The sequence below is a fragment of the Mangifera indica genome, chromosome 2, assembly GCF_011075055.1.
Source record: "Mangifera indica cultivar Alphonso chromosome 2, CATAS_Mindica_2.1, whole genome shotgun sequence".
Taxonomy (NCBI): Eukaryota; Viridiplantae; Streptophyta; class Magnoliopsida; order Sapindales; family Anacardiaceae; genus Mangifera; species Mangifera indica.
In genome coordinates this window covers 8,955,426-9,027,514 of record NC_058138.1, presented here as the reverse complement: position 1 = coordinate 9,027,514, position 72,089 = coordinate 8,955,426, and the positions used below count along the sequence as shown (strand labels likewise).

The 72,089-nt window shown below is 33.3% G+C and overlaps 1 long non-coding RNA gene and 1 other non-coding gene across 2 annotated transcripts; both read left to right on the top strand.

The window, feature by feature from the left end:
• The first annotated feature begins 33,910 nt into the window (after nucleotides 1-33,910).
• LOC123209568 lies at nucleotides 33,911-34,987 on the top strand. The gene is made up of 2 exons (XR_006501088.1): nucleotides 33,911-34,168; nucleotides 34,622-34,987. It is a non-coding gene; the product is annotated as an uncharacterized LOC123209568 (long non-coding RNA).
• A 10,671-nt stretch (nucleotides 34,988-45,658) lies between these two features.
• On the top strand, nucleotides 45,659-45,765 carry LOC123209842. The gene has a single exon (XR_006501150.1). It is a non-coding gene; the product is annotated as a small nucleolar RNA R71 (small nucleolar RNA).
• The last annotated feature ends 26,324 nt before the right edge of the window (nucleotides 45,766-72,089 follow it).

The window sequence follows — 72,089 nt, the reverse complement described above, 5'->3', positions numbered from 1 at the left end:
GACGTACACAATTGGTGAAGAGTAAGGCAATCAAATTACAAGTAGAATGCAGTGGCAGAAATAATAATTATGCTACAACTCTCTGTCATAATCAAAATTAACACACATACACACTCTAATTTGGATTTCTAAGGAAACATAAAATGTAACCAAGGCATAAAGGAAAGTTCCACCAACCTTGGGGCCTTCCACCACCAATCTTCCACCAAGAATGGTTGGATAAAGGAAATAAGAAAGAGAGCCAACAAAGCTTCTTCAAGTTTTCATTCCAAAGAAAAAAAACCCCTTTTTACAAAGCATGACCACTTTATATATGGAGTAAATGGCGGTAAGATATATGTGTACATAGGTTTTTAATAAAATAGTTCACTCTAGCCCTTACTTCACTCTAAACCACACAAAATAAGCCATGTCATACTTTAAATAAATGCAATAAGACAAAATGTCACTATTATTCCATAAAAAAGTGGGTTGTTGTCTCCACCAAAGCTTTCCTTTCATCCAATTTCGTCTAACTCTCCCAATTGGGGTTTGAGTACCTTTTTGGGCTTCAAAATGGAGTGATGGATGGTTGTAACTTCACTTGGGCTTCAAAGAAGGACTTCTTAGATCTTTAAGACCTATTAGATCATAAGAGTTTTGGATCCAAGTAATAGCATTGCACCCATAAGCAAAGGTGGGCCAAGGTGGAAAAAGCAATGAATCTTGGGCTTGCATGAAGCTAATTCTTCATTCTCAATAGTGGCTTGAGCCAAATGGAGATTTGATAGAGACTTAGAAGCTAGAGTTGGAGAAGTGGCCGAAAATACATCATAAAGTTTCTATGAGTGGTAATTTTTATAATGGTTATTATTAAGCATTTATTTTGTTAATTGTGATTAAGTTGATGAAAATCCAGTCGGTTGGTAGGACTAGTTTGTGTGAATTGCTAATTTGGAGTATTACAGGGCATAATAAAAAAAAAATTTCTCCGGACCTTCTAAAATAAGGGAACTCTTGCCCTTTTTTTGTAACACACCTATTAGTTAGGAGAGGTTACATTGCCCTTGGCCTTTGATGTTTAGGCTTTAACAACAAGTAGATTAGTTGAAGCTACCTTGCACTAAATGTAGCTAATCATCTTAACCATATGAAAGCTAATTTGTCTTCCTTCAAAGAGTTTGTAATCAAATAGCACATTTGACACCTCATATCGTTTAGCCCTCACATGAGTATCATATAACTCTTGAAGGTATGCAAGTATGGATTACACATATATTTTCTCATGTTGTTTTTGAAGCTCAAGTGACATAGAAGTCACCATGAGGCATTAAACTTCCACAAAGTCATCAGGATACTTATTAAAAGTATCTTTTTGCTTCTGGGAGGTATCGAGACAATGACCCCTTGAGGATGTATAATCTCTTATTCTGACGCAGAATAATTCAAAGATTTCTATATCGATTAATGAAGTTACTTCCAGTAAACATATTTTCCTTTTCGATAACTAATCAATAAGTTGGATTTGATATGATGATTTTGTGATCTACAATTTACAAATAAAAGAATTAGTAATTTTATTTAATTATTAATATTCATTTTAATTACGAATTTAATAATTAAAATACTCCAACTATTTTTCTTAAGCTAATAGCCCTTAGTATTGAACTCGAAAAGTTTCAGTAAACTTTCTAGTGGACCAAGACCTCATTACATTAATTTTCCCCTTTGCCTTGGCAAATAAGTTCAAATTAATCACCAAAAATCCATGATCTCAAGTCAGGTGTTAACCCAGCAAATCATGTGACTTCTAATGTATTCAGCAAAAAAAAAAAATGTGACCTCAAATGTAATTCTCGGTATCAATAGGGTGGATACTACATATGTTCTTGCATTGACAAATGCATTCCCTATTCATGCCTCTAAAATACTTCACCTTTGTTTTGGTGAACAAATAAAATACATTAGTTAAGTCAAACCCAACATGATATCGCCTAATTTTCCACGTTGTAGAAGTGTACTATTTTCTTTAACGAACAAGGTTCCAATGAACAAAGGCTTAATTAGGGTTTCATATTGGAAGACAAAAATTAAATATTAGACTTAATATTTAAATTAAGAGTTTTATTATTTAGTCTTATCAAATTTTAGCCATATGTTGGTGATATTTGTAAAATAAAACCTACACATGCATCCTATAATGTAAAAAATAAAACATGCCAATACATAGCCATAAATAATGTCAAACCTTTTGAGCCAAGAGGAGTTTGACTAGTCAACTTAGGTGAATCTTCATTGTTGGGGTTTTGCACTTGACTTCTTGTCTCTAGTATTCAATTATTACATTGCTTTGTTTCCTAGTTATAGATTTTTAAGAAAATAAAACAACCTAATCTAAGAGAAGAAAGAGGATATAGGTAGGGCAAGTAGGTCCTATTTAAGAATTACAACCCAAGATGAAATAAAATTATCCACAAAGGGTTCATTGGTTGTATACTGGGTTGTATGCATAAATATATCCATACATATATATACCAATTAAAATTAATTTTAATTATTACTATCCCAAGTGTCAAATTATAATTTGATCTCTGAAATTTTATAAAATTGCAATTCAACTCCAAAGGTCAAGAAAATCTCAATTCAATGTAAAAACAGGACTAAACTGAGATTTTTAACTTTACCAAGTATGCAGGTATGGTGTCTAGTCGTGTTTCTAAAATTCACCAAAATTCTAGAATGTTGCACGACTAGAAAGCATAGGAAAAGACATTGGGCACAACTGAAGTTCAACCAAGATGCACGACTGGCTCCTTATGGAGGTCACGATTAGACAAAAAAGTCCAATCATGCCCCAACAAGTGGTGTTGGGTGGTGTGCACCTGACACCCACCATGCATGGTTAGTTCCAGTTGTGCATGGTGTGATATGATCCATAAAAGACCAATGTGAACCAATAATGAAGGATTATGACAAGAGTGTAATAGGTCGGATAACATTAAGAATGTTGAAGACATAAGCTAAAGGTAAGAAGCATGACGTGGCACTTAAGAATTACATGGTAAATGACGTGGAAAACATCAAACACATGGGAAATGATATGGCACATCCTCGGTAACATTTTTACTTGTCAAAATATGAAGTGTAAGCTTGATTAGGCAAAAATTCATATGGCAAAAACATGAGAGTTCAATTAAAGTTCAACTTCCCAGTATTTCTAATTTTCTTGTTATTTAAGAGTTTTATTTGTTTTAAAAGTCTTAGTTTTTTTTCTTTAGATATTATAATTACATTAGAATTATTATTTAGAGTAGGATTGTTATTATCCTCGAGATTAGATTTATTATTATCCTATTTAGACTATGACTACAAATAAGTGTGTAAGCCTTGAGGTTGGGGATACACATTGACATAATAAAATTGTGAGATTTGTTCCCTTGGTTCTTTTGAAAACTCATGAACTTGTCAAAAATATTTTCTTATGGCATTCAAATTTAACTTATCAATCTCGTTCTTATCTATTAAAGAGTGTAGCGTCAACTTATACATTTGGTTCATGTCAATTATAAACATCGGGTCAATGTTTTTATACCTCTAATTCGTGATTACCAATAATCATTGGGTCAAGGTTTTTGTACTTTTGGTTCGTCTCAATTATAGGCATTGGGTCAAGGTTTTCTTTAATTTGAAGTCTAATTTAGCTTTTTTGGGTTCTTATCTTCCTTGCTTGTGTGTAGGGTCTTATAGTTCATCTATGATGTTCGTATCACGGTTGGGTTTTCCAAAACCTGTTTTCTAGATTTTTTCCAATGATGAAAAATCTAGAAAACCCCCTAATATTTGGCAAGCCAATTGCCAAGGTGAAGGAATACAATATGTAAACTATACTCACACTAACAACAACCTCAAATTATGCGACTAACATGATTCAAATGTGATTTCATGCAACAATACGAAACCTATGACATTTAACCAAAGTTAACCTACATATATCAACAAAACTCAAATAAAAATAAGGAATCATTACTTAATAATTAAACATAGTTTATGTTGTATATGATACTCAATAAATCATGCAATCAATACGACTACAAATCATTTTTACCAATTTTATACCTAGTTTTGATTAATTCAATTACATGCAGCTAATACATTAAATTAATCAATACAATGCAGGTATAATTTTCATTAAAATTATGCCAAACGTTGTCTCTAATACCATTGTAGGGAGTTGATAATTAGTAACGCAACAAAATTTAAAATTAACAATTTTGAAAACCGTACCCGTTTTAAACATAATAATCATAAAACATGTAAAACACTCATACGGTGTTTTAAAATTAATACTTATGTTGATGGCTTCTCTAACCTTTACATGGCTAATGAAAGTATGTTATTCAACCCTTACGATGTAGTACCTTGGTATCCATACAGAGTACTAACAAAAACAGAGGAAACCCAGACAAAGAGGTTATTAGGGCTTTTGACTGAAAAATTGTTCACGACAAAAGATAAAGCATAGAAAACAGTGCTAGGGTTTTTGTATTTTATGTGTGCATATTAAATTTACACAAAAAACATGTCTTACATATATATGCAGGTATCTAAGCACAACTAGAATCCTAGGCATGCACATCACCCTCAACACATAAATGCATGGTTGACATGAAAGATTGTCCAACTACCATCTATCAAGGTATTACATGGCAGACATCATTTATGTGTGTCAACCAGTATGGCCAAGGCTTACATAGTTGGCACGCATATGTGTGTCAACTGGCATGGCCACAAACTTGCACAGCTAGCACACATATGTGTGTCCTCGACATGTTTTTATTACTAGGTGTAACACCTATGATACGTGTTGAGTGTAACCAAAAATTTTATTTCTCTATTTACAATTTGTAGTAACGATAAGTAAAGGACAAAGACTAATTAATCAAATTTCTAAAAGTTGAATTAAGTAATAAAAATTTAATCAAAGACAATCTTGTTTTAAAGAAAATTACCATGGATATAAATTGATCACTGACATTTAATATATAAATTTTATTCTTTATTTAAATATTTAACCTTATATTACCATTGCCAGACAACCAGTACCTTCCTTAAATTCATTAATCTGAGCCCAACACAAAAATTAATTCTTATCAATAAACCAGTAGGTATTAAACAATCCTCATGAATTTATTGATAGCATTACAAACCACGAAGGAGTTAAAGATGAATAAATATAACAAACATCAAATTATTTAATTCATTCTATGTCTCTTTTAAACAAGCACAAAAAACTTGGATCATAATTGTTCTTGCTTAATTGCTACTCCAACTAAACATTATAACAATTATAGATTATGGATTTAGTTAACCTATAGACCACACAATTCAATCAATTAATTGGCCTCTTAATTAAGTAAATCATGCAATCATTAACATGTAAAATAAAGAAATATAAATATTTGAATAGAAAAATAAATACATTATGAATAAAGTCCCATTGTTTTGACAACCATAATGAAGTTCCCTTGAATTGAACTAAAGAACTTACCTAGTCATCATGGAATGAAATGCACAAAAGAAAATAAAAATTATGTTTTGCCTCCTTCTCTTTTCAACCTAGCAGCCTGAGAGTTATAATTATAGGCCAAAAGAACGTATTCCTAACCAACTCATAAAATAAGGGCAAATAAATTTCTAGCTAAGGCACACGTATTTCCAGCTTCAAGACCTATATTCGACTCTTTCTTGATGTTGGCCCAAGTCTTTATGTGAACCATGTAGAAGTAATCCAACTTAGCTAGAGATTAGGGCTCTTGGTTTCTAGTAATATTTTTGGATAGGAAAGTGATATTTTTAGGCTTTGACCTTTCATAAGAATTGTAGATCAGGATGTGCAGATGAATTTAGGCTTTTGAATCACCTCAATTGGGCATCGAAAGCTTTAAATACAAACTTTTAAAGATTTAGTGTTCAGATAGAAATCCTACTCTAATTAGGATTTCCATATCAGACGTTGGCTCAAGACATCTTTTACAAAAACTTTGAAGGCTTCATCCTTATTTTGGAACTCTAAGTTGGTTAAACACTTGCAAGAACCACAACAGGTTAAAATCATTAAATGCTAGAATTTTCTAATTAAAAGTTCAATTCATTCTAACCTATCCAACCATACTTTAACCATAACAATAAACCTACATTAACACAATAGGCCATAAAATACTCTCAAAAGATCAAATACAGGGGAAATACATATATGAAAATATGCACTCATCAAATTCCCCTAGACTTAGCCTTTGCACATCCTTGGGCAAACTAGATCTTAACACTTATTACTACTCTTCCCTATAACAATAAAGAATTCAATTAATGTAGTCATAACACTTCATAAACAAGCTACAACTCGAAACTCAAAGTAACAAAAGAATTTCAATAAAAAAAACGTTAACTAGCATGGTAGACACTCACTTGTCACTCATGTCACTCAAATGTTTAGAAGGCTAAAAGTATTGAATTCAAGTAACTACCATAAGCTTGCTTGTTCATCCAATCTTCATTATTTAGAACACAAACAAAACACAAATCTGATGGTCTTATGATAGTTGTAATGGGACTAAAGTGAAAGGTAAGAGTAATATGGATAATGCAGTTTAAACTAAAGAAACTAATAGAGTATAAGAAACTTGACCTTGGGTAAATAATAAAATTTAGAACCTAAAACCTCTCGACTACCAGTTACATACTCATTGTTCTTCTTTCAAATATTCCTCCCTTTCTTTTTTTTTTTTTCGAATTCAAAATTACTTATACCTTTATTATTCTTTTCCATGTGTATGAATTTCCTTTTCTCTTTTTTTTTTTTTTTTTGCACATACACATTTGACATTAATGATGAAAGACATAAGAATAAACACTATTACTTTTCCATTTTTTTTCTTTTTCATCAAAAATACCAACCATATACTTCAAAACACAATGCCTCTACACTTATCTATCAAACATCCTTTTAATACCTAATTTTAATAATTCCAAACGCTTTATTGGCTCTAAGGTCAATCAAAACACAAGGATAAAAAGTTGAAAGCTCATAAAGTATGGTTAAACAAAGAAAAATGGTAAAATTAAGCTCAAAGGGGCTTCTTAAAGTTAACATTCATAAGGTTGGTTATTTAAGTCAAAATGGCTAAAATTCTAATGCCATCATCATGTTCATGAATGCATGAGATTCAATGTAACCTTGATTAGTAGTAAAAGCAAGTTTTAGAGGAACAAAAGAAATCATATATTATGTAAGAGTCCATAATCATTGGCTCAAAATCTCACTTTAATGGTTCAAAGTCTACTAAAACTAGTTCACTTTCTCTTAAAAATCAAAACTCAAATCAAATCAAGATGAAAAGTACACAATCATAATCCTCTCCCCCACACTTAAACTTGCATTGTCTCTAATGTAAGGATAAATACAAAACATAACACAGACAAAAACAAAAATAAACAAATCTAATCATCTTGGGTTGCCTCCTAAATACCATATTTGTTTAACGTCATTAGCTTGATGGTGTAGTTTTTCTTAATCTAAATAAATTCGATCTCTTAGTTGCACTTTGTCCACAATTTGCTCTTCAAAACCTTCATAAAATGGCTTGAGCTTATGCCCATTCACCTTAAACACCTTATTAGTTTTAAAGCTTTTAACATCACAAGGTCCAACCTAGCGAGAACATAACTTACTAGAGATCAATTTAAGTCTCAAGTTGTAGAGCAAGACATTCTGCCCATCCACAAATTGCTTCCAAGCAATCATCTTATCATGAAATGCCTTGGTCTTGTCCTTGTAGATTCTCGAATTCTCTTAGGCTTCAAGTCATACCTTCTCCAATTCTTGCAACTACAATCGGCTTTGTTCACCAGCTTTTTCAAGATCTATGTTGCAACTCTTCACAACCAAATAAGCCTTGTGCTCCAGCTCTATAGGATAGTGATATAGCTTACCAAAGACCAACCTATAAGGATACATCCCAATAGGCATCTTATATGTTATCCTATAGGCCCATATTACATTATCAAGTCGAAGGCTCCAACCTTTTCTATTCTGTTTCATAGTTTTCTCCAAAATGGATTTGACTTCACTATTATATACCTCAGCTTGTCATTTTGTTTGGGGAAGGGGTGATAAGTGGTACGTGATGTCGTCGACACCTAAATTAAAATCCTAAATTCCTACAACAAAAATGTAGTAAAGGAAAGTAGGGATCGTTCCCTCGAAGAGCTTTGATTAGTATGTCGTCACAAATAAGTCGAAATAAGGAAATAAGGAGGGGTTTTGAATTGAATGCAAATTATAATTAAAAACTATAAATAAAATTTAGCAAAATAATCTGAAAGTAAATAATCAATTAAACAAACCTTGGTCTACAGTCACCTCCACCATTGGAACTACGATTGATCATCCAAACTAAAAATATCAAATTAATTATTCAAATATTCGTTGTGGTATTAAATTTACCTATCCTTCCTTATGATTAGTTAACCAAAAACATGTATTCCAATTAACCCTTATTGATTAATAATTCGGATACGATCTCGAATTTAATTAAACAATAACATTACGAATTAGAAAGACCAACGAAGCAAGACAACACAAACGTACGACGTTGTATTTAATCCAGTTGATTATTTTCCTAGGATTTATAGTTTCTGACACAGTAAACGATAAACCTAGTTGCCACTTCGATTAGATGGATTGAACAATTATGGATTCAACACCTAAACTAGCAGTAGATTATATTAATTGATAAACTAATTACGAGCCTTAGAAATCAACCAACACAATCATAATAAAAAATAATTCAAAAAGATAATCAATACTCGAATAATTAAAAATATGCATTAAAGAACAAAAATAAATCTCACAATCATTGTAGTTCCATGGTTTCAGATCCCTTCAACCAAGAGAAAATATTCAGCCACTGTAAACCATATTTTTCTCTCTAATCCTCCAATTACAATGATGAATTAATCCCAGCAAAATAAAAATAAAAGTATATATATTTTTTCCCTACTAAAAATCTGGAAATAAAAGTCAATTATAATCTCCTAATCAAACCAAGCAAAAGTAATACATATCTTCCCAAAAAGAAAGAAAAAGATATATATTTTAATGTATATCATTCCTTCAAAAATATCCTTCCTTATCTATCTCAATTAATCCTCTTTTCTAGCTAGTAATTATCCCTTTTCTAGGAAGCAAATCTTGATACTTTGTAGACCTTTGCAGCTGATCTGGATGTCTAGATTTAATTTTCGAATTTTGCTTTCGTCATTTCATGTGCCCACGCCTAGTCAGCCTCACAAAATTTGTAGATTAACAGGTCTGCTCTAATTTTTCATCTTTTTGGCCCAACTTACTCCAAAAATGCTCAAAGCTTCCTAAATGCAAAAAGATAAGTAATTCCATTAGATTGAATTAAATTTCCACACAACATAAGGGAATTAGAAATTAAAATAATAACAATTAATGGCGTTATCAATAAGATGTAGATGTTTTATGGAAAACACCATGCTACTTCAACAAAGCATCTACTTTTCAATTGCAAAAATGAGCTCCTTGATCACTAATCAACGCTCGTGGTATTCCAAACTTGCTAAAGATGTTAGACTTGTTAAAACCTACAATAGTCTTAGAATCATTAGTTCTAGTGGCCTTTGCTTTGACCTATTTAGAAATATAATCGATTGTAAGTAATATATAAACAAAACCAGAAGATTAAGGAAATGAACCTATAAAATCAATACCCTATATATAAAAAATTTCAACTACAAGTATAGTGGTTTGTACCATTCATTTATGCAGGTCAAATTACTAGTCTGTTGACACTACTCGTAATTCTTATAGAAAATGTAAGCACTATGAAATAGTGTAGAACAATAAAAACCGCTATCTAACACTTTCCTAGTAGTTCATTTAGGTCTAAAATGACTTTCACTAGCACAATTATGATAAAAAGCAAAGACAGACTGAAATTCAAAATTAGGCACATATCTTCTAATAATCTAATCCGAACAATATTTCCATAAATACGGATCATCCCACATATAATATTTTGCCTCACTCATAATTTTGTCTCTCTTAGCTCTAGTCATATCATTAGGTAAGGTTCCAACAATTAAATAATTTACTAAATCAACACACCATGGAATCATATCTTTTAGAGAAAACAGTTGCTTATAAGGGAAGAACTCTTGCAATGGCTCAGGATTTTCGTTTCTCACAAATCTGCTTAAATGGTTTGCAACAAGGTTCTTAGCTTTTTTCTTATCTTTGATTGCAAGATCAAACTCTTGTAAAAGAAGAATCCATCTAATTAGTCTTGGCTTCGATTCCTTCTTCACTAACAAATGCTTCAAAGTTACATGATCTGAAGACATAATCACTTTAGAACCTAATAAATATGATTGAAATGTATCTAATGCAAACATAATAGTTAAAAGTTCCTTTTCGATCTGATGCATACACAACTCCATCATCATTTTTAGGTTCCAAGTCATCCTAAAGTCTCCCTATAGCCTTTGAAAGCCAAGAAGGATGAAGTCCCAAGCCAAAAGAAGCTTGCATCTTCAATTTTGGTCCAACTTCACTTTTGGGCATAGCCTCATTAATTGGGCTCAAGCATCCCTTAAGTAGTTTGCTTTTTTGGCCTAAAATAAGTTTCACATGGTGCATTCCCAAGCCCAATCAGCTTAAGCCTCTTTTGAAGCCCATTTTTAACTTAAACTTTTACATTTAGTTGGTTTAAAGCTAAATAAAAGCTTGGTTGCAAAGCTAGGAGACATGGTTCCTAGATTTAGGGAAAAGACAACCTACTTTTTTGTTTTTATCAACTAAGAGGCATGGCTTAGCTTAATTCAAGGCGTTTTGGTATAAAAAATTAATAGATTTTATATTGGAAGTCCATTTTGCCGCCAGCTCTATCACTATACAAAGGGAGGCCATACTTATGTAAAAGGCTAGATACTTGTTTTTTATGAAAATTTGAAGCTAAAAGCTTGTTGACTTTTTCTTTCTCCTTTATATTTTATCCAATTCATTCTTGGTGGACGAATTGGTGGTAGAAGACCCCAAGGTTGGTGGAATTTCCTTTATGACTTGGTTAATGTTTGTGTTTCCCTTAAAAATCCAAATTTGAATGCATATTTATGTATTGAAATTGCCTAGCAAAGAGTTATGAGATATTTACAATTTTGCCACTGACTTTGTCCACATTTTGACAGCTTCATTTGATGAGTTTTGAACGCTACCATAGCTTGATAGAAAGTTCTTTGAGTCCTCTTTGCATTGATATAATTTGGTGTGATTCAGAGATCATTTGAATTGTTAAATTTGAAGAAGAAAAAAACTACCCTGTCATATGAACAGTGATTTTAGGATTTTTTGTTGTATGATATTGCATTAGTTTAATGGATATGCATCATTTGGTGTCAGAGCCTGAGCTATTTTTGTGATTTATTGGCTATAATATTCTTCCTGGAGCTGTTGTTGATGGCTGAAATTTACCATTACCAAGAATACCCTTATCATAACCCCAACCTTCAACACAAAGCCAAATACCCTTTAATCTACCTCACCCGACCTAACTACATCACCTAAGAAGACAAATTAGGTCTTCCCCTTCTTGTCCTAGAATTGATACCTCATGATGATTCAAGTGAAGAAGAACAAGAGAGGGCACCTAGGAGAAATAAGGATGATAATAGGGGATTGAAAATTGAAATTCTGAAATTTGAGGGTTGTGTGCATTTGGATGACTTTATTGATTGGTCTCATGCCCTAGAAAGAGTTTTTTAGTACAAAGGCTATTTAGATGAGAAAAAATGCAAAATAGCCACCTTAAAATTTAAATACTATGCTTCTTTGTGGTGGAACAATTTTAAAAAACAAAGAGAAAGAGACAATAAAGAGAAAGTTAGGTCTTGAGAGGAACTTAAGAAGCATATAAAGAAGAGATTTCTTTCTAACAATCATAAATAAGACCTTTACCCAAATTACACACCCTCAAGCAAGGGAGCGATAGTGTTCAACATTACATAAAGGAATTTGAGAAGCTATTAATGAGGAATGAGCTGTTGAAAGTAAATGAAGACAAGATTTATTGGAGGATTGAATCAAGATGTTGCTCATATGGTGGAGTTGCAACCATATTGCTCTTTTGAAGATATGTGTAAATTGGCCATTAAAGTGGAAAAGCAAGAAAAGGCTTTAAAGCTGACAATTGTCAAGCCATTCACCAAGGGAACTACTTTTCAAAAGGGTTCCCTATCCTATTCTAAGGTTGTCGAAACCACTTCCAAGGAGAAAAAGAAAGAAACGATGGTAGAACTAATCAAGAGCAAGCCAAAGGTGAGGAAGTTAGACCATGGCAATTTGATAGAGAAGTGAAACACAATGGCAAAAAGAACACTTACTATTTCATGTTTAATAGGAAAACTTTCTGAGGTTTGCAACCTGTCTTAAGTTTGCAATTTGATAGAGTATGTATATGAATAGGTAGCAAGTAGAGAAAGTTTTCTTAAGTTTACAACCTATCTTAACACTACTTATACTTGAAGAGGAGATCAAGCAAGAGAAGAAAGAAGTCCATCCATTAGTTTAACCTCTCTTGGCTAAATATGAAGATGTATTTTTGAGAGAACTTCCATTCGACCTTCCTCTTCTAAGGGGCATTGAACATCAAGTAGACTTGATTCCAGGAACATTATTACCAATAAGCAAACCTATAGATGCAACCCCATGAAGACCAAAGAGTTGCAAGTGTAAGTAAAAGAATTGATTGAAAAAGGCTTTATAAGGCCAAATATGAGTTCATGCTCTGTTCCAGCCTTTCTAGTGCCTAAGAAAGATGACTCATATAGGACATGTATGGATAGTAAAGCTATTAACAATATAACCATCAAGTATAGGTATCTCATCCCTAGACTTGATGAATTACATGGTGCTTGTGTTTTCTCCAAGATTGATCTAAAGAATGGCTACCATTAAATAAGGATGAAAGAAGGAGATGAGTGGAAGACAACTTTCAAAACTAAGGAAGGTTTATATGAATGATTGGTTATGCCCTTTGGCCTTTCAAATACTTCAAGCACTTTCATGAGGCTTATGAATGAGGTACTCAAACCTTGCATTGGCTTATTTGTTGTTGTTTATTTTGATGATATATTAGTATATATCAAAACTCTTGATGATCATGTCTTATATTTGAGCAGTGTTTTTGATGTGTTAAGGAAGAATAAGTTATATGCAAAAGAAGAGAAACGTGAATTCTTTGTAGACCAAGTTGTGTTTCTTGGAAATGTAGTTTCTAAAGATGGCATTCAAGTAAATTAATCCAAGGTAGATGTCATTAAAACTTGGGCCCATCTGAAGACTCTCACTGAAGTTAGAAGCTTCTACGGCCTTACTTCTTTCTATAAGTGTTTTATACCTAATTTCAGCACTCTTGTGGCTCTCATCACTGAATACATGAAGAAAATTAGGTTTGAATGGTTTATGGCAGCCTCTAAAGCATTTGAAGAGATTAAAAAGAAGTTATATGAAGCTCCCATATTGGTCTTACCTGACTTTGATAAAGTATTTGAAATGGAGTGTGATGCTAGTAGAGTTGGCATTAGGGGCAGTCCTCACTCAAGCTAAAAGACCTATAGCTTACTTTAGTAAGAAACTAAATGATACAAAGAGAAGATACTTTACCTATGATAAGGAGTTTTATGCTATTGTTTGAGCCTTAGATCATTGGAGCCATTGCTTGAGGCCTAAGTAATTTGTTCTACATTCAGACCATCAAGCATTGAAATTCCTTAATAGCCAACACAAAATTAGCTCAAGACATGCTAAATAGGTAGAGTTTCTTCAATCCTTTTCATTTGTTTCTTCTTATAAGCAAGGTTCTACAATGTAGTTGTTAATGCTCTTTCAAGGAGGTATTGCTTGTTATCCATGCTTGATGCTCGAGTGCTTAGGTTTCAACTTATGAAAGAGTATTACCATAAAGATGATGAATTTGGAGAGATCATGAAGAAGTGTTCCAAAAACGAATATGAAGATTATACTACCTAAGATGGTTTCCTCTTTAAAAGAGCCAAATTATGCATCCTTAAAGGGTCTTTTAAAAAACTTCTTATTAGGGAAACTCATGGTAATGGATTGGCAGGTTACTTTGGCATAAATAAAACCTTAGACATGCTTAAGGAATATTTCTATTGGCCTAAGATGGTGAGTGACATTCAAGCCATTATTACAAAGTGTGACACTTGTCAAAGATCCAAATCTTATTTCAAGGCTAGCACTTACATGCCTTTAGCAATTCTGGAACAGTCTTGGAAGGATCTTAGCATGGATTTTGTGATGGCTCTCCCACAAACTTAAAGAAGGAAGGATGCTATCATGGTGGTGATGGATAGATTCTCTAAAATGACACACTTCATCCCTTGTTTCAAGACTGAAGATGCTAGCAAAGTGGCTGATTTGTTCTTCAAAGAAGTGGTGAAACTACATGGAATCCCTAGGACTATAGTTTCAGATAAGGACACCAAATTTCTAAGCCATTTTTAGAGAACTCTATAGAATAAGTTGGGAACAAAGCTCATGTTTAGCACCTTACACTATGCCTAAACTAATGGCCAAACTAAAGTCACCAATAGAACCTTGGGAACATTTTTAAAAACCATGGTCAACAAGCACTTGAAAGATTAGGATTTGAAACTTATCTAAGCTGAGTTTGCATATAATAGAAATCCAAGCATAATAATCGGCCACTTACCGTTTTATATAGTGTATAGTCTAAATCCCTTAACTCTTTTGGATCTAACTTTTTTTCCTCTTGATGTGCAAGTCTATAAAGATGCCAAGGAGAAAGCTACTACTATGAAGAAGTTCCATAAAGTGATCAAATTTCAAATCATGAAGGCCAATGAAGCTCATAAAAAGAGGATTAACAAGTATAGAAAGCTAACCATCTTCAAACCTGATGACTTAGTTTGGGTGCATTTAAGAAAGGAGAGATTTCCAAGCAATAGAAAAAGTAAACTTCTTCTAAGGGTTGATGGACTCCTTGAAGTGCTTGAGAGGGTGAATGACAATGCATATAAGGTGAATCTTTTAGATGAGATCGGAGGAGTCTCAACCACTTTCAATGTTGGACATCTTTCACCATACATGGTGGATGCCCATCTTGAGAATTTGAGGGCAAATCCTTCTTAACTCGGGGGGAGGGGGGGGATGATGCATACATGGCTCCATCATCTGGGTTCCAAGCCATCCTCAAGTCTCCATACAACCTTTGAAGCCAAGAATGATGAAGTTCTAGCAATTCCTAAGCCAAAGGAAGCCTTGCACCTTCAATTTTGGTCTAACTTCACTTTTGGGCATAGCATCATTAGTTGGGCTCAAGCATCCTTTAAGTAGTTTACTTTTTTTGCCTAAAATAAGCTTTAGATGGTGTATTTACAAGCCTAATCCGCCCAATCCTCTTTTGAAGTCCATTTCTAACTTAAATTTATACATTTAGTTGGCTTAGAACTAAATAGAAGCTTGGTTACAAAGTTGGGAGACATGGTTCCTAAATTTATGGAAAATGTAACCCACTTTTTTGTCTTTAACAACTAATAGGCATTGCTTAGCTTAATTCAAAGGCTTTCGGTATAAAAAATTAATAAATTTTGAATTGGAAATCTATTTTTCCACTAGCCCTATCATTATAATAAAGGAGGTCATACTTTTGTAAAAGGCTAGATACTTGATTTTTTTGAAAATTTGAAGCTAAAAGCTTGTTAGCTTTTTCTTTCTCCATTTTCCTTTATCCAATTCATTTTTGGCGGACGAATTAGTGGTGAAAGACCTCAAGGTTGGTGGAATTTTCTTTATACCATTGTTAATGTTTATATTTCCCTTAAAAACCCAAATTTGAATGCATGTGTATGTTTTGAAGTTGCTTGGCAGAGAGTTCTAAGATATTCATAATTTTGCCATTGACTTTGTCACACATTTTGACTGTTGTCCTAGCTTGATAGAAAGTCTTCTTTGCATTGATAAAACTTTGGTTTGATTCAGAGATCATTTAGACTCTTAAATTTAAAGAAGAAAAAAATTGCCCTATCATATGAATAGTTATTCCAAGATTTTGTTTTATGTGATGTTGCATTAGTTTGATGAATATTCACCACGATCATAGAGTAATTGCATTGAGTGGGGTTAAGTGTTCTTAATGCATAATGAATCATATGAGATTGCTTGTCAACATGTTGCCTTAAAATTACTCCCACCACATAATTACTCGCATCACATATTATCTCGAATGGCAAGGTTTAGTTAAAGGGTTACATTATGGGAGTTGTGTACAATGTAGATTTCAACTTGTCAAAAGCTTTCTTGCACTCTTGCCTAATAAAAGCCTAGAAAACGACAAAGCAATATGCGAGAAGTCTTTAATGAATCTGCGATAAAAACCTGCAAAACCAAGGAAAGAATGCACTTCCTGCACACTCGTGAGGTATGGTAAGTTTATAACTAAATCAACTTTTGCTTTATCTACCTCAATACCCCTACTTGTAACTACATGACCCAAAATAATCTCTTGTTCTACTATAAAATGACACTTCTCAAAATTTAATACAAGGTTTGTGTAACCTCCCCTAACCAATAGGTATGCTACAGAAAAACAGCAAGAGTTCTCCTATTTTAGAGAGCCTGGGGAAATTTTTTTTTTTATGCCCTGTAACGCTCCTAATTAGCAATTCACACAAACCAGTCCTACCAATCGACTGGATTTTCATCAACATAATCACAATTAACAAAATAAATACTTAATAGTAACCATCATAAAAATTACCACCCACATAAACTTTATAACCAATTTCAACGACTAGCCATATATATACGCAATCGCATATATCCATTAATAAGAAAGATATATATATTCCCATGAGTATATACTATCCATCCGATAGAGGTATAGACACATCAATACAATAACTACATATATACATATAAGAACCAAAATGTACATATATATATATATATATATACATATGCACCTGTATAAGTAGTAATTGTCAATACCATATGGCAAGAGCATTTATTATTAGTACTCAAAATTTCCTATAATCAAACTCTTATGGGCACAATCCCAGAAAACTAGTGTATTAGGTGCAACCCTAAACAATCTACGTGTAAAAATCTTTTAAGAGATAGTGGAACTCTAAGATGGTTAACTTGGAGAAGTGGATGTAAGAGACTTATAAGAGAAAACTCTGAACCACTATAACTTGAGTCTTTCTAAACCCTACCTTTATATTTGCTCTTATTAATTTTTTAACCTTTATTGATTATTTGCACTAATTGCTTGTATGCAATGAATTAATTGTGATCATTTTCCTTATTATTAATTGCTTTTGTTCCAAGAAAATTAGGGATGCTTAAACAAATTCAAGTTTTTTTAAAGAGCCTATTCACCTTTCTTTTAGGTTCTTTTTAGCCATTCAAAGATTTTACACCACAAATATGTGATATTTAAATCATTAGCTTTTAATCTTTTATTTTGCACATTGAGTACTTCATTATCAAATTTCAAAATATATAAACTATTGCATAGTTCTGTTGTTACATAAAAAATATTATTTAAGCTGATGGTTATAATACCCCTAACAATAAAAATAAAATATTATTCCTTATCCAAAATGGACACAAAAATTAAATTTCTAGAAACAGAAGATACATAGTAACAGTTATTTAATTTCAAAACTAACACAATGTGTTGATAATAAGATCTTATGGTTAAGGCAGCAATGTGTGCTTTATTTCCAACACATAGGTCAACTTCCCTTTTGGCAAACAAACAATCTATTATATCGTATGTAACACCTATAGGTAAGCTCAAAAGCATTTTAGTGTTTTTCCTTGTTCTAAATTGAATTATTAAATGTTTTCCAAAGCGATACACATCTATGTATCACTAACAAATTTGAATTTATTGGATAAGATTGCGATCACAGCAAGATCGAGTATTGCCTTAGTTGTATGATGCGACACATACCCTCGTAGAGTCCATACATGCCTGTGTATTACATTTATGAGGCAAAATAAAAATTTGTTTAATCTATTTTTCTTTCATTACCTTCACACCCCAATAGCACTAAGTGAGAGAGCAGTGAGACAAGAGACTTCTAATCATCAAAAAAGAGCCACCAATCGCCAAAAAACCATCAAACACTTCAAGAGCTTGCTTGATCACCGAAAGTTAAGTAAGTTGGTTCTTCCCTTGGTTATATCAAGCATGCCTTGATGAATGTAGAATATATATTCTAAAAATTCAAATTTTTGATTGATTAGGGTACCATGGTAATCTTTATATACACGTTTATGCTTTATGAAATTTAATTTATCTAATTTGGTCATGATTATAAAGTTTGAATATAGGTTGAAAATTGTATATAAATTCTAGTTTTGATCTTTGATGATAAGTGTTATATATATATGATTGATTGAGTAAATTTACTTAGGGTGCTTAGGGATATTCACTATGTGTGTTGACATATGTCAAATCGTTAGAAGTTAGTTAGAACAGTGTAAAGAATAGTAGGTTGTGATCTCTAGATGATGACACACGATTGTGTATGGTCTCATACAAACCCATGTGTCCTTAGTTTTAATTAAGAAGTTTCACAATTTTTGCGCTTATTATGAGGAAAGCCAAACACAATTATGTAGTATGAGACAAATGCCCATATGTGACTTTTCAAAAGTAAATACTACGTTTGAAAGTAGTCACACACCCTTGTAGTTGTTGCTTATGGCTCACAAGTATACGAGTCAATAAAGTAATATAGAAAAATGTTGGTCTCTTACTAGACAAGGAACTCCTTTTCTATGGATTGATGCTTGTGAAAAGAGTTTCCAAGAGCTAAAAATGCGATTGACTACAACTCTTATTTTAGTATTACCAGATGAGGGTGTAGACTATGATATTTATTGCGATGCCTCACATAATGGCTTGGGGGTCGTGTTGATGCAAAAGGGTAAGGTGATAGCGTATGCCTATCGGCAATTAAAAGATTATGAAACACGTTATCCTACGCATGATTTAGAATTAATGGCAGTGGTTTTTGCTTTAAAAATTTGGAGGCATTATTTATATGGAGTTAAATGTAATATCTACACCGACCATAAAAGTCTAAAATATTTTTTCACTCAGAAAGACTTAAATATGTGACAAAGAAGATGGTTAGAGCTAGTCAAAGATTATGAATGTGATATTAAATATCAGTCGGGTAAAGCAAATGTGGTAGTTGATGCCTTGAGTAGAAAGATTGCCATAGCTCATCTCACCACTCAGATAGAGTTACAAGAAGAGCTTCAGAGGGAACAGATTGAGGTGATAGGGAGTTGGGTGGCCAAATTGGAAATTCAACCTAATCTCCTCAATAAAATAAAATAGAAACAAGTAGAAATTTGTGGTACCAGAAAATGAGTCAACAAATATGGGAGGGGAAAACAACTGAGTTTCAAATGTTTGATGGTGTGCTCAAGTTCAAAAACAGGGTATGCATTCCCTAAGATCTAGAATTGAGAAAGAAAATCATGAGTGAAACATATGATACACTTTACACTGCCCACCCTAGGGGAGTAGGGATGTATCAAGATTTAAAGAACACTTATTGGTGGATAGGTATGAAGAAAGATATTGGTGACTCTTTAGCCAAGTGCTTGGTATGTCAACAGGTTAAGGTCGAACATCAAAGACCTTCGGGTTTGCTTCACCTACTTAGTATTCCTGAATGGAAGTGCGAAAATATTTTAATGGATTTCATCATTGGCCTACCTCGAGTACAAAAAGGCTATAATGCACTATAGGTGATTGTAGATAAATTGACTAAATTGGCACATTTTATTCCAGTGAAAGATAGTTTTGCTTCAAATCAACTAGCCTAGATTTATGTACGAGAGATTGTGAGATTACATGGTATACCCAAAACTATTGTGTCAAATAGAGACCCTATATTTGTTTAAGCTTTTTGGGATAGTTTATAGAAAGCATTGGGTACTAGGCTGGCATTTAGCACAACATATCATCCTCAAACAGATGACTAGACAGAAATGGTGAATCAAATACTAGAGGATATGTTGAGGGCTTATTGTTTAGATTACAAAATGACTTGGCATGAAATGGTTCCATTGATAGAATTTGCATATAATAATAGCTACCAGACCACCATTAAAATGGCACCATATGAGGCTCTTTATGGAAGAAAGTGTGGATCCCTATTACATTGGGATGACATAAGAGAGAGAGATGATTTGAGTCAAGTTCTTGGGCCTGAGTTAACCCAGAGAATGGTGGAAGACATAAAGACTATCAAGACTAGATTGAAGCAAGCTCAGGACAGACAAAAGAGTTATGTAGATTTGAAAAGGAAAGAGATAGAGTTTCAACCGTGTGACAAAGGTTTTGTGAAAGTAGCCCCTTACAAGCACGTGATGAGATTTGAAAGAAAAGGAAAACTTGCTCCAAGATTTATTGGCCTATTTGAAATTCTAGAAAGAGTAGGCAAGGTGGCTAATAGACTTGCACTTTCACCTAATATGGATTGAGTTCATAATGTATTTCATATTTCTTTATTGAGAAAGTACATTAGCGATCCTTCACATGTATTGAAATAAGATGATATGGAATTAAAAGAAGATTTAGCTTATGAGGAGCAACCAGTGCAGATACTGGATAGAAAAATAAAAGAGCTTTGAAATAAGACAATTTCATTAGTAAAAGTTTTATGGAAGAATCATAAGGTGGAAGAAGCCACATGGGAGGTTGAGCAACAAATGAGAGAGAAATTTCCCAACCTATTTGTTTAAATTTCAAGGACGAAATTCTTTTAAGGGGGGAAGAAATGCAACACCCGAATTCAAGTATTTCAGTAAATTCTACTTCCAAAATTAGCCCTAAATTTGATTTTATAACTTGTTTAAAGAAATTGCAAAAGAATTATAGAAAACTACTAAATGAGCAATAATTTTCAAATGGGGTAAAATGGTAATTTTAGAAGGATTTAAGAGACAAAGTGGAATGTAAATTAAATGGCACACTTGAAATTATATAATGGTGCTAAGGGTTTTTGGTAATTGGTTAAGGATAAAATAGTCATTTTTGAAAAAGGTTAAGGGTAAATTAGTCCAAAATGCTTATAAAATGAACTCTAGGGGTAATTTTGGAAGTAGAGTTTACTGAAATACTTGGAAAAAAATGTAACCTCTCCTAACCAATAGGTATGTTAGAGAAAAACGACAAGAGTTCCCTTATTTTAGAGGGCCCGGAGAATTTTTTTTTCTTGTTTGTCAAATATTTTCATTGACCGGTCTAGACTACATAGGACAGTACTCGCAGTCACCATACAAGGTACAATCCTCTCTTACATTCATATTTCTCTATTTTTATTTCTTTGTTGTCCACACAGTATAGCTGACATCTTTATTTGTTGTCCACACAGTACAACTAATATCTTTATTTGTTGTCTACACAGTACAACTAATATCTTTCTTTACTGTCCACACAGTACAGTTGGTATTTTTCTTTGTTGTCTACACAGTACAGCTCGCGTGTAAAGATTTTAAGTATGCGTTTTGCTTTCCTGTATCATATGAGTCATTATAAAACCAAAAATACTTGTTTTCCATTTTCTGAAAACGTGCATAACATAGAAAATGTTTTTCCTCCATCTTCATTTTTCTGAACTCATGCATATGTTATGATTCCTTATGTATATATGTATAACCATAAGATGAAATATGTCCATTCCTTATTTTTTTCAAGCCTTATCGAGCATCAGATTATTTTCTCATACATTTACTGTAACCTCTCCTAACCAATAAGTGTGTTACAGAAAAACGGTAAAAGTTTCCCTATTTTAGAGGGCCCGGGGAATATTTTTTTCTTTTTAATTATGCACTGTAACACTCCCAATTAGAAATTCACACAAACCAGTTCTACCAACCGACTGGAATTTTTGTTAACTTAATCACAATTAATAAAATAAGTACATAATAATAACCATCATAAAAATTATCACCCACAGAAACTTTACAACCAATTTTCATAACTAGCCATATATTTATACATATATAGATATAGTTATACATAATCACATATATACATATAAGAAACAAAATATATACATATCCACCAATATCTACATCAAGTATATATATATATATATATGCATATATTCATATATTTATCAAAACATATAAATCAACAAAATTATAGTGTCTTTCTCCCTCCGCCTCATGTCTCACTAGTGCTCCTCGAAAACCTTTGCTGTAACTCTTTACCTGTAAAATATTAAATTAAACGGAGTGAGCGACCACAACTCAGTAAGAAAATCATACTCAATACTCAAAGTATTTCATACCAGTATTAATCTCTTCCATACTCAGCGTGTCTGAGCTATTTACAACAAAATAATTGACACGGAACACGCATTAACCATATATCATAATTCTTTTCTTTCACCCATTTATTCATTTACTTACTATACAGATATGCTTCACTCATTATGATTTATGCATGTATGAGTGTCATGCCTTTTCTATTTTCTGATCGTACATCTTTTTCAACTCTTTATCAGCCACATAGCTTGCATGCATGATTCTAATGCAATTGACTTTCATAAAATATTTTCTGATTCTTTCTCTCTCTTTCTTTATTTTTTTTTCAAATATTTTTATTGACTGGTCTAGACTACATATGACAGTACTTGCAGTCACCATACAAGGTATAATTCTCTCTTACACGCATATTTTACTTTTTTTTTCTTTGTTGTCCACACAGTACAGCTAATATTTTTCTTTGTTGTCTACACAGTACAACCGATATTTTTCTTTACTGTCCACACAGTACAACTCGCCTATAAGGATTTTAAGTATGTTTTCTGCTTTCCTGTATCATATGAGTCATTATAAAACCAAAAACATTTGTTTTCCATTTTCTGAAAACATGCATAGCTTAGAAAATGTTTTTCCTCTTTCTTTATTTTTTTCTAAAAATCATGCATATGCTATGATTCCTCATGTATGCATGTATACCCATAATATCAAATATGCCCATTCATTAATTTCCCTTATTCTTTTTACTCCTTATCAAATATCATATTATTTTCTCATGCATTTATATATATCTCATGTATCAAATTAATTTCAAAATATATAATATAAACTTAATATAAGGGTTATTCCACATATCATGCACATAATTAAGCAAAATTAACCTATATCACATAAAATGACATTTTTGCCCTTATGACCAAAATTACATCATGAATCCTAATGAATTTTTTTATCCTTTTAAGCATAAATCACCTTAATTCTAATACCTTACACACTTATATAAGTAAAGATTATTTAAATAACCTAACTCAAATTTACTTCAAGTATGTAAAGTATGAAATTCTTACATTTTCCTTGGTAATTAGGTGATTTAAGCTTATCCTCTTTCTTTTCTTCTTCCTAGCAACCTTAATCAACCAAAAATATAATCATCCATCAAAACTCTAAATTTCACATCTCTTAAAAATTAAATTTCTTACCTTAAAACTGACCAGAATTGATAGATCTATACTTTTTATAATTGGAGGCTCTGGAAATTATGTGGTTTAGCTAGGTTTTTGGATGAATTTTGCTTAAGGGAAAACTTTAGTTCAATTCATGGAGTTCTCGGCTAAATGAAGAAGAAGATGAATAGGTTATGGGTTTATAAGCCTTTTGGACCAATTTGCCCTTAATCTTTTCCATAAATGACTATTTTATCTTTGACCAATTACCAAAACCCCTTAGCACCACCATATAATTTCAAGTGTGCCATTCAATTTTCATTCCCACTTTGTCCCTTAATTCCTTCTAAAATAACCATTTTACCCCCTTTGAAAATTATTACTCATTTAGTAGTTTTCTATAATTCTTTTGCAATTTCTTTAAACAACAAGTTATAAAATCAACTCTAAGGGTAATTTTGGAAGTGGAGTTTAATAGCATACCTGAATCCGGGTGTTACATTTCTTCCCCCCTTAAAAAATTTTGTCCTCGAAATTTAAACAAATAGGTTAGGAAATCTTTCTCTCATTTGTTGCTCAACCTCTCATGTGGCTTCTTCCACCTTATGATTCTTCCATAATACTTTCACTAATGGAATTGTCTTATTTCGGAGCTCTTTTATTTTTCTCTCTAGTATCTGCACTGGTTGCTCCTCATAAGTTAAATCTTCTTTTAATTCCACATCATCTAATTTCAAGACATGTGAAGAATCGCTAATGTACTTTCTCAATAAAGAAATATGAAATACATTATGAACTCGATCTATACTAGGTGGAAGTGCAAGTCTATAAGCCACCTTGCCCATTCTTTCTAAAATTTCAAATGGGCCAATAAATCTTGGAGCAAGTTTCCCTTTTCTTCTAAATCTCATCACGCACTTGTAGGGGGCTATTTTCACAAAAACTTTATCACCCGGTTGAAACTCTACTTCTTTCCTTTTCAAATCTGCATAGCTCTTTTGTCTGTCTTGAGCTTGCTTCAATCTAGTCTTGATAGTCTTTATATCTTCCACCATCCTCTGGGTTAACTTAGGCCCAAGAGCTTAACTCAAACATCTCGCTCTTCTATGTCATCCCAATATAATGGGGATCTACATTTCGTCCATAAAGAGCCTCATATGGTGCCATTTTAATGGTGGACTGATAACTATTATTATATGCAAATTCTATCAATGGAACCATTTCATGCCAAGTCATTTTGTAATCTAAGCAATAAACCCTCAACATATCCTCTAGTATTTGATTCACCCTTTCTGTCTGGCCATTTGTTTGAGGATGATATGTTATGCTAAATGCCAGCCTAGTACCCAATGCTCTTTGTAAACTACCCCAAAAAGCTGAAACAAATCTGGGGTCTGTATCTGACACAATAGTTTTGGGTATGTCATGTGAAGCAAAACTATCTTTCACTGGAATAAAATGGGTCGATTTAGTCAATCTATCTACAATCACCCATAATGCATTATAGCCTTTTTGTACTCGAAGTAGGCCAATGATGAAATCTATTGAAATATCTTCCCATTTCCATTCAGGAACACTAAGTGGGTGAAGTAAACCCGAAGGTCTCTGATGCTCGGCCTTGACCTATTGACATACCAAGCACTTAGCTACATAGTTACCAATATCTTTCTTTATAACTATCCACCAATAAGTTTTCTTTAAATCCTGATACATCTTTACTCCCCTAAGGTGGGCAGTGTAAAGTGTATCATGTGCTTCACTTAAGCACGCCAGATCTTGAGTAATACATACCCTGTTTTTGAACTTGAGCACGCCATCAATCATTTGGAACTCAGTTGTTTTCCCTTCACATATCTGTTGACTTATTTTATGGCACCACAAATCTTTTACTTGTTTCTCTTTTATTTCATTGAGGAGATTAGGTTGAATTTTCAATCTGGCTACCCGACTCCCTATCACCTCAATCTGTTCCCTTTGAAACTCTTCCTGTAACTTTATCTGAGTGGTGAGATGAGCTATGGTAATCTTTTTACTCAAGGCATCGGCTGTCACATTTGCTTTACTTGGGTGATATTTAATATCATATTCATAATCTTTGACTAGCTCTAACCATCTTCTTTGTCATATATTCAAGTCTTTTTGAGTGAAAAAATATTTTAGACTTTTATGGTTGGTGTAGATATTACATTTAACTCTATATAAATAATGCCTCCAAATTTTTAAAGCAAAAACTACTGCCGCTAACTCTAAATCATGGGTAAGGTAGCATGTTTCATAATCTTTTAACTGTCGAGAGGCATATGTAATCACCTTACCCCTTTGCATCAGCACGGCTCGCAAGCCATTATGCGAGGCATCATAATAAATATCATAGTCTACACCTTCCTCTAGTAATACTAAAATTGGAGTTGTAGTCAACCGCCTTTTTAGTTCTTGGAAACTCTTTTCATAAGCATCAGTCCATAGAAAAGGAGTTCCTTGTTTGGTAAGAATTGTAAGTGGTCTGGCCAACCGGGCAAAACCCTGTACAAATCTCCTGTAATAGCCGGCTAGCCCTAAAAAGCTTATGATCTCTTTCACAGTCTTCAGCCTCGCCCATTCAAGTATTGTTTCCACTTTACTGGGGTCTACAGCTATACCTTCCTTAGTAACCACATGTCCTAAAAATACTACTCGATCCAACCAAAATTCACATTTAGAGAATTTGGCATACAATTTCTTTTCTCTCAATCTTTGGAGAACAAATCTCAAGTGTTCGACATGTTCTTCTTCTGATCTAGAGTATAACAAGATATCATCAATAAATACCACCAAGAATTTGTCAAGGCAATCATGAAATACTCGATTCATTAAATCCATAAAGATTGTTGGGGCATTAGTCAATCCAAAGGGCATCACCACAAACTCGTAGTGCCCGTAGTGAGTCCGAAAAACTGTCTTTGGAATATCTTGCTCTGTAATCCTCACTTGGTGATAACCCGACCTCAAGTCAATTTTGGAGAATACAGAAGCTCATTTTAATTGATCAAATAAATCATCAATTCGAGGCAACAGGTATTTATTCTTCACTATTAGTTTATTCAACTCTCTGTAATCTATGCACATACGAAGCGACCCATCTTTCTTTTTGACAAATAGTATGGGTACTCCCCAAGGAGAATGGCTAGGTCTAATAAAACCCTTATCTAAAAGTTCTTATAGCTGTTTCTTTAATTCTTGTAATTCAGCTAGAGCCATCCGGTAATGGGCTTTTGAAATTGGGGCTGAGCCAGGTTCTAACTCAATACTAAACTCCAACTCTCTCTCTGGAGGTAAACCTGGTAGCTTATCAGGAAAAATATCTGGGAAATCTCGTATTATTGGGACTTCCTGAACACCCAATCTTTGAATATCATGCTCATGTACCACATGAGCTAAATATCCCATACACCAATTTTTCAATAATTTTTGTGCCTTTACACTACTGATCATCATACTAGGCTGATGGCCCTCTCCAAAATTAAAATAATCCCCATTATCCAGTTGGAATCGAGCCTTTTTCATTCTACAGTCAATCTCAACTCCATATCTTTCTAAGAAATCCATGCTCAAGATAACATAAAAATCGGGCATATCAAAGACAATCAAGTCTACCTTTAACTCTCTCCCATGTATCACTACCCTTTAGTCTTTTAACATCTTATCAGTAATCACACTCCCACCATTTGGCATCTCAACTCTAATGGAATAGATAGATCTAACAGGCATTAACCTACCCTTTCAATAACCCCTGGTGCAATAAAGGAGTGTGTAGCTCCTGAATCAATCAATGCATATAAGGAAATAAAGTGGAAAAAGAGCTGACCAGTAACTACAGATGGATTAGCCTCTGCCTGACTATGGGTAGCTGTATAGACCCGTGCATTGATACCTTTCCCTAGTTACACTGGTAGAATCAGGATTTGTTGTGGCTGCATCGGGACTGGTACCTTAGTACTCTGGCAATCCTTTGTTATATGCCCTGGTTGTCGGTATCTATAACAAATCACCTGTTTTTGCTGGTACCAACAGTCCTCGTTATGACGTCTCCCACAAATCTGACACTGGGGAATATTTTCTTTTCTAGGCTTCTTGTCACGTTTCCCGTCTTTTCTACTTGCTTTTGACTGGAATTTTCTTTTTCCCCTGTTGTTTATGAAACTAGAGCCAATTGAACTACCCTCTAATGTTGTAACAGGTGCTGAAACAGTCAATGAAGCAGGTAGAGCTGACCGACTTGGCATCACTGTCTGAGGTGCTGTCAATGATAGAGGTGTTGTCATAGAGGGTGCATTCTTGGGTAGCTTATTAACATATACCTCTAACCTCAATGCTCTCTCCAATGCCTCTTCATAAGTTTGAGGAGGTTGTGGTCCAGCTAGCACATGCAAGGCTATCTCCAGTCTAAGGCTCTGAAGAAATCTATCCAATCAAAGACTAGGTGTACTCACCATACCTGGAGCAAAACTAGATAAGACATCAAAACGGGTAGAATAATCCTTTACTGAACCCTCTCTCTGCTGTAAAGAAATGAACTCCTGAACTTTGACTACTACCACATCAGCGGTTCTGTATTGGGCCTTAAATACCCTTCTAAAGTCTTGCCAAGTCATCAGATCCACATTTCTGGTTTCTTTAACTAGGTCTCACCATACGCGGGCCTCTCCCCTCATTAAGAAACTGGCATACTGAACTTTTTCTCTATCAGTCATAGGAAATAAATCCATAGTACTTTCCACCTGCTTGATCCATTCATCAGCCACCAAAAGATCTTTAGTACTTGTAAATTCAGGAGGGGTATGTTGACTAGGTAAGGAATAAATAGGCTCAAGTCGCCTTTGAGGTCTAATTTCTTCTCTCCCTTCATTCCTCATTTCATTTCCGATTTCTTCTATGACCTCCTCACGAATCTTACTTCTAATCTCATCTCGGATGGCATCTCAGGCTATATTTTTAGGTGTGGGTCTATCTTGACTCTCGGTCAACACCTGACGGACTATATCTCTGATTTTTGTTAGCCCAAATCCTGAACCACCTAACGGGGCAGGGTTAGATGGTTCTCTCGTCTCTCTCTGAATACCCCTTCCACGACCCCGTCTTCGTCCTCGTCTTGTGGTACTCCTCATCTAATAACTGCATAAGTGTAATTGCAGAATATTCTATTATTTGAATACAGGTAAAGAAAACAACTTACTACAGTCGATTCTCAGGAGCTAATCTGTGAGACATGAGGGGCACCTGTGCAATACTAGAATGCAAAACTATATATAAATATTATATTACATTACAACATATTCTATTATATCCACTTTTAAGCGCCCAAAATCGCGCTCTGATACAAAAAATGTAACCTCTCCTAACCAATAGGTGTGTTACAGAAAAACGGCAAGAGTTTCCCTATTTTAGAGGGCCGGGGAATATTTTTTTCTTTTTAATTATACCTTGTAACACTTCCAATTAGAAATTCACACAAACCAGTCTTACCAACCGACTGGAATTTTTGTCAACTTAATCACAATTAATAAAATAAGTACATAATAATAACCATCATAAAAATTATCACCCACAGAAACTTTACAACCAATTTTCATAACTAGCCATATATATATACATATATAGATATAGCTATACACAATCACATATATACATATAAGAAACAAAATATATACATATCCACCAATATCTACATCAAGTGTATATATATATATATATATATTCATATATTTATCAAAACATATAAATCAACAAAATTATAATGTCTTTCTCCCTCAACCTCATGTCTCACTAGTGCTTCCTGGGAATCTTTGCTGTAATTCTTTACCTGTAAAATATTAAATTAAACGGAGTGAGCGACCACGACTCAGTAAGAAAATCATACTCAATACTCAAAGTATTTCATACCAGTACTAATCTCTTCCATACTCAGCGTGTCTGAGCTATTTACAACAAAATAATTGACACAGAACACGCATTAAACACATATCATAATTCTTTTCTTCCACCCATTTATTTATTTCCTTACTATACAGGTATGATTCACTCATTATGATTTATGCATGTATGAGTGCCATGACTTTTCTATTTTCTGATCGTACATCTTTTTCAACTCTTTATCAGCCACATAGGCTTGCATGCATGATTCTAATGTAATTGACTTTCATAAAATATTTTCTGATTCTCTCTCTCTTTCTTTATTTTTTTTTCAAATATTTTTATTGACTGGTCTAGACTATATATGACAGTACTTGTAGTCACCATACAAGGTATAATTCTCTCTTACAGGCATATTTTACTTTTTTTTTCTTTGCTGTCCACACAGTACAACTCGCATGTAAGGATTTTAAATATGCTTTCTACTTTCCTGTATCATATGAGTCATTATAAAACCAAAAACATTTGTTTTCCATTTTTTGAAAACATGCATAGCTTAGAAAATGTTTTTCCTCTTTCTTTATTTTTTTCTGAAAATCATGCATATGCTATAATTCCTCATGTATGCATGTATAACCATAATATCAAATATGCCTATTCATTAATTTCCCTTATTCTTTTTACTCCTTATCAAACATCATATTATTTTCTCATGCATTTATATATATCTCATGCATCAAATTAATTTCAAAATATATAATATAAACTTAATATAAGGGCTATTCCACATATCATGCACATAATTAAGCAAAATTGACCTATATCACATAAAATGACATTTTTACCCTTATGGCCAAAATTACATCATGAATCCTAATGAATTTCTTTATCCTTTTAAGCATAAATCACCTTAATTCTAATACCTTACACACTTATATAAGTAAAAGTTATTTAAATAACTTAACTCAAATTTACTTCAAGTATGTAAAGTATGAAATTCTTACCTTTTCTTTTCTTCTTCCTAGCAATCTTAATCAACCAAAAATATAATCATCCATTAAAACTCTAAATTTCACATCTCTTAAAAATTAAATTTCTTACCTTAGAACTGACCAGAATTGATAGATCTACACTTTTTATAACTGGAGGCTCTGGAAATTAGGTGGTTTAGCTAGGTTTTTGGATGATTTTTGCTTAAGGGAAAACTTTAGTTCAATTCATGGAGTTCTCGGCTAAATGAAGAAGAAGATGAATAGGTTATGGGTTTATAAGCCTTTTGGACCAATTTGCCCTTAACCTTTTCCATAAATGACTATTTTATCCTTAGTCAATTACCAAAAACCCTTAGCACCACCATATAATTTCAAGTGTGTCATTCAATTTTCATTCCCACTTTGTCCCTTAATTCCTTCTAAAATAACCATTTTACCCCTTTTGAAAATTATTGCTCATTTAGTTGTTTTCTATAATTCTTTGGCAATTTCTTTAAACAACAAGTTATAAAATCAACTCTAGGGATAATTTTGGAAGTGAAGTTTACTAGCATACCTGAATCCAGGTGTTGCATTTACATATATCTCATACATTCCATATGAATATACATATTTATTATAATGGTTTTTTTACACATATCATGCACATAATTAAGCAAAATTAACCTATATCACATAAAATGACACTTTTATCCTTATGGTCAAAATTACATGCTTACCTTTAGTGAAAATTCTTTCATCAATGCATCATTTCTCACATATTCAACACACAAAATCCACTAAGCTAACCCCAAGAATATGAAATATCTAAAATACCCTTATGGCAAAATTTATATCATAAGTCCTAATAAATTTCTTTATTCTTTTAAGTATAAATCACCTTAATTTGAATACCTTACACACTTATATAAGTAAAGGTTATTTAAATAACCTAACTTAAATTACTTCAAGTATGTAAAGTATGAAATTCTTACATTTTCTTTGCTAATTAGGTGATTTAAGTCTATCCTCCTTCTTTTCTTCTTCCTAGCAACCTTAATCAACCAAAAACATAATCATCCATCAAAACTCTAAACTTCACATCTGTTAAAAATTAAATTTTTTACATTAGAACTTACCAGAATTGATAGATCTACACTTTTTATAATTGGAGGCTCTGGAAATTAGGTGGTTTATCTAGGTCTTTTGATGAATTTTTGCTTGAAGAAAAAACTTTAGTAAAATTATGGAAATTCTCAGCCAAGGAAGAAGAAAATGAATAGTTGGTTGGTTTTATAAGCATTTTAGACTAATTTACCCTTAACCTTTTCCAAAAATGACTAATTTATCCTTAACCAATTACCAAAAACCCTTAGCACCATTATATAATTTCAAGTGTGTCATTCAATTTACATTCCCACTTTGTCTCTTAAATCCTTCTAAAATGACCATTTTACCCCCTTTGAAAATTATTGCTCATTTAGTAGTTTTCTATAATTCTTTTACAATTTCTTTAAACAACAAGTTATAAAATCAATTCTAGGGGTAATTTTAGAAGTAGAGTTTACTAAAATACCTGAATCCGAGTGTTACATAATAAGTCAAAACTAATAAAAGAAACAAACATTCAACAAATTAAAAGTGAAATAATAATATAAAGAAGTCTAAGGGTTATGATTTCATTATCAATAACTCAAACATTAGTAGCGAATCCAATTAAGATCAAGTGCAAAATGAATTGTTGATGATTGATTATTCTATTTTACCTTATTCCTCTCTCAATGTTAATTAGACTTGTTAAGATTAAAAGTTTTCCTACTTTCGTGGTATGATGTTAATTAAAACCTATTAATTTTTATGAAAATCAATTTACCTACAAAGAATTTATATTTATCTTTAAATAAAACCCCAGGTTTAGCAAATATGTGAACTAATTGAGTATGTACTTCTTAATATCACACTTTAATCTACACCAAGCAAGAAGATAAAATCACAATTACTAAATCAAACATTCATCACCGTTGATCAATAATCAAACTCATTACATAATATTTGAAAATTTATAGATTCATTATAAACTCTAACAAAGGAAATTAGCTATTCATGACAATGAAGTTCAAGCCACAAATTAAATTTGAAGAGAGAGACATTTTAATCAATTATAGAAGATATTAAAAGGGATAAGAAAAACTCTAGGGTCTTCAAATCTTGATTCTTTTAGGTCTTCCTTTTTAAATCTTCAAATCTTCACTCTTCTCCTTGTTTCTTGAAGTTTTCTCTCTCTAAAAATCCTTTGGACTATTATATTTTGGTGATAGATAAGTGAAAAAGACATGGGTTTATTTTTATTTGTTGCCACTTAACCCTAATTTTTGTTTTTTTAATTTTATTTTTGCCCAGTAATTATGGGAACTCTTATAACCATAACACTACACATAATTGACCTCTACCCCCTTATATAAACTCTTCCTAATCACTTCTTTAAGCTTCTGTTTCACTCCAAGAAGACTTAAATATCTCTAAAACATGTAAAAATATGATTTAAAGTGCAAAATAAGATCAGGCCATAAAGAATAAATAAAATTTAAAGAATTTGACAAAACAAACCCAAAATTAACTTTAAAAGCTTACTATTGTAACCCTATTTTTGTGTATTTCATACACATATCAAAATCCCTCAAATATAAGAATTTGCTTAGCCCCAAGCGAAAAGAAACTAAAGTGAAGTCAAAGGAAAATGTAGAAGAAACATAAAGAAAATAGGATTTAAGTGATTAAATTCTGAAAACAACCTTATGCAATCAAAAACTGGAACTTGTTCTTCAAAAGCTCTAAGTCCAAGAAACACTCAATCTCAGATCCAAAGAAAACAAGTGATGTGATCCATGGAAGACCAAGAACATGTGATCTAATAATGAAAAACTATGACAAGAGTGTGGTAGGCTGTATAACACTGAAAACATTGAAGACATAAGCTAAAGGTAAGAAGCATGATGTGGCAATCAAAGATGACGTGGAGAGCATCAAACACATAGAAAATGATATGGCACATCCTTGGTGACGTTTTTACTTGACAAAATATGAAATGGAAGCTTAATTAGGCAAAAATTCATGTGAAGAAAGCAAGGGAATTCAATTGAAGTTCAATTTCCTAGTATTTCTAGTTTTCTAGTTGCTTAGGTGTTTTATTTGTTTTAGGAGTCTTTGTTTTATTTTCTTTAGGAATTATAATTGAATTAGGATTATTATTTTTATTATCTTATTTAGATTGAGATTATTATTATCCTAAAGATTATGTTTATTATTATCCTATTCAGACTAGGGCTATAAATATCAATGTAACCTTGGGATAGAGGATATACAATGGATTAATAAAATTATGAGATTTTTTCTTGGTTCTTTTGAGAACTCATGAATTTATCAAAAATATTTTCTTTTGGCATTCAAATATGACTTATCACTCACCTTCTTTTCTATTCTAGAGTGTGGCGTCAACTCATACCTTTGGTTCATGTCAATTATAGACATCGGGTCATTGTTTTTATACTTTTGGTTCATGATTATCCATAATCATTGGGTCAAGGGTTTTTATAATTTTGGTTCGTGTCAATTATAGGTATTGGGTCAAGGTTAATTACGTGACGAAACTGATTCAATCCTGGGAAAATAGCTTCTTGAGTGTTGGGTCTTACGTCAAATCATCAAGGTTCACATCAGTTGGTATCAGAGCCGAATCGAATCAGGTTCCGTATCTATCTTTCTTGTGTTTTCGAGTAGGAATTCTCTTCTTCATTAGTCGTGATTTCATTCTCTTGGTAATTTCGTTTTCGTTTTCTTATTGTGTTTTGGTGTCCTTGTTTCCGTCAAATTCTTGAATTCTTGATTGTCTTTTGGTGTCCTTATTTCCATCAAATTCTTAAATTCTTGATTGTCTTTTAGTGTCCTTGTTTCTATCAAATTCTTGAATTTGGATTAACCTTGGAATAGTCAAATTCTAGGTTGTGTGGGTGTCTAATTGTCTTCTTGATTGATCCAAAAAAAAAAACGAAAAAAAAAAGAAAAAAAAGGAAATAAACAAAAATACAAAAACAAATTTAAAGTGTGCCAACACGAGTGATTGAGTGACATTTATTTATTTATTGTTGGAGTGAAACATGTGAGGGAGTGTGTAAGATCCTTTCTAACATATTTTGTAGGTTACAATCATGTCATCATGCCAAAATAAAAGTTCTACTAAAAGTGATGATTTGAGGACAAATCATTTTAAAGAGAGGGGGAATGATGTGATCCATAGAAGACCAAGAACATGCGATCTAATAATGAAAAACTATGACAAGAGTGTGGTAGGCTGTATAACACTGTAAACATTGAAGACATAAGCTAAAGGTAAGAAGCATGATATGGCAATCAAAGATGACGTGGAGAGCATCAAACACATAGAAAATGATATGGCACATCCTTGGTGACGTTTTTACTTGACAAAATATGAAATGGAAGCTTAATTAGGCAAAAATTCATGTGAAGAAAGCAAGGGAATTCAATTGAAGTTCAATTTCCTAGTATTTCTAGTTTTCTAGTTGTTTAGGTGTTTTATTTGTTTTAGGAGTCTTTGTTTTATTTTCTTTAGGAATTATAATTGAATTAGGATTATTATTTTTATTATCTTATTTATATTGAGATTATTATTATCCTAAAGATTATATTTATTATTATCCTATTCAGACTAGGGCTATAAATATCAATGTAACCTTGGGATAAAGGATATACAATGGATTAATAAAATTATGAGATTTTTTCTTGGTTCTTTTGAGAACTCATGAATTTATCAAAAATATTTTCTTTTGGCATTCAAATATGACTTATCACTCACCTTCTTTTCTATTCTAGAGTGTGGCGTCAACTCATACCTTTGGTTCATGTCAATTATAGACATCGGGTCATTGTTTTTATACTTTTGGTTCATGATTATCCATAATCATTGGGTCAAGGGTTTTTATAATTTTGGTTCGTGTCAATTATAGGCATTGGGTCAAGGTTAATTACATGACGAAACTGATTCAATCCTAGGAAAATAGCTTCTTGAGTGTTGGGTCTTGCGTCAAATCGTCAAGGTTCACATTAACAAGTCACAAAAATCAAACTGAAACTATATGCAGTGATCAATCACAACAAAATTTTTGCACTTCAGATAGACATATATGTGCTTAGCAATCTTTATGGTCTTTAAATGAAATCAACCAAGCCCTAGAGACAAAATCAAACAATCTATCTCCAACTAATGAAGATGCAATTCATTTCAAAAAGATCAATAGGTCTTTATTTAGGCTGTAACATGACTAGGGTTATGGATTAAAGAATAAAAGGATAAAGAAATTAATAGATAAACATAAGTATACTATTAATGAAAGAAGTAGAGATCTACATGATTGCACAATAGAAATTAAGAAAGAAATATGAATGTAAATTGAACTGATAATATGTACAAAATAAAATAAAATAAAAATATTTTTTTTCTTTTTTTTCACTTCTTTCTTTTTTTCTTGCTTTTTTTCAAATTTCTTTTCTCTTTTTTTTTTCATTTTTAAATTTTCATGTTCAGTTTTTCAATTTTTTTACATATATACACATAAATATATATCCTTCAAAAATCCCCCAAATTGATTTCTTTGTACATAGAGCATATAGTGCGATAATACTATGATTTTCTCATTTTTCTTCATTTTTCCTTTTCATTTGATTCAAAAATCTCATGCAAATTCACTAATTTCATCAACAATATAACTTATGTAAAGGGTATGTTTAATACATTTATTGGCTAGATGGGTGTTTAAGGGTTAAAACAAAGAAAATGCAAAGGATATAAATAAAACACAAGAAAATTGGCTCAAAGGGCAAAAGATTAAACATTTATAAAAGTTAGCTAAAAGAATAAGGTTATTTTAGGTTAAACAAACAATCACACATATGCCAATATCATATCCTTTATTAATGCATGAAACTTTTTATTTTGTCTCGAAAGATTGAGTGACAAGTTCTAAGACTTAAGAGACATTACAAAAATATACAAAAGCATGCATAACCCTCCCTAAGTAAGCATACACAATCACAAAATAATGACCACATGCATAACAAACTCTCAACGACAAATGCAACAATCGTAACTCTATCACCAATCATAAATATATCAAACTTTTTTCTTTAAAACAAAAAATGACTTTGATTGCTAAAGGTTCTCTAATCATTCAAATCACCTGAAGTCTTTTGAGGTACTAAAAATGAATTTGCAAAACTTAGTCCAAAGTCTAAGGAGGCATAAACAAATGTAGGTGTAATCAGAACTAATATGTGCATAATTGCAATATAAAACCAAATAAAAAAAATTGAAAATAGAATTGCATGAAAGAGAAACAAAATTAAATGAAATTTGAAATCTAAAACCAAAGCTAAACTAAAAAGTTAAAACAAAAACTCGAAACTAAAGATCCCCTCCCCCCAATACTTAGGACAAACATTGTTCTCAATGTTTATTCAAAGCACAACAAGAAAATGTCAAAATATCAATATGAATAAGTTAGAAAATTCCCTGGAGTTTTTTGATACTGGTGTTGTTGATCAAGACATTTCAAATATCAATGTAAGCACACTACAAAAAACTTGTAGTTGTATGGCAATTCAATTTTTGCTGAGCATCTAAAAAGAATTAAAATTTCGAACAATAATGTGAATAGTTTAAATATCGTTAATGAAATCTCAAATAGGCACTTAAGCAAAATATCAATTTATCAGCGAAATATCAACCATCAGATAAATTTATCTATAGAAGCAACAAAATCAATATCAAAACAACATATCAACAATTTCCCCAACTTTAACACTTTATCGAACAACACAAACCAAAAAAATGCATAAAATTTATCTACAAGCTCAACGAAATCATCATCAAAACAATATATATCTTGTAACCAATCCACATTAACCCCAACTTCAAAATCTATCAAATCAATAATTCATCCAACACAACAATTTTCCAATAGCACAACCTAGAAAAATCTGCACTAATGTATATATTTAATAAATTTAATTTGTGTAGGTGTGTGCAACAATTTATGCAAACAAAGCAAATTCATTCAACAATAACAATTTTAATCCCATAACAAAATAAACAACAACCAAAATTGAGCATCAAATCCATTTTAAATTGCATCAAAGTACAAAATCATTACAATATAGTCCAAATGTATGAAAAAGTCTAAACATAAAATATAATAAATGCATAATAATAAATGAAGTCTAACTATTTCTTGGCTATGTGCTTAATCTTGACATTTTGGAGTGTGGTTGATTTGTGTGAAAGAAAAACATGTGCATTTACTTTGTTTGGAGAGAATGAGCTGCTTTTGCTATTCAAGAAATAGAAGGGATGAAAGGTTGGCACTGATTGGTCCCAGTCAAAGCTATTTAGATATTAAAAATATTCTACTTGAGGTGAGAATGAACTTTATAATTTTATTGCAAGTTCCGTCTCCCTTACATTGTTGGGTAATAAAGTTTAAATACATCCAAGACTCAACTATTTCTCTGAACAAAAGGAGTGAAACAGCTAGTTGGCAATAAAATAGCCAACAATAATGGAGATATTCTAACTTATTGACCGATTCCTATGCAAATAAAATAACAACAATAACTAATGCAAATCTTAAGCCATAATTTGCAATCAACATGGTCTTCGTCGTATATCACCTTGCATGCCCCATGCAAACTATTCCACACTCAATCCTCATACCTTGGGTTTTTGATGGGTACTTTAGTTGATCTTCTTAGCTTATCATTGCCTCTTTCTTTCAGTGGAACCTTGTCCTCAATGTTCAATTTGATAAACTTATTTCGTAGCTCTTGTGTATTCTCCCATGTAACATCTTCTTTTGGAAGATTTTTCCACTGAACAAGGTTTTCCTCAAGAAAATTTGACCCTTTCTTAACCCATCTAGTATCCAAAATAACTTCAGGTTCCATAATAATTTCACCATTATCAGCTATGGGCGGTAGCTCAATGCTAGTGGTATCGATCTCCCCTACTTGCCTTTTAAGCATTGAAACATGAAAAGAAGGTGGATTTGAGACCCTTCAAGCAACTGGATTTTGTAAGCTACTTTTCCAACCTTTGCTTCAATTTGGTGCAGACCATAAAAATGATTAGCCAACTTTTGATATGCTCTCTTATAGATAGTTTGCTAGCGATAAGGATGAAGTTTAAAGAAGACTAAATCCCCCACTTGAAATTCCACATCCTTTCTTTTTAAATCAACCACTTGTTTCATTTGATTGACTACTGCATGCAGATTGGCTTTGAGCTACTGTAAAATGGCATTTCGAGATACCATTGTTTGATCCACTTCATTGACAGAAGATGCCCCAACTTGATAATGTGGAATACTCGATGATGGCTTTCTATAAAGAGCTTGGAATGACATCATCCTAATAGAGCTATGGTATGTAGTGTTGTACCAAAATTCAGCCTATAGAAAAAAATAACTCTACTTTCGAGGTTGTTGGCAAACAAAACATCATAAATATTGCTCGACACACTTGTTAACTACCTTGGATTGATCATTAGTTTAGGGATGGTAGGCAAAACTCATATGCAATTTAGTTCTTGACATTTTGAAGAATTCACGCCAAAAGTTACTTATAAAAATGGGATCTCGATCACTAATAATTGATTTTGGCATGCCATGAAGCTTGACAATCCCTTCCACAAAATTTTTAGCTACCATTTTTGTCGTATAAGGATGCGACAAAGCTAAGAAATGAGCTGATTTATTTAAATGGTCAACTACCACCAAAATAGTGCTCTTGCCATAGGATTATGGTAATCCTTCAATAAAATCCATGGTGATATCATCCCATACTTGGCAAGGAATGGGCAATGGTTGGAGAAGACCTACTAGAGATAAAGTGTCTATTTTATTCTTTTGGCAAACAGTACAGGAGGCCACATATTATTGAATCACCTTTTGCATTGATGGCCAATAGAATTGTTGTGCCAACCACTTGTATGTTCTCAATACTCCTAAATGTCCTCTATATGGTAAATCGTGGAATTCCTGCGGTAGTTGATTGACAAGATAGGAATTAGGAGGAATAACTATATGATTTTTGTAATATACCAAACCATTTCTCCATTTGTACGGAGCTCTAGGATGGTCAGTTACAAGCTTGCCAATTCGGACCATATAAGGATGCTTGTTGGTTGCGTCCTTGATTACATTCCACAAGGATGTCTGAGGAACAAAAAGTATATTAAGGCTAGGGCTGCCTATTACTCTTAACAAAGCATCAGCAGCTGAATTCTCCTTTCCCAGCTTGTACGTGATTTCATAGTCATACCCCAATAATTTAGACACCTATTTCTATTGTTCTGGTGTTACGATACGCTACTCTATCAAATACTTGAGGCTATAATAGTTAGTTTGGATGTAGAACTTTCGGCCCAACAAGTAAGGACACCAAGTCTGAATAGCTTGAACAATGGCGAGCATTTCTTTAGTGTAGGTAGACCAGGATTGCTTTGTGACTCCTAAGGCTCAGCTCATGAATGTTATGGGCTTCCCTTGTTGAGTTAACACCATTCCAATGCCATTACTTGAAGCATCAAATTCGATCACAAATGGTTCATTAAAGTTAGGCATAACAAGTATAGAAGTAGAAGTCATAGCTAGCTTCAAAGCCTCAAAGGCATCCTCTACTTCTTTCGTCCATCTGAATTGCCCCTTTTTTAAGAGGTTGGTAAGTGGCCAAGCTATAATTCCATAATTACAGATCAACTTTCTGTAGTAACTTGTAAGGCCTAAAAATCCACGCAATTTAGAAACATTAGTAGGCCTAGGCCAATTAATCATAGCCTAAATTTTCCTTTAATCCACTTTAACCCCTGTGAAGTTACAATGTGACCCAAATATTCAGTTTCTTGTTGACCAAAGGCACACTTGCTAAACTTGATGAAAATTTTGTGATGCCTTAATATATCAAAAGCCTTTTTTAACATATTCAAGATGTTTGGTCTAATTAGGGTTATGAATTAAAATATCATCAAAAAAGACTAACACAAATTTTTGAAGATGTAGACGAAATATAGAATTCATAATAGCTTGAAAAGTTGTAGGACCGTTGCACAAGCCAAACGACATAACCAAATATTCATAATGAACATTATGTGTGCAAAACGCAGTTTTGTGAATGTTTAGTGGATGTACGCGTACCTGGTGGTAACTTGATCGTAAATCAAGTTTAGTAAAGAAGGCTAACCCATACAGTTCATCAAATATATCATCAACGGTTGGAATAGGGAATTTATCCTTGATGGTTATAACATTCAAAGCTCTATAGTCGGTGCAAAAATGCCAAGTTCCATATTTCTTTTTTACTAACAAAACATGAGAAGAAAATGGACTTGTGCTAGACCTGATTAGCCCCAATTTTAACATGTCCTGAACTTTTTTTTCTATTTCGGCCTTTTGAAAATAGGCATACCTGTATGGTCATACATTAATTGGCTCGGTCCCTTCTTTGAGATTGATGTGGTGATCTAATTCCCTTCCTGGTGGAAGCTGTTTTAGTTTTAATAGATGTCCTCAAACTTTTGTAATTCTTGTTGTATATCTGGGTGGATTTTTTTTTAAAGCACTTCTTCTATGTTGGGTTGTATACATACAGCAAAAATGGAATTTTTTTTCCTTTATCTCTTTTGAAATTGTTTTGAAGGTCATAGGTTGAATCGGTCGGTTGTCAATTCTTTTCAATTGATGGCACTGGCCTCTCTATGAAAACTCCATTGTCATCTTTTTCTAATCACAAGCCACCGTGCCTAATTGTTCGAGCCAATGAACCCATAACACCATATCCAACCTAATTAGTGGTAAGGTAAACAAACTACCTTGCAATAGGACTTGAACATTTTCAAATCTCCCTTGGCACTTCAAAAGGGCACCATTAGCCACTTTCACATTAAAGGGTCTAGTTAGCACCACTGGTAATTGTAACATTTTGGCAACCTTTTCATTAATGAAATTATGGGTTGACCCACTATCAATAAGAACAATCAATTCATAAGTACCAATTTTAGTCGAGATTCGCATGGTTCGAGCCATTGACCACCCTGTGAGAGCATGGAGTGAAATTTTAAGTTCACCTTGGCAGTTGGTGTAATCTCCTTCTTCGTCATCTATTTCCCTTTCATCATAATTTCCTTCAAGCAATAGTAGCTGTGGTCCTTTGCATTTGTGCCCAGGTACAAATTTCTCATCGCAATTAAGACAAAGGCCTTGAGCTTGCCTTTTTGCATCTCATCCCAAGTGATTCATTTCATTAGTGAAGCAGACTTCAATATCGTTAGGGAAGAGTCGAGAGTGGTCATTTTGAATGGTCGTGTAGTCTTTTTTTAATGGTTCATCTGTTCATCTCACATCCTAGCTAAACTGATAGCTTTTTTCAAAGATTTTGGCTTAAACATCTGAATTCCATCCGATATGTTAGTTTTAAGACCTCTTATAAAGGTGTCTACCAATGCCTTTTGAGTCTACCCTTATACTCTATTTCCCAATCTCTCAAATTCCTTTTGGTACTCGCGTAAGAATTCTGTTTGTCTTATTTTTTTACAAAGACTCATCAAAATCCTCACAATCTATAGAACAAAATGAGACCATAATTCCTCCACAAAAATGCCCCACGACACCTATTTCCCTTCCTCTTGATAAGCCCTACGTATCCATTACCACCATTGATTTGCTTCTCCTTCCAAATGGAAAAAAGCCAAAGACACTTTTTGTGTTTCCAAAGTGCCCTGGTATTCAAAGAATTGGTTGATACAATTGAACCATTCAATTGGGCTATCACTAGAATACATAAGAAATTAAGGCGTAGCCAACTTCAATGAGAACACTAGTCGTCCCCCTTCTATATTTTCATGAGAACGCCCATTGGAGGTCTATCCATTGTGTTCAACGACATTACTAGAGAGTGGGTCTTGCCTTGTAAGCAAGACTTCAGAGATTTTGATAATGGCAGTTTCTAGCTGATGTAATTTATCATTGATGCCCAACTCCATTCTACTCAAATTATCTTGAAGTCCTCTAAAACTTGCTTCTAAATTCTTGATTCTTTCCTTGTTGGTAGTCATAATGTATAGCTCTGATACCAAATGATTAGTCCTAGTCAAAGCTATTTAGATATTAAAAATATTTTACTTAAGGTGAGAATGAACCTTATAATTTTATTGAAAGTTCCGTCTCCTTTACATTGTTGGGTAATAGAGTTTAAATACATCCAGGACTCAACTATTTCTTTAAACAAAAAGAGTGAAATGGCTAGTTGGCAATAATGGAGATATTTTAACTTATTGACTAATTCCTATACAAATAAAATAACAACAATAACTAATGCAAATCTTAAGCCATAATTTGCAATCAGTATGGTCTTCATCGTACGCCACCTTGCATGCCCTATGTAAACTGTTCCACACTCAATCCGTGTACCTTAGGTTTTTTATGGGTACTCTAATTGATCTTCTTGGCTTATCAGACATTGTGGAGAAAATTTGATTGATGCATGGTTTGGTTTGGAGCAAGAAAATTGAGGAGCTATTGTGGGAGGAAATTGAGAAGGAGGGCACTGTATTGTGAAAAGAATTGAAGAACGTGGCACATGGCTGGGAAAAAGGGAGATGCTCTATTACTGGGTATGATTCGGTTGTCAGTTGGAGAGAAAATTGGGGTAACAAGTTGATGAATCAAAGCAAGGAATGGCATTGAGGAAGGCTAAAATACAACTTTATAGGAGGAAAAAGACAATGTTGTTGTGTTGAGAAATAAGGGAAAACAACTTTTGTAAAAATAGATGTTACGCTGCTAGAAGAGGCTTAGTAGGGTTCGACAATGCAAAGAAAAGATAAAGGGAAGGGCGCAATGCCAAGAAAGAAAACAGGGGAGGAGAAGGTTCATGAAATATATATAAAAGAAAAAAATCAAAACATAATTATAAAAATATAAGAAAAAATTAAACTAAATTAAAAACCCAAACTCATTTCATTCCTGAAGCTAAATATGGACATTTTTATGGTCATATTCAACACTCAAAATTATTGCTTCCAAATTCAAAAAGCAAGTTCTAAAGAAACTAAAATTTCATACTCTCCTTTAACAATTTCGAAACCACAAAGAAATCAATCAATCCAATTAATGTCATTAAAGGTAAAAACATAATAAATTAAATAAATCACAACCGATAAAAGCATCAATTTAAGTAGAACTTAGATGTACCCTTATTGTAGCTTTAAAATACTCCTTATGCCCAAACTTATACTTCAATTGCTTGACATCCCAAAAGTAACCTGAAATAAACAAAAAGAACAAGTTAAACTAAATATAAGAAGAACTATTCATCAATAAACTAAAAGAAAATGGTGTAAGGAAAGAAAAACTTGGATTGCCTCTCAAGAGCACTAATTTATGGTCATTAGTTTAACCCTAATATATAAAAATCAAGATGGACGATCATATAGTAGCCGAGAGATACCACTAAGATAGGGCTTCAATCTCTGCCCATTTACTTTAAATGCTCTAGAATTTTCATTCCACACCTTAACTACTCAATAAGGAAACACTTTTAAAACCTTGAAAGGGCTTGACCATCTAGACCTCAACTTGCCCGAAAAAAGTTTCAATCTTGAATTGAACAATAACACTTGGTCCTTTCCCTTAAATCCCCTCTTCAAAATATTTTTATCATGTCATCTTCTAGTTCCTTCAAGTTAGACTTCCATTTTCTTAGGCATTTAGTTCATCCTTTATCGCAACATCTAATTCAACATCTAATTCAACATCTAATTCATCCTTTATCACAACATCATGTATAATTCATGCTTCTAGTGAGTCCTTTAGATATTTCTTGTTAGATATCCCATGCATTTATTCGTAGTATCGACCTTGCAACATGAATTCACAAAATTAGATTGCTTAGGTGTTTTGAAAACATTAAATTCTACTTTTTCATCACCAATCTCAAAAATGAGTTTTCCATTTTTAACATCAATTATTGCTCCCACTATGGCTAGGGATGGTCTTCCTAGAATAAGAGGAATTTGAATGTCCTTTTCTATCTTCAAGACTAAAAAATCTGTAGGGATATAAAATTTCTCAACTTAACTAGCACGTTTTCCATTATCCCCAAAGCATACTTTATGGGTTTATATGCTAATTATAGGGTTACTATCATGGGTTTAAACTCTCCAAGCTCCAATCTCCTGCAAATAGACAAAGGCATTAGGCTTACACTTGCACCAAGATTGCATAAAGCTTTATTAAAAGATTTTTTACCAATTATACAAGGAATAGAAAAACTCCTTAGATCTTTAAGCTTTGATAGTAGCTTATTTTGCAAAATGACATACACTCCTTTGAAAGAGCTACCGTTTCAAATTTTTTAAGTTTCCTTTTATTTGAGAGGATATCCTTGAGAAATTTTGCATATGCTAGCATTTGAGCTATAGCCTCCATAGAAGGAACATTAAGATGTATTTGCTTGAAAACATCCAAAAACTTTCCAAATTATTAATCAAGATTTGCCTTTTGGTATCTTTAAGGAATTGGCAAAGGTACAAAATAGCTTTTCAAAAGGACTTTCTTTCTAGGAGTTTCTTGAACACTTTTATCAACCTTTTTGTTTAATGAGTCTTCCTCACCCAACTTTTCAACTTTCTTTTACTTGTCCTCCTCATTGACCTCATTCTCAACCTTAACTACAGATTAACCCAATTATTTGTCGTTCTTAGTGACAATTGCATTACAATGTTCTCTAGGATTTGAGGTTGGCTAGGTAACTTTCCCATTTCCCTAGAATTAGAAGCACTTGCTTATTGACCCAACTATACCTTAAGCATCCTATTATGTGTGGCTAATTAATCAATCCACTTCATATCTAATCTCTCTAATTTCTTTGCCAATGTAACCAATTTAGCATTTACCATGGTAATTCCATCCACTTGATGTATTCCCATTGGTCTTCTATGACTAGCGCTATCATTAGACCATTAATAACTATTGGAATCTAGTTCTTCAGTCAGTTGCAAAGTTAAATAAGATGTTTTACCCATTAATAACCCATTAGTGGTTGCATCCAAAATACTTTTCAAATAATAAAAAAGACCATTGTAAAAAGTCTGAATAACTAACTAGTCAGATAAACCATGATGAGGACACTGTCTTTGTAAATCTTTAAACCGCTCCCAAGCTTTATATAAAGACTTGTTGTCCCTTTGCTAAAAAGTAGTGATTTCATTTCTTACTTTAACAATTTTACCAAGTAGGAAATATTTTGCAAGAAAAGCTTGAGAAAGTGTCTACCAAGTAGCAAATGTTCCAAGTGCCTTAGAATCTAACCAAGTAGTCACTATATCCCTTAATGAAAATGAAAATAACCTTAATCTAATAGCTTCACTGGGAACCTCATTCATCTTGAAGGTGTCACATATTTGAGAGAAACACGACAAGTGGACATGTGGATCCTCATTTGCTAACCAGCTAAATTGATTTTGTTGTACCATTTGAATAATGGAAGACTTGATCTTGAAGTTCTTGGCATCCACGACAACACTAGAATAGCCATTACAAGCAGTAAGCACAACATATTCAAGAAGAGCTCACTGATTGTTATTGTTATCCACCATTACCAACAAGAAAAGAACAAAAGCAACAAGAAATCAAGTAAAACAAAAATAAAATGAAATAAAACACTAGTCTAGTCAAACTATAAATTATACTAATATCAACAAAGCACCAATCTTTGGCAAAGGTGCCAAAAACTTGTTACCTATGGTTTAAAAATATACAAGTCAATCAAGTAATATATAAATATGTCGATCCCACAGGGATTGGTTGTCGAGTGCTAATCCATTTTGTAATTTAAATTAGCTAGAGAAATAAAATGCTAAATAAGGGAAATTGAATTAAAATTAATTGAAATATAAACTAACAAGCCATAATTAATAAAAGAAATAAACACCCAACAAACTAAAATTGAAATACCAATATAAAGAAGCCTAGAATTTATGATTTCACTATCAATTTCTCAAAAATTAGTAACAAATCTAATTAAGATCAATGGTAAAATGAATTGTTAATGGTTGATTATCCTATTTTATCCAATTCCTCTCTAAAAGTTAATTAGACATGATAAAATTAAAAACTTTCCTACTTTCATGGTATGATGTTAATCAAAGTTTTTATGACAATCAATTTACCTATAAAGAATTTATATTTATCTCTAAATAAAACCCTAGGTTTAGCAAATGCATGAACTAATTAAGTATGTATTTCTTAATATCACACTCCAATCTACATATAAGCATGGTATTGGGCCCTAACACCAAGTAAAAAGCTGAAAACACAATTACTAAATCAAACATTTATCATCATTGATCAATAATCAAAACCCATTGCATAATATTTGAGAATTTATAGATTCATCATAAACTTGAGCAAAGGAAATTAGCTATTCATGACAATAAAGTTCAAACTACAAGATAAAGTTGAAGAGGGTGACATTTTAATTAATAAAAGAAGATAATAAGAGAAATAAGAAAAACTCTAAAGTCTTCAAATCTTGATTTTGTTGGGTCTTCCTTCTTAAATCTCAAATCTTTACTCTTCTCCTTGTTTCTTAGAACTTTCTCTCTCTAAAAATCCTTTAGGCTGTTGCATTTTAGTAATGTATAAGTGGAAAAGACATGGCTTTTTTTTATATGCTACCACTTAACTCTAATTTTTATTTTTTTAATTTTACTTTCACCTAGAAATTATAGGCACTCTTACGGCCATAAGACTACATAGAATTGACCTTTGCCTCCTTATATAAACTCTTCCCAATCACTTCTTTAAGCTTTCGTTTTCCCTTTGAGAAGGCTTGGTATTAGACCAACTGTTTAGTCATATTTTCATGAAAATTATTCCTGATTGTTTTGATTATTTTACCTGTTGCTGCATGTAATTGAATTAATCAAAACTCTAAAAATTGGTAAAGATGATTTGCAATCGTGTTGTGCTGCATGATTTGTAGAGTTTTATGAATAACTTAAACATGTGTTAAATTATTAAGTGACATTTTTCTAAATATTTTGCTCAAGTTTTATTATTTGTGCAAGTTGTATTTAGGTTAAAAGTCATTGCTACCGGTGTGAGTATGGTTTACGTGCTAAATGATAATTAAAATTTATTTTTAATTATATGTATATGTATGAATATCAGTATGCATGGTGCCTAGTACACAACCAAAGAATCGATGTGAATAATTAATTTCTATTTATTATTTTTGGGTTGTAATTCTGAAATAAGGCCTACGCATCCTACCTTAATCCTTTTTTTTTTCTTAATTTAGGTTATTCTATTTTCTTAGTATTATATAACTAGAAGACAAAACCATGTGATTATTGAAGACTAGAGGCAAAAGGACATGCGTGAAGACTCAAAGACGAAGATTCACCTTGGTTGGCCAATCAAACCCTTCTTAGCTAAAATGGTTTAACATTAGTTATAGCTACATGTTGGCACGTTTATTTTTACATTATTGTATGTATGTTGATACAACCCTTGCTAATCAATCTAACAAGAACTATAACAATCTATTAGAATCTTGCCCAAAGATCTATCTAGCATAAACCAAAAGAAATAGAATCCTCTGGTTATCTAACAACAAGGAACTCTAATTATCAAAGAAAGAATTCATAACTTTCTCAAGAAATGAATTCAAAGAAAACTTTCACAAGAACTTTAGAGAAATTAGGAATTTTGATTAGCATCAAGCTGCCCATAATCTTGAGTTTAATACATATATATATGCTGCTTCTAACCCTAAAAAAACGAAATAAATCCTTTAAAAAAAAAGAAAATAACAACTCATGACAACTAAGCACTCTCCTAATTAAACTAGGATTCTTAATTAAACTAGGATAACAATTAGATAATAACTAAACAAGCTTTCCTAATTAAACTAGGATAACAACTAGATAATAACTAATCACAAAAAGGCTAGCTGAATTGATGTGACTTGGGCTTCCATATGCATATTCGACTAAGCCCAACATGTGCTCATTGCTGCCTTTAGCCCAATTCATGTATTTGGGCTCCTTGTGTTAACGTAAGTTTTTTTAATTCTTCAAATTGAATTAAATGCACAAGTCTTGAACTAAACTCCATGCTTGTCATGTCGTTGACCATGAGTTACCCTTCGACTTCGCTCGGACTCTTTCCCATAAGCTCCAAATGACTTTGAACGAGCCCAATGATTGCCGCTTTCATCTTCTTGGCTCTTGCTCATGTAATTGGGCCTCCGTCATAGCTCAATGGATCTAAATTCTTTGTGTTTGTTGAAGTAGAATGCTTCCTCATGTGTGAATTTGGTGAAGTTATCCCTTGATCATTTGCATCACTCCCCCATTCCTTGAAAGGATTCGACCTCAAATCTCCACCTGCATAATCAAAAGGAAGAAGGTCAAAAACATTAAAGGTTGCACTAACATTATACTCACCAGGGAGATCTAATTTATATGCATTGTCATTAATCCTTGCAACAACTTGAAAAGGTCCATCTCCTCGTGGGTGAAGTTTAGATCGCCTTCGCAAAGGGAACCGTTCTTTGCGTAAATGTAGCTAAACCCAATCGCCAGGCTCAAAAACCAACTTCTTATGCCTTTGGTTCGCTACTTGTTGGTTCCTTTTATCTATGTTTTGCCTTACTTTCTCATGGAAATTGCGCACAAATTTTGCCTTTTTAGCACCATCGAAATTAACACACTCTTCCAAAGGTAAAGGAGATAAATCTAATAGTGTTAAAGGATTAAAACCATACACAATTTCAAAAGGTGAATAGTGCGTGGATGAATACACAACCCTACTATATGCAAACTCTACATGGGGTAAACTTTCATCCCAAGACTTCACATTCTTTTTTATGATAGCACGCAATAATTGCCCTAAAGTTCTATTCACAACTTCAGTTTGACCATCAGTTTGTGGATGACAGGTAGTACTAAATAACAACTTAGTTCCTAATTTGGCCTACAAGGTCTTCCAAAAGTAGGACAAAAATTTTGCATCCCTATCACTAACAATAGTTCTCGGCATACCATGCAAACGTACTACCTCTTTAAAGAACAAATCAGCAACATGTGAAGCATCATCAGTTTTATGACATGGAATAAAATGTGTCATCTTAGAAAACCAATCAACTACCACATAGATGTTGTCATTACCACGTCTAGTCCTAGGTAGTCCAAGTACAAAATCTATAGAAACATCTACCCAAGGTGAATGTGACACAGGCAATGACGTGTACAAACCATGTGGATGCACTTTAGACTTAGCTTGCAAACATGTGATACAATTAGTGCAATACTTAGAAACATCAGATTTCATGTTAGGCCAAAAAAAGTGCTCTTGTAAAATATCTAAAGTTTTCGCTATGCCAAAGTGACCCATCAAACCTCCTTCCTGTGCCTTACGAATTAACATCAAACGCAAAAAACACTTAGGCACACAAAGCTTATTCAAATGAAATAAGTAGTCATTATGCTTATAAAATTTTTCAAAGGCAGCTTTCTCACATGCATTATACACATTGCTAAAATCATGATCATGTGCATACAACTCTTTAATATGCTCAAAACCAAGTAATTTAGCATCTAAAGTAGTAAGAAGTGCGTACCTTCTTGACAATGCATCAACCACAACGTTTTCCTTACCTTGCTAATATTTGATGACGTATGGGAAGGATTCAAGAAATTCACTCCACTTTGCATGTCGCTTATTGAGTTTGTTTTGACCCTTCAAATACTTCAAACTTTCATGGTCGGTATGGATGACGAACTCTTTAAGCACAAGGTAGTGTTGCCACGTCTCTAATGCCCTTACTAATATATACATTTCCTTGTCATATGTTAAGTAGTTCAATGCTGCGCCATTCAATTTTTCACTAAAGTATGCAATTGGCTTGCCCTCTTGCATAAGAACAACATCAATTCCCACTCCCGAAGTATCACATTCAATCTCAAAAGTTTTATCAAAGTTAGGCAAGGCAAGTATAAGAGCAGAAATTAACTTAGATTTAAGCATATTAAACACCCTATCTTGTTCATCACCCCACTTAAAACCAACATTCCTTTTAATAACTTCTGTCAAAAGGGTAGCTATGCTAGAGAAATCACGCACAAAACGCCTATAAAAACTAGTTAAGCCATGGAAACTTCAAACATCCCCAATGTTTTTTGGTGTAGGTCAAGATTCAATAGCCTTAACCTTTTCATTATCAACCTCAATACCATGCGCGCTAACAACATAACCTAAAAATATAACCTTAGGCACACAAAACGTACATTTAGCAAGCTTAGCATGCAACTTTTGTGCACGCAAAACACAAAAAACAGATCTCACATGCAAAATATGGTATTCAAGTGATTTGTTATACACAAGTATATCATCAAAATAGACAACAACGAATTTGCCAATAAATTCACGCAAAACATGGTTCATCAAGCGCATGAACGTACTAGGAGCATTAGTTAACCTAAAAGGCATCACTAACCACTCATATAAACCATATTTTGTTTTAAAGGCAATTTTCCATTCATCTCCTACTTTCATTCTAATTTGATGATAACCAGCCATTAAGTCAATTTTAGCGAATATACGTGCACTATGCAATTCATCTAACATGTCATCTAAACGAGGAATAGGATAGCGATACTTTACAGTGATTTTGTTGATGGCACGACAATCAACACACATACCCCATGATCAATCCTTTTTTGGCACTAATAGAACAGGAACGGCACATGGGCTCATGCTTCCTTTAATCAACCTTTTTGATAACAACTTATCCACTTGACATTGTAACTCATTTGTTTCTTCGGGATTGCTCCTATAAGCTGAGCGATTTGGAATTTGTACTCCAGAAATGAAGCCAATTTGATGTTCTATCCCCCTCAATGGCAGCAAACCATCAGGCATGGATTCGGGAAACAAATCTTCAAATTCCTACAACAAAGCTTGAAAAGAACTAGGGAAAGAAGAGAGAATTGAGTCAGATTCAAAAGATAAACACATATCCTTAAATACCAATAGTATCAAAGGCTGCCTTGTTAAATAAGCCTTTCGAACCTCACTCCCTCTTGCATAAAAATTGCCTTTGACCTCTTTTTTTGCCACTCTTTGCACACTATTCTCTTCTTTTGCATGCGCACTCTCATGAATTTTTTTCTCATTGCGCATCCTCTCTACTTGCTCTCCTTTTTCCTTTCTATTTGCACACCTCTCTTGGCTTTTCTCATGGTTTTCATTTTGCTTGTGCATATTTTCTTTTCCATGTGCACTCTCATATTCACTCAAAGTTTTTTTATCTTCGTATACTTCTTTAGGCGTCATAGGTAACAAGTTGACATGTTTACCATTCATGTTGAATGAATATTGGTTAGAATACCCATCATGTATAACATGCCTATCATATTGCCAAAGGCGTCCCAATAATATGTGACTAGCATGCATAGGTATTACATCACATAAAACCTCATCATGATAATGCCCAATAGAGAATGAAATTAATGCTTGCCTCGTGACCTTAATATCTCTACTATTATTCAACCATTGCAACCTATAAGGTCTAGGATGTTTAATTGTTTTCAACCTCACTTTATCAACTAAACCAGCATTAACAACATTAGTGCAGCTATCGCGTTGTACCTCATCCTCCTTAGCTTGCATGTTTAGAGCATGCCTTGCAACCAACGTGAAAATTGGTCCTTTAGGGGTTGGTTCATCGCCCTTTTCTTCTGAAGCATCCTCCAATGGTGGTATATCACTCAAGTCATCATCATCCTCGCTCCCATCTGCACTCACCACCTCCTCATTGCGTAGGGTCATCACCTTTGCATTTGGACATTGTGCAGCTCTATGTCCGTATCCCAAGCACCTAAAGCATTGTATATCACATGATTTACCCTTGGATTTGTCATCTTTTGGTTGCATTTTTTGTGTAGTGAGCTCTTTACTTTTGCTTTGATCAGATCTGCCCCTATTTGTATTCACATCACCTCCCTTGTTCCCTTTCCAATTTGGCTTCCATGATGTTGGGGTCGAAATAGCCTTGGTTTTTGCTCTTAGTTATTTTTCAATCTTGGTTGCCATGTGTACCATATCCTCCAAATCTACATAATGATGCAATTTAACAAGGTTAGCAATATCACTTTTCAAACCTAAAAGAAAACGTGTCATAGTAGCTTCCCTATCCTCCTCAATGTTGGCTCGAATCATGGCCATCTCCATCTCTTGGTGATATTCTTCAACACTATTGGATCCTTGATTCAACCTTTGTAATCGATTGTACAACTCCCTATAATAGTGTTGTGGTATGAATCTTTTCCTCATCATTGTTTTCATCTCAAACTATGAAGAAACAAGACCTTCTCTGCTTCTGCGCCTAGTAGAGGTAAATTGATCCCACTATACACTAGCATAGTCGGTGAATTCAACGGTTGCCAATTTCACCTTCTTCTCTTCGATGTAGTTATGGCACTTAAATACACGCTCTACCTTCTTCTCCCATTCTAAATATGCCTTTGGATCACTTTTACCACAGAAAGCTAGAATCTTCATTTTGATTGAGCCTAAATTACCATCTTTTGATTTGCCTTTGTTGGAACGTGTAGATCCTTTTTCTTCAACCTCCCCTTCTAAATCATCAAAGAGGCTACGTTTTGTGTGAATAACAAAGAAAAAAAATATTAGCTGTACTGTGTGGACAGCGAAGAAAAATATTAGCGGTACTGTGTGGACAACAAAGAAAAAAATAAAATAAAATATACGTGTAAGAGAGAATTGTACTTTGTATAGTGACTGCAAGTACTGTCATATGTAATCTAGACCGGTCAATGAAAATATTTGGAAAAAAAAAGAGAGAGAAAGAATCAGAAAATATTTTATGAAAATAAATTGCATTAGAACCATACATGCAAGCCTATGTGGTTGATAAAGAATTGAGAAAGATGTATGATCAGAAAATAGAAAAGTCATGGCACTCATACATGTATAAATCATAATGAATGAATCATATATGTATAGTAAGAAAATGAATAAATTGGTGAAAGAAGAGAATTATGATATGTGTTTAATGCGTGTTTCGTGTCAATAATTTTATATATGAATAGCCTAGACACGTTGAGTATGGAAGAGATTAATATTGGTATGAAATACTTTGAGTAGTGAGTATGATTTTCTTACTGAGCCATAGTCACTCACTCTGTTTAATTTAATATTTTACAGGTAAAGAAATGCAGCAAAGGTTCTCGGGGAGCACTAATGAGACATGAGGCTGAGGGAGGAAGGCACTATATTTTTGTTGATGTATATGTGAATATATGCATATATATATGCACTTGATGTAGATATTAGTGGATATGTATATATATGATTTTGTATAGCTATATCTATATATGTATATATGTATGGCTAGTTATGAAAATTGATTATAAAGTTTCTGTGGGTGATAATTTTTATAATTGTTATTATTATGTACTTATTTTATATATCTATGGTTTTGCATTCTAATATTACACAGGTGCCCCTCATGTCTCACAGATCAACTCCCGAGAATCGATTGCAGTAAGTTGTTTTCTTTACCTGTATTCAAATAATAGAATAATAAATTCCTTATGCAGTTATTAGATGAGGAGTGCCACAAGACGAAGATGAGGACGAGGACGGGGTCGTGGAAGAGGTATTCAAAGAGAGACAGGAGAACCGTCTAACCCTGCCTCGTCAGGTGGTTCAGGATTTGGGCTAGCAGAAATCAGAGATATAGTCCGTCAGGTGTTGACTGAGAGTTAAGATAGACCCACACCTGAAAATATATCAAGAGATGTCATTCGAGATGAGATTAGAAGTGAGATTCGTGAGAAGGTTATAGAAGAAATCAGAAATGAAATGAGGAATGAAGGGAGAGGAGAAATTGGAGCTCAAAGGCGGCTTGTGCCTATTTATTCCTTACCTAGTCAACATACCTCTCTTGAATTTAAAGGTACTAAAGATCCTTTGGTGGCTGATGAGTGGATCAAGCAGGTGGAAAGTACTATAGATTTGTTTCCTATGATCGATAGAGAAAAAGTTCGGTATGCCAGTTTCTTGACGAGAGGAGAGGCCCATGTATGGTGGGACCTAGGTAAAGAAACCAGAAATATGGATCTGATGAACTGGCAGGACTTCAGAAGGGTATTTGAGGCCCAATACAGAACAGCTGATGTGGTAGCAGTCAAAGTTCAGGAGTTCATTTCTTTACAGCAGGGAGAGGGTTTAGTAAAAGATTATTTTACTCGTTTTGATGTCTTATCTAGTTTTGCTCCAGGTATGGTGAGTACACCTAGTCTCCGACTGGACAGATTTTTTCAAGGCCTTAGACCGGAGATAGCCTTGCATGTGCTAGCTGGACCCCAACCTCCTCAAACTTATGAAAAGGCATTGGAGAGAGTATTGAGGTTGGGGGTATATGTTAATAAGCTACCCAAGAATGCACCCTCCATGTCAACACCTCCATCATTAACAGTACCCAAAACAGTGATGCCAAGTCGATCAGCTCTACCTACTTCCTTAACTGTTTCAGCATCTACTACAGCATCAGGAGGTAGTTCAATTGGCTCCAGTTTCATAAACAACAGGGGAAAAAGAAAATTCCAGTCAAAAGCAAGTAGAAAAGGCTGGAAGAGTGACAAGAAGCTTAGGAAAGAAAATACTCCTCAGTGTCAGATTTATGGGAGACGTTATAATGGGGAATGTTAGTATCAGCAAAAACATGTGATTTGTTATAGATGTCGACAGCCAGGGCATATAGCAAAGGATTGCCAGAGTACCGAAGTGCCAGTCCCGATACAACCACAACAAAGTCAAATTTTGCCAATACAACTAAGGAGAGGTACTAATGCACGAGTCTATTCAGCTACCCATAGTCAAGCAGAGGCTAGCCCATCTACAGTTACTGGTCAGCTCTTTTTCCACTGTGTTTCTTTATATGCATTAATTGATTCAGGAGCTACACACTCTTTTATTGCACCAAGGGTTATTAAAAGGGTAGGTTTAGTATTTGTTAGATCTACCCATTCCATTAGAGTTGAGATGCCAGATGGTGAGAGTGTGATTACTGATAAGATGTTAAAACACCAGAGGGTAATGATACATGAGAGAGAGTTAAAGGTGGACTTGATTGTCTTTGATATACCCGATTTTGATGTTATCTTGGGCATAGATTTCTTAGAAAGATATGAAGTCGAGATTGACTGTAGAAAGAAAAAGGCTCAATTCCAACTCGATAATGGGGATCACTTTAGTTTTGGAGGGGCCATCAGCCTAGTATGATGATCAGTAGTGTAAAGGCGCAAAAATTATTTTAAAAGGGGTGTATGGGATATTTAGCTCATGTGGTACATGAGCATGATATTCAAAGATTGGGTGTTCAGGATGTCCCGATAGTACGAGATTTGTTAGATATTTTTCCTGATGAGCTACCAGGTTTACCTCCAGAGAGAGAGTTGGAGTTCAGTATAGAGTTAAAACTTAGTTCAGCCCCAATTTTAAAAGCCCCTTACCGGATGGCTCCAGCTGAATTACAAGAATTAAAGAAACAGCTACAAGAACTTTTAGATAAGGGTTTTATTAGACCTAGCCACTCTCCTTGGGGAGCGCCTATACTATTTGTCAAAAAGAAAGATGGGTCACTCCGTATGTGCATAGATTACAGGGAGTTGAATAAACTTACAGTGAAGAATAAATACTCGTTACCTCGAATTGATGATTTATTTGACCAACTGAAGGGAGCTTCTATGTTCTCCAAAATTGACTTAAGGTTGGGTTATCACCAGGTGAGGATTGTAGAGCAAGATATTCCAAAGACAGCTTTTCGAACCCGCTATGGGCATTACGAGTTTGTGGTGATGCCCTTTGGATTGACTAATGCTCCAGTAATCTTTATGGATTTAATGAATCGAGTATTTCATGATTACCTTGACAAATTTCTGGTGGTATTTATTGATGATATCTTGATATACTCCAGATCAGAAGAAGAACATGCCGAACACTTGAGATTTGTGCTACAAAGATTGAGAGAAAAGAAATTGTATGCCAAATTCTCTAAGTGTGAATTCTGGTTGGATCGAGTAGTATTTTTGGGACACGTGGACTAAGGAATGTATAGTTGTAGACCCTAGTAAAGTGGAAACAATACTTGAATGGGTGAGGCCGAAGACTGTGAAAGAGATCAGAAGCTTTTTAGGGTTAGCCGGTTATTACAGGAGATTTGTACAGGGTTTTGTCCGGTTGGCTAAGCCACTTATAGCTCTTAGTAGACAAGGAACTCTTTTTCTATGGACTGATGACTGTGAAAAGAGTTTCCAAGAGCTAAAAAGGCGGTTGACTACAGCTCCTATTTTAGTATTACCAGAGGAAGGTGTAGATTATGATATTTATTGTGATGCCTCGCATAATGGCTTGGGAGTTGTACTGATGCAAAAGGGTAAAGTGATAGCGTATGCCTCTCGGCAGTTAAAAGATTATGAAACACGCTACCCTACCCATGATTTAGAGTTAGCGACAATGGTTTTTGCTTTAAAAATTTGAAGGCATTATTTATATGGAGTTAAATGTAATATCTACACCGACCATAAAAGTCTAAAATATTTTTTCACTCAGAAAGACTTGAATATGTGACAAAGAAGATGGTTGAAGCTAGTCAAAGATTATGAATGTGATATTAAATATCACCCGGGTAAAGCAAATGTGGTAACCGATGCCTTGAGTAGAAAGATTACTATAGCTCATCTCACCACTCAGATAGAGTTACAGGAAAATTTTCAGAGGGAACATATTGAGGTGATAAGGAGTCGAGTAGCCAGATTGGAAATTCAACCTAATCTCCTCAATGAAATAAAAGAGAAACAAGCAGAAAATTTGTGGTGCTAGAAAATGAGTCAACAAATATGTGAGGGGAAAACAACTGAGTTTCAAATGATTGATGACATGCTCAAGTTCAGAAACAGGGTATGTATTCCCCAAGATCTGGAATTGAGAAAGAAAATCTTGAATGAAGCACATGATACACTTTACACTGCCCACCCTGAGGGAGTAAAGATGTACCAGGATTTAAAGAAAACTTATTGGTGGATAAGTATGAAGAAAGATATTGGTGACTATGTAGCTAAGTGCTTGGTATGTCAACAGGTCAAGGCCGAGCATCAGAGACCTTCGGGTTTACTTCACCCACTTAGTGCTCCTGAATGGAAGTGGGAAGATATTTCAATGGATTTCATCATTAGCTTACCTCGAGTACAAAAAGACTATAATGCATTATGGGTAATTGTAGATAGATTGACTAAATCAGCACACTTTATTCCAGTGAAAGATAGTTTTACTTCAAATCAATTGGCCCAGATTTATGTACAGGAGATTATGAGATTATATGGCGTACCCAAAACTATTGTGTCAAATAGAGACCCCAAATTTGTTTCAGCTTTTTGGGATAGCTTACAAAGAGCATTGGGTACTAGGCTAGCATTTAGCACAGTATATCATCCCCAAACAGATGACCAAACAGAGAGGGTGAATCAAATACTAGAGGATATGTTGAGGGCCTATTGTCTAGATTACAAAATGACTTGGCATGAAATGGTTCCATTGATAGAATTTGCATACAATAATAGTTACCAATCCACCATTAAAATGACACCATATGAGGCTCTTTATGGAAGAAAGTGTAGATCCCCATTACATTGGGATGACATAGGAGAGCGAGATGATTTAAGTCAAGTTCTTGGGCCTGAGTTAACCCAGAAGATGGTGGAAGATATAAAGATTATCAAGACTAGATTGATGCAAGCTTAGGACAAACAAAAAAGCTATACAGATTTGAAAGGGAAAGAAGTAGAGTTTCAACCGGGTGACAAAGTTTTTGTGAAAGTAGCCCCTTACAAGCACGTGATGAGATTTGGAAGAAAAGGGAAACTTGCTCCAAGATTTATTGGCCTATTTGAAATTCTAGAAATAGTGGGCAAGGTGGCTTATAGACTTGCACTTCCACCTAGTATGGATCGAGTTCATAATGTATTTCATATTTCTTTATTGAGAAAGTACATTAGCGATCCTTCACATGTATTGAAATTAGATGATGTGGAATTAAAAGAAAATTTAGCTTATGAGGAGCAACCGGTGTAGATACTAGACAGAAAAATAAAAGAGCTCTGAAATAAGACAATTCTATTAGTGAAACTATTATGGAAGAATCATAAGGTGGAAGAAGCCACATGGGAGGTTGAGCAACAAATGAGAGAGAGATTTCCTAACCTATTTGTTTAAATTTCGAGGACGAAATTCTTTTAAGGGGGGAAGAAATGTAACACCCAGATTTAGGTATGTCAGTGAACTCTACATCCAAAATTACCCCTAGAGTTGATTTTATAACTTGTTGTTTAAAGAAATTGCAAAAGAATTATAGAAAACTACTAAATGAGCAATAATTTTCAAAGGGGGTAAAATGGTCATTTTAGAAATATTTAAGGGACAAAGTGGGAATTAAAATTGAATGGCACACTTGAAATTATATGGTGGTGCTAAGGGTTTTTGGTAATTGACTAAGGATAAAATAGTCATTTATGGAAAAGATTAAGGGCAAAATAGTCCAAAAGGCTTATAAAACATATACCCTATTCATTTTCTGATTTCCTTCAACTAAAATTCACCAAAAAGCCTAGCTAAACCACCTAATTTCTAGAGCCTCCAGTTATAAAAAGTGTAGATCTGTCAATTTTGGTCAGTTCTAAGGTAAGAAATTTAATTTTTAAGATATGTCAAGTTTAGGGTTTTGATAGATGATTATATTTTTTAGTTGATTAAGGTTGTTAGGAAGAAGAAAGGAAGGAGGATAAGCTTAAATCACCAAATTAGCAAAGAAAATGTAAGAATTTCATACTTTACATACTTGAAGTAATTTGAGTTGTCCTAGATAAGCCATTGTATATCCTTTTCTCCTTGGTATAAATTTATTACTTACCAAAAAAAAAGTAATTTGAGTTAGGTTATTTAAATAACATTTACTTATATAAGTGTGTAAGGTATTAGAATTAAGGTGATTTATGCTTAAAAGGATACAGAAATTCATTAGGATTCATGATGTAATGTTTGGCCATAAGGGCAAAAATATCATTTTATGTGATATAGGTTAATTTTGCTTAATTATATGCATGATATATGGAATAACTCTTATATTAAGCCTATATTATATAATTGAAATTAATTTGAGGTATGAGATATATATAAATGCATGAGGAAGTAATATGATGCTTGATAAAGAGTGAAAAAAATAAGGAAAAACAATGAATTGACATATTTCATATTATGGTTATACATGCATACATGAGGAATCATAGCATATGCATGATTCAGAAAAAATAAAGAAAGAGGAAAAACATTTTCTAAATTATGCATGTTTTCAGAAAATGGAAAACAAGTATTTTTGGTTTTACAATGACTCATATGATACAGGAAAGCAGAAAACCTACTTAAAATCCTTACACGCGAGCTGTATTGTGTGGACAGTAAAGAAAAATATCGGTTGTACTGTGTGGACAACTAGCTGTACTGTGTGGATAACAAATAAAAATATTAGTTTTACTGTGTAAACAGCAAAGAAAAAAATATTAGTTGTACTGTGTGGACAGCAAAGAAAAATATTAGTTGTACTGTGTAGACAGCAAAGAAAAAAATAAAATAAAATATATGTGTAAGAGAGAATTGTACTTTGTATGGTGACTGCAAGTACTGTCATATGTAGTCTAGATCGGTCAATGAAAATATTTGGAAAAAAAAAAGAGAGAAAGAATCAGAAAATATTTTATGAAAATAAATTGCATTAGAACCATACATGCAAGCCTATATGGCTGATAAAGAATTGAGAAAGATGTATGATCAGAAAATAGAAAAGTCATGGCACTCATACATGCATAAATCATAACGAATGAATCATATATGTATAGTAAGAAAATGAATAAATTGGTGAAAGAAGAGAATTATGATATGTGTTTAATGCGTGTTCCGTGTCAATAATTTTATATATTAATAGCCTAGACACGTTGAATATGGAAGAGATTAATACTAGTATGAAATACTTTGAGTAGTGAGTATGATTTTTTTACTGAGCCATAGTCGCTCACTCCGTTTAATTTAATATTTTACAGGTAAAGAAATGCAGCAAAGGTTCCCGAGGAGCACTAATGAGATATGAGGCTGAGGGAAGAAGGCACCATATTTTTGTTGATGTATATGTGAATATATGCATATATATATATACACTTGATGTAGATATTGGTGGATATGTATATATATGATTTTGTACAGCTATATCTATATATGTATATATATATGGCTAGTTATGAAAATTGATTATAAAGTTTCTGTGGGTGATAATTTTTATAATTGTTATTATTATGTACTTATTTTATTAATTGTGATTAAGTTGATGAAAATCCAATCGGTTGGTAAGACTGGTTTATGTGAATTGCTAATTGGGAGTATTACAGGGCATAATGAAAAAGAGAAAAAAATTCCCCGGGCCCTATAAAATAGAGGAATTCTTGCCATTTTTCTATAACACACCTATTGGTTAGGAGATGTTACAAATTAACACTAAAACTCTTAGCTAAACAGATCTAGAAGCCTTCGAACACCTCTTGAAGCTTGGATCATGATATGTGATTTTGGTGATACTTGATGCAAATCGGCAAGGAATGGAATTTTGGTGCTTTTGCAGCTCCTCTTGATTTGATGTTGCCCAAACCACTTGTATGAAGAATTTTGATGTTAAATTTGCTGCTGCCAAATCACTTGATGATGAATAATGCAAATTTTTTTTTTTTTTATATTGATGCACGAACACAAGACTAAAGGTTACGTAGCTTATACTAGACCCAATGCTCTGATACCAAACTGATACAACCCTTACTAATCGATCTAACAAGAACTATAACAATCTAATGGAATCTTGCCCAAAGATCTATCTAGCATAAACCAAAAGCATTAGAACCCTCTTGTTATCTAACAACAAGGAACTCTAATTATCAAAGAAAGAATTCACAACTTTCTCAAGAAATGAATTCAAAGAAAACTCTCATAAGAACTTTGGAAAAATTAGGAATTTTTTATTAGAATCAAGCTGCCCATAATCTTGAGTTTAATACATATATATATGATGCTTCTAACCCTAAAAAAACGAAATAAATCCTTTAAAAAAAAGAAAAATAACAATTCATGACAACTAAGCACTCTCCTAATTAAACTAGGATAACAATTAGATGATAACTAAACAAGCTTTCCTAATTAAACTAGGATAACAACTAGATAATAACTAATCACAAAAAGGGCTAGCTGAATTGATATGACTTGGGCTTCCATATGCATATTCGACTAAGCCCAACATGTGCTCCTTGTTGCCTTTAGCCCAATTAATGTATTTGGGCTTCTTGTGTTAACGTAAACTCTTTTAATTCTTCAAATTGAATTAAATGCACAAGTCTTGAACTAAACTCCATGCTTGTCATGTCGTTGACCATGAGTTGCCCTTCGACTTCGCTCGGACTCTTTCCCATAAGCTCCTAATGACTTTGAACAAGCCCAATGATTGTCGTTTTCATCTTCTTGGCTCTTGCTTGTGTAATTGGGCCTCTGTCATAGCTCAATGGATCCAAATTCTTTGTGTTTGTTGAAGTAGAATGCTTCCCCATGTGTGAATTTGGTGAAGTTATCCTTTGATCATTTGCATCATATGTGGATGGTTATATTTTTGCAAATATCACTTAACATGCAACTTTAATTTGATAAGACTAATTAATTAAAAAACCCTCAAATTAAATATTAAGTCTAAGATTAAATTGGTGTCATCCAATATGATGCTCTAATTAAGCCCCTATTCATTGGAACTTTGTTCGCCAAAGCGAAGGGTACACTTCTACCAGGTAAAAAATTAGGAGATATTTATATTGGGTTCAACTTAACTAGTGCACTTTTGTATAAGTGTATTAGAGCCATAATTAGGGAATGCATTTGTTAATGCAAGGCGATATGTAGTATCCACCCTACTAACATTGAGAGTCACATTTGACATCGCATGATTTGTTAAGGTCAAACCTAGTTTGAGATCATGTGTTTTTGTTAATTAATTTCAAATTTATCTATTTGATTAATTTGGTCTACTAGAAAGTTCATCGAAACTTTCTAAGTATAATAGTAAGGGCTACTGGCTTGAGGAAAATAATGGAAGCATTTTAATTAATTAAATTGACAATTAAAATGAATATTAATTAAAAATGAAATCACTAATTCTCTTATCTATAAATTGTAGATCACATAATCACCATGTCAAACCCAATGTATCGATCAATTCTCAAAAAGGAAAATAAGCTCACTAAAGGCAATTTCACTTATTAGTATAGAAATCTTCAGATCATTTTATGTCAATAAAAATTGTTTTATATCCTTGAAGGGTCATTGCCTAAAGAGCCTAATCTTGATGCCTCCTAGATAGAGAAAGATGTTTTTATTAAATATCTTAATAACTCTGTGAAAGTTTAGTGCCTCATGCTGACTTCCATGACATCTGAGTTAGAAAAACAACATGAGGGCATGGATGTGTCATCCACACTTGCACACCTTTGAGAGTTATATGACATTCATGTGAAAGCAAAATGATATGAGGTGTCAAGTGCATTGTTTGATTGCAAACTCTCTGAGGGAGAACAAGTTAGCCCTTATGTGGTCAATATGATAGGTTATATTGAGCGTTTGGCAACCTTGGGCTTCATCATGGACAATAACTTGCCATTGACTTGATGCTAAATTTCCTCCCTAACTCTTGGGCTAATTTCATCATAAACTTTAACCTATACGAAACGGAGAAATTCTTTGAGCAATTGTTGTATATGCTTAGATACGCTAAACAAGAGGTACAAAAGGTAGCTTTGACTAATGTGCTTGTGGTTAAAGTTCATGCACCTAAATCTAAGGCTAAGGGCAAAGGCAAAGCGAAGGCTAAGCCCAAGCCCAAAGCAAAAAGGTAACCGAATACTACTACTCAACCAACAGAGGATATAGGGAAGGAAAAAATTGTCTACTTATATTGTGGCAAAACGAGTCACTCGAGGAGACATTATAAGGCTTTTCTAAAGAACAAGAAAAAGAAGGCAGTTGAAGCCTCTATTTCAAGCATGTTTTTCATTGAGATAAACTATTCTCCTTGTTCATCCTGGGTTGTAGACCTAAGATGTGATTCTCATATTTGTTCTGATCTGCAGGGACTACAACCGAATAGATTGCTTAATAAATGAGAGGTTGACTTACTTATTGGAAATTGAGCAACCATTGATGTATTAATTGTGGGTGTTTATTATCTTAGGTTATCTACTAGGCTGGTTTTAGAACTAGTTAATTATTATTATGTTTTTTCTGTTTCTAGAAACTTAGTTTCTATGTCTATTTTAGACAAATAGGAATTTTTATTTTTTATTATTGGTGGTACTATAATCATTAGCTTGAATAATATTCTCTATGAAACAACTGAATTACATATTCTAAAACTGGATAATGAAATTTTTGATGTGCAAAGTAATAAATGATTAAAATCAAATGAACTAAATACCACGTATTTGTGGCATTGCAAGCTAGGAGACATAGAACTGAAAAACACATCAAGACTTTTTGACAAAAAGTCTTGCAATCATTTGATTTCTAGTCTTGTGATAAATGCGAATCATGTCTATTAGGTAAGATGGCCAAAAAACCTTTCATTAGACATAGTGAAAGGGTAAACAAACTGTTAAGGATCATTCACAGCCATGTGTGTAGGCTCATGATTGTATGTAGCAGATATAGGGAAGTTTACTTTGTAATATTTACTAATCATTGCAATAGGTATGACTATGTGTTTTTAATGAAACACAAGTCTGAATAATTTGATAAATTCAAAAAAAATCAAGAAAGAGGTAGAGAAGCAACTTGAGAAACGAATTAAAATCTTTCTTAGAGATCATGAAGTTGAATACTTGAGTGCTAAATTCAAAGAATACTTGAAGGAACATGGGATAGTCTCTCAACTCACTTCTGGTACACCATATCATAATAGTGTATCTGAATAAAGGAATAAGAGCTTAATGGAAATGGTTAGGTCCATGATGAATTTTATCGATCTACCTATGCCTTTCCAAGGTATGGCCTAGAAACTACTGTCTATACATTGAATTGAGTCTCACCTAAATCTATGGATAAAAATTCATATAAGTTGTGGACTGGGCGAAAGTCTAATATAGATTACTTGAGGATTTAGGGTTGTGAAGCTTATGTTAAGAAATTGACTTCAAATAAGCTAAGCATTAAGTCTAAAAAGTGTATCTTTGTGGGGTACTCAAAATTAACTGAGGGACACTACTTTTATCACCCAAAAGAGCAAAAGATCTTTGTTGCTTGTACCAACGTGTTCTTTGAGAAATAATTTATTTTCAAGAGAACAATAAAAAAAAAACTGAACTCGATAAAGTCTTATAGCACAAGATACCATAAATATTAGACAAGACGATGTGTCATCACAGATGGTAAATCATGATGAGGAAGTTCCCCCATTTTAAGAGGAACAACCTCAAAGCACATAAGAGTTATGTAGGTCTATACGAGTATGTCAAGAGTTAAAAAGATTTGGTTTTCTTATGACTTAACACGACAATGTATTGGTCATTTATAATTATGAGCTAAAGACTTACAATGATATTGTCTTGATTCCAAATTCTGATAAATGGTTATACACCATGAAATCTGAAATAGAACTCTATGTACTAAAACCAAGTATGGAATCTGGTGGATGCACCTGAAAGGGTAAAACCTATAGGGTGCAAATAGGTTTTTAAAAAGAAAACTGATATGGAAGGTAACGTGTATAACTATAAAGCACGATTGATTGTCAAAGATTTCACTTAAAAATATGGCATTGACTATGATGAAACCTTTTCACCAATTGTTATGCTTAAGTCTATTAAAATTATGCTTGATATAAATTAGTACTATGACTATAAAATCTTTCAGATGGATATCAAGACTGCCTTTTTGAATGGTAACCTTGTAGAAGACAATTATATGGCATAACTCGATGGTTCTGTTCTTGCTGGGTAGACAAATAAAGTATGCAAGTTGTAAAAGTCCATTTATAGGTTTAAACAGGTTTCAAGAAGCTAGAACATTCGTTTTAATAAAGCTATCTATGAGCTCAATTTTATCAAAAACAAAAATAAGTTGTGTATGTGTAAGAAGGTCAGTGGGAGTATGATTACATTTCTAGTATTGTATGTCAATGACATCTTGATTATTGGAAATGATATGCCAAACTTGTAATCTATAAAGGTCTGGTTATCTTAGTGTTTCTCCATAAAAGACTTAGAAGAAACAACCTACATTCTTGGGATTAAAATTTACTAAGATAAAGAGCGTAAACTATTGGGTCTAAGTTAAAACACATATATGGATAAGGTGTTGACAATATTCTTTATAAAGGAATCCAAGAAAGGATTTCTACCCGTGTCCCATGTTGCATATCTTTCAAAAGAGATGTGTCTATCTTCATAATCTGAGAAAGATAAGATAAGTTAGATCACATATGCCTCAGCTATAGGATTAATCATATACATCATACTATGAACGAGAGTTTATGTCTGATACACCTTGAGCATTTATAGTAGATATCAATCTCATATAGGTGAAAAACAGTGAATGGTTCTTTAGAGCATTCTAAAGCACTTAAGAATGACTAAAGGTGTATACTTAGTTTATAGAAGGGATTTTGAACTCATTGTTAGAAACTACAGTGATATCAATTTCCAAATTGATCGAGACAATTTTAAATCCCAATCAGGATTTGTCTTTTATTTGAATGGTGGTGTAATTGGTTAGAAAAGCTCCAAGAAAAGTATATTAGTTGATTTTACAATGGAGAATGAGTATATTCCCTCTTAGAAGCGATAAAAAAGGTTGTATGGATCAAACATTACTAAGTCAATTAAACTATGTTATGATAACAAAATAGCAATTATTCAGGCAAATAAGCATGGTCTCATCAGAGGTCCAAGCACATACACAGACGATATCACTTTATTCGAGAGATTATTCAATGTGGTGATATATAGATAAAGAGGAGTGATATAAATGACAATTTAACTAACCCATTGACAAAACCTATGTCGCAGCAAAAGCATGATAGACATGTAGTAAGATTGGGCATTAGATATATGACCAATTAGCTATAATGCAAGTAGGGATTATTAGGGTATATGCCTTAGAGCTTATTGATTTGACATTTATGGATTTAATTTTATTTCATTAATTAATAAAGTATTTATTATTATTTAATTCATATGTGTGTTTTTTTATATGATTGTGTGAATAACATGCCTTTAGAATAGTAGAACTGTGATAAAAGTATTAGACGACTGATCGTGAGAACTCTAATATTAAGTGGCAATTTCAAAAATGTCTATAATCTTGACATTATAATGAACAAGGGTATATGTAATGATGATGAAATTATCATAATGCTAAGTGACCCTACTGAAAGGTGGCGACAGTTCCCACGTGCTGAAGCTATTTATAGACAGCTTGGTGCAACACATTAGTACACGTTGTAGATGTGTTCATCAGACTGACCTTATCAAAAGATATCCATATGGATGGTTGCTCTAATGTTTATGAAATAAATCCTTTGAATACCATGAGTGCATATGATCCTATAACTTGAGGTTGTCAAATTGTCTCGTGTAAGGATCGGTATGGTTTGATATTATCCAATATACTATTGTAACTAGGGTATCACAAATGTAATGAACGGTCATATCGTGAGATATATAGAAGTTATAGTTGATCAATAAAAGATTCGTCACTCTTAAGCACAAGAGAAGATATCTTACGTGAGAATACTATGACATTTATGACAACTTGAATTTGTGGCCACAGTGGGATAAGATTGTAACCTAATCTATATTAGTCATTAATATGTTTCAGTTCACACCAAAGAACTACTAAGATAGTGGTTAACAAAAGGATTGAACTACACATAACTATGATGTTATAAAAGCTTAAAAGATGTTTACCGATATTATGTCATCCAGGTAGCCATGATACTTTTCTAGAAGCCAATCTTGGTCTATGTCTAAATTTAATCTAAATTCAGATACTATCGATTTAATAGAAAGCTTATGGGTCACATATATATAGGTTGATTCAAACCCACAAGTAAGGATTGTTTAATAATAATCTTGGTATTTAGGGAAAAAGAGAAAGACGCAAATGGTTTAGGTTTGCCTATTGGGTTGAAAGATTCAATTTGACCATGCCTTGACTGAAGTACACAGCCATATGTACTTGGTGGTGTTAAAGCTGACCATGCATAACATGGCACAACTACACCATGCCTTATGGAAGCATGGCATGGTTGAACATTTATTTTCCAAGTTGTGAATGATCAAAGAAAATGCATAAGAGGCACACTTGTGTGCCACTCGTGCTTGTCACTTTCACATGGGATTAATTAGAATCCTAATTAATTAAGATTCTAGTGCACTTTTATATAAAAAGTATTTTATTTGCATTAAGAGTGTATCCATCTCACATAATACACATACATTCAAAGATACCCTAGAAATTAGGTTTTCTGAAAATTCTCTCTTCTTATGAACATGTTCTTATCCAACACACAGGATACCAACAACTTTTTTTTAGACAGCCTCTCGCGTTCGTATTCTATATGGATACCAAAGTGTTACCTCACGAGGGTTGGATAGCGTTCGTTTTTTTTGCCATGTGAGGACTTGAAGGAGCCACCAATGCTGGTATAAACCCTAAAACACCCTATAGGTGTTTTGTATGTTTATGATAAATGTGTTTTGAAATAGGTATCATGGTTATAGTTTTAGAATTGTATGGTTTTATAAATTTTTAATTTTGTTGCACTACCAATTATCGGCACCCTAAAACCCTACAGTCAAAGTCAAAAAAATGCTAAGCAATGGTTGCACAGCTTATTTGGCATATGTAGTAAACAAATCAGATGAGGTGATCTTAAGTGTAAAAGATACTCTTATGTGTAACAATTCCCAGTTGTTTTCCATGATAAACTTCCAGGGTTAGCACCAAAGAGACAGGTGGAGTTTAATATTAAACTCGCCCTAGGTATAGCACCAATTTTGAAAACACCATATAAAATAGCCTTAGCTGAACTACAAGAGCTAAAGAAATAATTACAAGTATTGTTAAATAATATTTTCGTCAGACCGAGCCACTCGCTATAGGATGCATCAATCCTATTCGTAAAAAAGAAAGATGGATCGATAAGGATATGCATCAATTATTGGAAGTTAAATAAAGATACAGTAAAGAATAAGTACCCAGTCCAGAGGATCAATGATTTATTTGATTAGCTAAATGAAACTTCAGTAATTTCCAAGATTGACTTGAGGTCAGCTTATCATAGGTTAGGGTTCATGCCAAAGACTATTTTCTAGATACAGGTATTATGAGTTTATAATTATGCCATTCAAGTTAACTAATACCCCAACATTATTCATGAACCTTATATTAGAGTGTTCCAAGATTGCCTAGACAAGTTTTTCGTGGTGTTCATAGACGACGTCTTTATTTATTCTAGGACTTGAGAGGGGCATGCACAACATCTAAAGTTTATGCTACAGAGATTAAGAGAGAGGTTGTTATATTCCAAGTTTTCTAAGTATGAGCTCTAGTTAGATAAAGTGGTTTTCCTTAGACACGTGGTCTCATCAAAGGGCATTTCTATCGACCCTAGTCAAATTGAGGTTATATTAAAGTGGTAGAAGCCTAATATAGCTAAGAAGGTGAGGAGTTTCCTTGGGTTGGCAGGTTATTATAGACGATTAGTTAAAGGATTCATCAAGTTAGCCTGACCACTTATAAAGTTGACCCACAAGGAAATTCCTTTTAGATGGTCAAATGTCTACAAGTAGAGTTTCCAAGAATTAAAGAAAAGGTTGACATTAACTCCTATCTTAGCTTTGTTGACAGAGGATGAAGAATATGATTTGTACACAAAGACTCACATTAGGGTTTGGGAGTAGTTTTGATACAGAAGGGTAAAGTTATAACATATGTCTTTTGTTAGTTAAAAGATTTTGAGACCAGGTACTCGATACACAACCTTGAGTAGGCAATTATCATATTTGCTATTAAGATATAACGATATTTTTTATATAAGGTCAAGAGTAATATGTTGAAGGTTTGTTGCCTAGATAGAGGAACAAGTTGGATAGAGGTGTTACCATTAATAGAGTTTATGTACAATAATAACTACCAAACAACTATCAAGATGGCTCCGTATGAGGCTTTATATGGCAATAGATGTAGATCACCATTATATTGGGATGAGATAGGAGAGAGAAATGCCCTAACTCAGGCTTTGAGACTAGAGATGACCTAAAGTATGATTGAGGATTTCATACTGATAAGGGAGAGAATGAAATATGCTCAAGACCACTAAAAAAGTTATTTAGACCAGAAGAGACATGATTTTGAGTTTAGTGTAGGTGATTAGGTGTTTGCTAAAGTAACCCATATAAGCATGTCATAAGAGTTGATAGAAAAGACAAGTTAGTGTCGAGGTTTGTAAGATTATTCGACATGTTGAAATGTATAGGTAAGGTTACCTATCGACTTATGTTACTAGTGAGCATGGACTGCATTCATAATGTGTTCTATATGTCATTATTACACAAGTATATCAATAACTCGACCCATGTGCTCAGAGTTAAGGATATCAAGCTTGAGGATAATTTTGCATATGAAAAGCACCAAGTTCAGATCTTAGATGGGTGAGTTAAAGAGTTCAAGCATAAACAAATTCCTTTAGTCAAGGTTCTATGGCGAAATCACCTAATTGATGAGGCCATATAGGAGGTCGAGCAAGATATGAGGTAGTATTTCCCACAACTTTTTAAGTGAATTTTAAGGCAAAATTCATATAAAGGGGGAAAGATTGTAACTCTCACAAGTAAGCCAAAAGACATTTTAATCGTTCCTTTATTCTAAATTGAAATATTAAATATTCTTTTGAGTGATACACACCCATTTATAGGGTTATACACAGTCGTGTATCATAAGCAAATTTGAATTTATTGGATAAGATTGTGATCATGGCAATATCGGGTGTTTCCTTAGTTACACAATGTGACACACGCCAGTGTAGAGTCCATACACGCCCGTGTATCATGTCTAGGAGGCAAAATAAAAATGCATTCAGCCTATTTTTCTCTAAATACCTTCACACCCCAGTCGTACCCAACAAAAGAATAGTAAATGGAGAGATTTCCAATTGTTGAAAATGAGCCACTGATCATCAGAAAACCATCAGCTACATTAAGTGCTTGCTTTATTGTTGAAAGTCAAGTAAGTTGGTTCTTCCCTTGGCTATATTAAACATTCCTTGATGAATTTAGAATTCATATTCTAAAAATTTGAATTTCTACTTGATTAGGGTGCCATGGTGATCTTTATGTTCATGTTTATACTTCTATGACATTGAATTTATTTGATTTGGTCATGATTATAAAGTTTGAATGTAGTTTGAAGATTGTATATAAATTCTAGTTTTGATCTTTCATGATAAGTGTTATATATATACAATTGATTGAGGAAATTTACTTAGGGTGCTTAGTTTAAATTAAGAAGTTTTGGCAATTTTAGTGCTTGTTCTAAGGAAAGCCAAACATGGTTGTTATGCGACTTTCCAAAAGTGAACACCATGTTTAAAAATGGTGCATACAGGGGTGCACTTTAAGCACATACCCTGTAACTAGTTGAAAAACCATTTTTCCCCTAGTTTAAGCATAATTAAAGGAAAAAGGAAGAGAAAAAAAATAAAGACTTTAATAGAAGAAATAAGCTAGATAGAAATAAAAAGAGTGTTCAATTATGTGGAAGATTGCACAAGACTTTGATCAAGTCAGATCCAATTCAAAAATAAAAAATGTTAAAGAAAGTGGTTTACATCCAACTAGCCACCAGATGTGTGCATAACTAGTAAGATTCATGAAAGCAATAAGGTTGAATAGTTATAAGATGCATCATGCACTTAGCATCAAGGTGTATACCTATTTAGTTTATTCAGGAGTGCATGGTAAAGATTGTGGCTTTTTTAAATATTTCATCACATGTTTAGTGGGTGCATCACATATGTTTCTAAGATATGGGATCATCCCAGGATGGTTTAGACAGTAGTTCCAATTAGCTTATGTGAAAAAGGAAGAGATATTACCATATTTTTTCTCATGTGACTAGGGTGTCCCAATTAACTAGCCCAATAGGTCATATGACATGTATGCAAGGCATGACAAATAATGACATGCAAGGTGTCTTATGTTTTCACTAAGGTATCAGATATGTCGATTCTAACTTCAACCTTAATAATCTTGGTAAATGGCCTATGTCAAAGCACGAGAGTGTCGAGTTATGATCACATTCAAAATCATAAATGAAACACCAGATT